The following is a 72,089-nucleotide window of genomic DNA, read 5'->3' as shown; positions in this document are numbered from 1 at the left end:
CAAAATCTTGTGAATTGCCCTTCTGAAGGGATCCATTGAAAGATGCAAGAGCAGTTCCCTGTGTAGTGGGAATACTACAGAAGTTGTCACTTAATGTCATCCTGATGCTCTGGGAACAAGCTGAAGACAGAGAAGAGTGGTGGTGACAGAAAGTATGTCGAGAATAGCTGTACATCACTTCATGTAGTGCAGGGGGAAGTCAGCATATTCATAAAAGTGCATTCAGTCTAAAAGCCAATAACTTAAGTCATTCAAACTCCGTCTTGTTGGACCATAAAGCCTCTAGCAGTATTTCTTATAAAGGACTTCTTGGATGCTTTCAGTGTGATGTCTTCTACCTCCACGTTCTAATCTTGGCTTTTTGCGGTCAAGCCTGATGCTGTCCCAGTCTGAACAAGGGCCTCTTCCAGACAGAAAAGATGCAGGAGCTTGGCTAGGGAGCATCCACGACTCTGCGCAGAGAAGCATTTTCCCAAGGGCGGCTCACTTCCTTGGAGGACGAAGGGAGCCTGCTTCCTCCTCTCTCACTCTCTGCCTGCCTCTCTGCCTATTTGTGATCTGTCAAATAAATAAATAAATAAAATCTTTACAAAAAAAAAAAATCAGTGAGGAAATAAAGGCTTTAAATGACACACTAGACCAGATGGATATCACAGATACATTTAGAACATTCCATCCCAAAGCAACAGAATACACATTCTTCTCTAGTGCACATGGAACATTCTCCAGAATAGGTCACATCCTGGGCCGCAAATCAGGTCTCAACCAGTAACAAAAGATTGGGATCATTCCCTGCATATTTTCAGACCACAATGCTCTGAAACTAGAACTCAATCATAAGAGAAAAGTTGGATAGAACTCAAATACATGGAGGCTAAAGAATGAATGGGTCAATCAGGAAATTAAAAAAAAAAATTGAAAAAATTCATGGAAATAATTAAAGATGAAAACATAGCTGTTCAAAATCTTTGGGACATAGCAAAGGCAGTCCTGAGAGGAAAGTATATAGCAATACAAATCTTTCTCAAGAAACAAGAAAGGTCTCAATTATATATCCTAACCCTATACCTAAAGGAGCTGGAGAAAAAAATAACAAAGAAAGCGTAAACCCAGCAGGAGAAGAGAAATAATAAAGATCACAGCAGAAATCAATGAAATAGAAACCAAAAGAACAATAGAACAAATCAATGAAACTAGGAGCTGGTTCTTCAGGAGAATTAATAAGATTGATAAGCCCCTAGCCAAACTTACAAAAAGAAAAGAGAAATGACCCAAATTAATAAAATCATGAATAAAAGAGGAGAGATCACAATCAACTCCAAAGAAATACAAACAATTATAAGAACAAATTATGAGCAACCATATGCCAGCAAATTTAACAATGTGGAAGAAATGTATGCATCCTTAGAGACATATAAACTACCACAACTGAACCAGGAAGAAATAGAAAACCTGAACAGACCCATAACCAGTAAAGAGATTGAAGCAGTCACCAAAAATTTCCCAACAAACAAGAGCCCAGGGCCAACTGGCTTCCCAGGGGAATTCTACCAAACATTTAAAGCAGAATTAATACCTGTTCTCCTGAAACTGTTCCAAAAAATAGAAATGGAATGAAAAACTTTTATGAGGCCACCATTATGAGGCCACCATTACCTTGATCCCAAAACCAGACAAAGACCCCATCAAAAAGGAGAATTACAGATGAATATCCTTGATGAACACAGATGCGATGTGAAAATCCTCACCAAAATACTAGCCAATAGGATCCAACAGTACATTAAAAGGATTATTCACCATGACCAAGTGGGATTTATTCCTGGAATACAAGCCTGGTTCAACATCTGCAAATCAATCAATGTGATATAATACATTAATGGAAGAACAAGAACCATATGGATACTCTCAGTAGATGCTGAAAGTATAGCATCCTTTCTTCACAGTGTAGGGATAGAGGGTTCATAACTCAATATCACCAAAGCCATATATGAAAAACCCACAGCAAAATCATTCTCAAAGGAGAAAAACTGAGAGCATTTCCCCTAAAGTCAGGAACATTGCAGAGATGTCCACTAATGCCACTGCTATTCAACATAGTACTAGAAGTCCTAGCCTCAGCAATCAGACAACAAAAGAAATAAAAGGCATCCAAATTGGCTAAGAAGAAGCTAAACTCTCACTCTTTGCAGATGATATGATACTATATGTGGAAAACTCAAGACCACCCCAAAACTGATAGAACACATATAGGAATTCAGTAAAGTGTCAGGATATAAAATCGATGCACAGAAATAAGTTGCATTTCTCTACACCAACAGCAAGACAGAAGAAAGAGAAATTAAGGAGCCAATCCCATTTACAATTGCACCCAAAACCATAGATAGGAATAAACCAAACCAAAGAGGCAAAGAATCTTATAAAGTACTCATGAAAGAAACTAAGGAAGACACAAAGACATGGAAAAATGTTCCATGCTTATGGATTGGAAGAACAAATATTGTGAAAATGTCTATGCTACCTAAAACAACCTATACACTTAATGCAATCCCTATCAAAATACCATCAATTTGGGGCACCTGGGTGGCTAATAGGGTTAAAGCCTGTGCCTTCAGCACAGGTCATGATCTCAGGGTCCTGGATCGAGCCCCACATTGGGCTCTCTGCTCAGCAGGGAGCCTGCTTCTCCCACCCCTCTGCCTGCCTCTCTGTCTACTTGTGATCTCTCTCTGTCAAATAAATAAATAAAACCTTTAAAAAAATACCATCAATTTTTTTCAAAGAAATGGAACAAATAATCCTAAAATTTATATGTAACCCAAAAGACCTTGACTAGCCAGAGGAATATTGAAAAAGAAAACCATTGTTGGTGGCATCACAACTCCAGACTTCAAGCTCTATTATAAAGCTGTCATCATCAAGACAGTATGGTACTGGCACAAAAACAGACACATAGATTAAGGGAACAGAATAGAGAACCCAGAAATAGACCTTCAACCCTATGGCCAACTAATCTTCGATGAAGCAGGAAAGAATGTCCAATGGAAAAAAGGCAGTCTCTTCAACAAATGATGTTAGGAAAATTGGATAGCCACATGCAGAAGAAACTGGACCATTTCCTTAAACCACACAGAAAAATGGGCTCAAAATGGATGAAAGACCTCAGTGGGAAACAAGAACCCATCAAAGTCCTTGAGGAGAACACAGGCAGCAACCTCTTCGACCTCAGCCACAGCAACTTCTTCCTAGAAACATTGCCAAAGGCAAGGGAAGCAAAGGAAAGAATGAACTATTGGGACTTCATTAAGATCAAAAGCTTTTTCACACCAAAGGAAACAGTCAACAAAATCAAAAGGCCACTGACAGAATGGGAGAAGATATTTGCAAATGACATATCAGATAAAGGACTAGTATACAAAATCTATAAAGAACTTATCAAACTCAACACCCAAAGAACAAATAATCCAATCAAGAAATGAGCAGAGGACATGAATGGACATCTCTGCAAAGAAGACATCCAGATGGCCAACAGACACATGAAAAAAAAAATCAAAACCACAATGAGATACCACCTCACACCAGTCAGAATGGCTAAAATTAACAAGTCAGGATAGGATAGATGTTGGCAAGGGTGTGGAGGAAGGGGAACCCTCCTACACTGTTGGTTAGAATGCTGGTACAGCCACTCTGGAAAACAGTATGGAGCCTCCTCAAGAATTCAAAAATAGAGCTACTCCTCGACCCAGTAATCACACTACTGAGTATTTACCCTAAAGATACAAATGCTGTGATCTGAGGGGTTTATAACAGCAATGTGCACAATAGCCAAACTATGGAAAGAATTTAGATGTCCATCAACAGATGAATAGATAAAGATGATGTGGTATATGTATACAATGGAATACTATGCAGCCATCAAAAGAAATGAAATCTTGCCATCTGCAACGATGTGGATGGAACTAGAGGGTATTATGTTGAGCGAAATAAGTCAGAGAAAGAAAATTATCACATGATCTCTCTGATATGAGGAATTTGAGAGGCAGGGTGGGAGGTTGTGGAGGGTAGGGAAGGAAAAAATGAAACAAGATGGGACTGGGAGACAATCCATAAGAGAATCTTAATCTCACAAAAGAAACAGAGTTAATGGCTGGTTGTGGGGTGTGACAGGGTGCTGGGTGATGGACATTGGGGAGGGCATGTGCTATGGTGAGTGCTAGAAATGTGTAAGCCTGATGATTCACAGACCTGTACCCATGGGGCAAATAATACATTATATACTAACAAAAATAAAAAATTTAAAAAAGAAGGAAAAAATGCTTATCAGTATTTTGATTTGTAGTTTTAAAAAAGAATCTGATTGTCTTTATTTTCTTTATTAAACCAACAAGTTTGAATAGTCTTCCCCACATCCCCTAATTTTTATTCTAAAAGTTTGGCCTTGGCAGACACAGCCCCTGATGTGATCTATTTTGCCAGTAAACATTTGTTTTAAAGATCAGACATGAGCTTCAGTCATAATTTCCCCTCCTATATAAGTAAAAAGAAATCTATTTTTTTTATGTTCTAAGTCCATTGTGTTTGCTTTCTAGAATTTTATTCAAAATATACTAAAAATAGTATATCATCTTTAATTCCCTCATTTCAATTGTCCTTTTATTTTACAGATACTTTTATAATCTCTACAGGGAATTTAATTATGCTGAACTCCAAGAATACTTTCAGTATACCCCTGCACCCATAATCTTTTTTGGACAAACAACTTACCCACAATTTTATTAATGATAACCCTCCTCTTACTGTTCCAAGCTTCTAGAAGTTGCCTGTATATAAGAAAAAAAATGGAGAAATAGTCATTTTTATGCTACAGGAAATATAATGTCTGACAGAAAATTATATAGGTAATTAGTTCATCCAATTTTATTAACAGGAAGGTAAATATTACAACATCAAAATATTTTTCTTCACTAAAGGAGCTTAGAGAACTAAAAATGGGATGTTATTTTTTAAATTATACACTCTATAATATTTTCAAAGTAAATATCCAATGAATTGAACAACTAAACTCAGAGACGTATGCTCAAGAAAATGATAAATGAAACCAGGTACTATATACAGAGCACTTACCATGCCAAAGCACTGTATAAGATATCACTGAGATATAGACATGATCCATCATTAAGACAACATGGAATACGATAAGAGTTGAACAAAATACTTAACCATTCAGAACAAATGTAGCTAAGATGTCATTTGAAATATACAGATAAATACTGCTGTAAGAAATTATAGAGGAGAATTATCACCTCAAACTAAGGTCAGCAAGGAGCACGTCAGGAATTTGAATTTGATCTAAGTTTTGTGCACAACTAGATTTACACAGAAACCAAAAGAAACAAGAAAATAGAAATTTAAGAAAAACTATTGCTATATACAAGTATTTATCAATGAACAACATAATAGAAAAGATGTAGAGATGCAATAAGATGATAAAAAATTTAGATATGAAAATAACTGTTTATATAATTTTAAAAACCCAACATCACTTTTCCAGGAGAATGGGAAAGCAAAAATTGACAGAAGAAAAATTTTAAAAGATGAAATGCTTTGACTGTTATTAATATTTTCACAATTCCCAGCTAAGTCTCCAACTTATTTCTTCTTTTTCATGCAACACTTACAGATTCATTAGAACTGTGTTGCCTATGAGAAGTAGAGGCTACAGATGCAGAAAAAAAAAAAAAAAGTAGGATACCACTCCAAACAATCACTGAATCAATTGTTCCCCAGCTATTATTTTCCCTCCCTTTCTCTCAGAAACTAAATTTTGCACAGTTGCATTAGTAATTCTATCAGTTAAACAAGAAATCAACAATATGACTCTTATTCACACTTCACTATAAATAAAATACTAGGGTGGCAAATTGATTTTATAGTTTCACACATCTATATACTTCAAAGCTAGACTGACCTTTGGATTATCTGTCTTGAAATTTTTTGAATAACCTTCCTTTCCAGGAAAAAAAAAAAAAAAGAAAAGAAAAAAATTGCTTTCTCAGGTTTCTAGTAATTGGTATTCTGAATCACTGGATGCCAGAATTTTCAAACTAAATATGGAAATACACATCTATACACTAGTATTGACTTCTGTTGTAGTTCAATAGTGCAGAAAATTTGTTTAAATTATCTCAAAAGGACAATACCTTGAACATCTGAATCTAACTTTTTTTCTCCAATTTATCTTTTTTTCAAAGAAAATATGCTATTTTATTTTAACAAAATAACATCTCAGGGGTGTCTGGGTGGCTCAGTCAGTTAAGCATCTGACTTCACTCAGGTCATGATCTCAGAGTCTTAGGAGGAACCCCACTTTAGGCTTCCCACTAAGCAGGGAGTTTGTCCCTTTCCCCTCTCCCCACTTGTGCTTGCTCTATCAAATAAGTTTTTTTTTAAATCTTAAAAAAAAATAACATTTCAACACACCCATACATATTTAAGGATTCCCTAACATGTTTAGAGAAAGAAAAAAACAAATTGACTCTTGAACATGTTTTGCTTTCTGTTATTACAAAGAAGGAAATTATCAGCTCAAATTAATGTCCTATTACCTAGAACAGAATCTTGTATATATTTGGACAGTGAACTGAGCCTGAGATTCAATTAAAAAATCAGTTTATCACGTTAACTGATTTCAAGCTTTATTACAAAGCTGTGATCACCAAGACAGCATGGTACTGGCATAAAAGCAGACACATAGACCAATGGAACAGAGTAGAGAGCCAAGATATGGACCCTCAACTCTATGGTCAATTAATCTTTGACAAAACAGGAAAAAATATACAGTGGAAGAAAGACAGTCTCTTCAATAAATGGTGCTGGGAAAACTGGACAGCTATAAGTAGAAGAATGAAACTCAACCATTCTCTTACACCATACACAAAGATAAACTCAAAATGGATAAAAGATCTCAACGTGAGACAGGAATCCATCAGAATCCTAGAGGAGAACACAGGCAGTAATCTCTTCGATATCAGCCACAGCAACTTCTTTCAAGATATTTCTCCAAAGGCAAAGGAAACAAAAGCGAAAATAAGTTTTTGGGACTTCATCAAAATCAAAAGCTTCTGCACAGAAAAGGAAACAGTCAAAAAAACAAAAAGGCAACCCACGGAATGGGAGAAGATATTTGTAAATGACAGTACAGACAAAAGGTTGATATCCAGGATCTATAATGAACTCCTCAAACTCAACACACACAAAACAGGCAATCATATCAAAAAATGGGCAGAAAATATGAACAGACACGTCTCCAATCAAGACATACAAATGGCTATCAGACACATGAAAAAATGTTCATCATCATTAGCCCTCAGGGAGAGTCAAATTAAAACCACATTGAGATATCACCTTACACCAGTTAGAATGGCCAAAATTAACAGAACAGGAAAAAACATGTGTTGGAGAGGATGTGGAGAAAGTGGAACCCTCTTACACTGTTGGTGGGAATGCAAGTTGGTGCAGCCTCTTTGGAGAACAGTGTGGAGATTCCTCAAGAAATTAAAAATAGAACTTCCCTATGACCCTGCAATTGCACTACTGGGTATTTACCCCAAAGATACAGATGTAGTGAAAAGAAGGACCATCTGTACCCCAATGTTTATAGCAGCAATGGCCACGGTTGCCAAACTATGGAAAGTACCAAGATGCCCTTCAACGGACGAATGGATAAGGAAGATGTGGTCCATATACACTATGGAGGATTATGCCTCCATCAGAAAGGACGAATACCCAACTTTTGTAGCAACATGGATGGGACTGGAAGAGATTATGCTGAGTGAAATAAGTCAAGCAGAGAGAGTCAACTATCATATGGTCTCACTTATTTGTGGAGCATAACAAATAGCATGGAGGACAGGGGGTGTTAGAGAGGAGAATGGAGTTGGGAGAAATTGGAAGGGGAGGTGAACCATGAGAGACTATGGACTCCAAAAAACAATCTGAGGGGTTTGAAGTGGCAGGGGGGTGGGAGGTTGGGGTACCGGGTGGTGGGTATTATGAAGGGCACGGATTGCATGGAGCACTGGGTGTGGTGAAAAAATAATGAATACTGTTTTTCTGAAAATAAATAAATTAATTTATTTAAAAAAATCAGTTTAGTTATGTCAAACTGATAACATGAAATCAGTCTATATTTTATATTAAATTTAATCCATCTATATTTTACATTAAATTTAAAATACATAATCAGACTGATTGATCTTAATGAATGCCTCAGTTCTAGTAACTAACATTTGGACAATTTTTTTTGTTTAATTTTATTTTTATAAACAATCTTCAACATGACTTCTTTAAAATTTTCAACTTGTCCTGCCTGCCATTTTGTATCCATGTGATATATTCATCTAAATTAATCTCACTAAAGAAAGTTTCCATTTCATATAGACCTTATTCTTCTCTACCACCAAAATCACAGATTTTAAAATGCCTCAGGGACATTTTTTTAAAATCCAGAACTACTCAGCATATTTATTTGACTGACCCCTAAGTTATTGTATATTTTCACATAAAAAGCAAAGTTCAACCTACTTGGGCCATTCTGAAAGCAGTCAGAGTACTTGGACTGAGTAGTCTAACAACCACATATTTTCCATTCTGGTTCAAATAAGAAGAGTTAAGCTTCTATGGGTGTGTTTAATAGAATTCAATAAATACTTTAAAGTGTACTTGTGCCCACAGGTGGTATGGTAAATGTCAGATGTCTTAAAATGAAAACTAGAGAGAACTCTAAATTTAAATGACACCAATGAAATTTGAGTATTAAGAAGTGATGATTCCTTAAAGTTTTGAAACAAAAGCATAAGAAACATTTACCGATAATTATCTAAATAATTTTATCTGGATAGAGAATGAATTTCATGGATAAGAAATATAAACAAGGCAAAACTATGGGGATGGAAACAGATAAGTGATCATCAGAGACTGGGAGCGGAAAGAGGGGTTGACTACAAAGGACATGGGGCAATTTGGAAGTAATGGAACTGTTTTGAAGTATGCTGTGAAGCAAAATATGAAGTTCTATGTATTTTTTTCAAAGCCCATAGAAGCAAACCCCACAAATTGTAAATTTTCATTTTTATAAATGAAATTTATAAAATTTATAAAAATTTATAAAAATTTTCATTTTTATAAATGAAAAAACAGAAATACTGATGAGAGTTTCCTAAAGTAGAAAATCTGATGTTCTTTTTCAGTATCAGATACTACCACAGGGTGTCAAATTGGTAATTCTATTTTTTGTGCTTTGTCCATATTTTTACTCATTGTCTCAGGATATAACACCTTAATTTCCAGTGAAGATAGAAAGGCCTCAATATGCATGTGAGTCTGACAAAACAACAACTACAACAACAACAACAAATATAAATCAACTCTCTTTAATCATTTTTTATGCACTATATTAAACTTTCTGAATATAATACAGCAAATAAGACATTGTAATAAATAAGCAATATAATACATGTTTATTTTGTTTTATAAAATGCCAAAGGTTAGCTCACCTTCATAATAAAATGTGACTAAATTTTTTATAAAAACAAAATTTTTTTTCCCATCTCATGTATTTTTGGTTGGAGTATAAAATGCCACAACCATATTGGAAAATATATGTAAAGTCCTTTAAAAGAGTTAAACAAATACTCTCCTATGATCCAGGAATTTCAGCCCTAAAAGTTATCCAAGAAAAATACAATTATATCTATAATAAGACCTGTATGCTAATATTTATAGTATCTTTATTTTTAATAAAGAGTAGTCTCAAGGCACACTGATAGGTATGTGAATAAGCAAACAGGAGACTGTTCCTGCAACAGAATATCACCCAAGAATTTTAAAAAGGTACTGATACATGCTTCTAATATGACAAATTCTAAAACCATTGAGCTGAGTGAATCTAGATGCAAAAGAACACATATTGTATGATTCTACTTATATGAAAGTCTAGAAAATGCAAACTAATCTACAGCAACAGAAAGCACAGAAACAGTTGTCTAAGGACTGGTGAAGAATAGGGAAGATGGTCTTAAAGTTGGAAGAAGTATGTTTGGAGAAAGTAATGGAAACGGTCTAAATATCAACTTGAGTAATGGCTAAAAACTATGAATATTTGTCAAAGCTCATTGAATAGCATATCTAAAATGGGCTCATCTTGTACATAAATTTAAAATTTTAAATTAGATTTTGCAACTAGATCTTAGATTCTAAATACCATTTTCCAATAAAAAGAGTCAGAGCTCATAAGGAATGTGTTGATTTTAGGTCCTAGAACATTTTATAGGACCAGAAAATCAGAAAGTTCTAAAATGAAAGAAAGGAAGGAATAAAGAAGCATAGAACCCATATGAAAGAACTCTGAAAGAACTCACCACAATGATCAAAGTTTCAACTTAAACAACAAAATAAGACTTTTTTTTTTTTTTTTTAAGGAATGAGCCCATACTGATATACACAAATAACAGACAAATAAAGGGAAGACAAGTGGCAACCCTTCCTTACAGAAGAATTCCAGTTAGTAAATATAGAAAAAATGAGGGAAATAGATATCCAAAAATATAGCAAAGAATAATTATCACTGATAAATGCTAAAATGAGTAGTCAAGAGTTTAGCCAGTAAAAGGGTATTTGTAGGGTTCCAAAATATCTCTCCTAATATATTTAGTAATTCCAAAGAGAAAATTAAGAAGTTTATGGCATAGACTCTTGGTAGGCACCACTTTAGTCAAAAATGAAATGTAACATCACAAACATGAAGATATTGTGACATCATATGCCTTCTGGCATAATATAATGAGACAAGCACCTTACCTCCATAATATCCTAATAATATAAATTCAGTATAACTATAAGAAAACATCAAACAACCCAAATTGATAAACATTCTATAAAATAACTTACAAGTATTTTTCAAAAGTGTCAAGGTCATGAAAGACAGAAAAAACTGAGGAACTATCATGAATTGGAAAAGACTGATGAGATATGGCAATTAAATTCAGTGTGAGATCCTGAACTGATCCTGATACAGAAAATATTCATCATCACTAGCCATCAGAGAAATTCAAATCAAAACCACATTGAGATACTACCTTACACTAGTCAGAATGGCAAAAATTATCAAGACAAGAAACAACAAATGTTGGAGAGGATGTGGAGAAAGGGGAGCCCTCTTAACACTGTTGGTGGGAAAGCAAGTTGGTGCAGACACTTTGGAAAACAGTGTCTAGTTTCCTCAAAAGAATTAAAAATAGAGCTACCCTATGACCTGGCAACTGCACTGCTGGTTATTTACCCCCAAAAAACATGTGTAGTGAAAAGAAGGGCCATATGTACCCCAATGTTCATAGCAGCAGTGTCCATAAGAGTCAAACTATAGACAGAGCCTACATGCCCTTCAACAGACAAATGGATAAAGAAGATGTGGTCCATATATATACAATGAAATATTACTCAGCCATCAGAAAGGATGAATATCCAACTTTTGTATCAACATGGATGGGACTGGAAGAGATTATGCTGAGTGAAATCAGTCAAGGAGAGTCAATTATCATATGGTTTCACTTACTTGTGAAACATAAGGAACAACATGGAGGACATTAGGAGAAGGAAAGGAAAAGTGAAAGAGGGAAAATTGAAGGGAGAGATAAACCATGAAAGACTGTGGATTCTAAGAAACAAACTGAGGGTTTTATATGGGAGGGAGGGTGGTGGGGGGATGGGTGAGCATTAAGGAGGGCAGGTATTGCATAGAGCACTCGGTTTTATACATGAACAATGAATCTTGGAACACTACATCAATAACTAATGATGTACTGTATGATGACTAATATAACATAATTTAAAAAAAAGAAAAAGGAAAAGGGACATTAGTAGAAAGATGAGTAAAATCTGAATAACTTCTATGTTTTAGTTAATAATAGTATGCCAGGGTTAATTTCCTAGTTTTGACAAATTTTCTATGGTTATAATAAGATGTTAACATGTGGTCAAGCTGGGTGAAAGTATATGAGAATTCTCTGTATTATTTTTGCAACTTTTCTGAAAGACTAAAATTACCTCAACATATTTATTGTTAAAAAGTTTCAAATATTACTGGTGATATTACATGTTTCCAAAAAAACATAGAAAATTAGATCCTTAGCAAATATTCAGTGAATTGGCTTTTCATGTTTGAATAAATTAATCAATTAAAATTATATACTGAATTCTTTTTTTTTTTTTTTTTTTTTTTTTTTTTTTATTTATTTTTTTATTTTTTTATAAACATATATTTTTATCCCCAGGGGTACAGGTCTGTGAATCACCAGGTTTACTGAATTCTTACTCCATGCTACAGAGAGAGCAAATTTCCCATGGAAAGGAAATAAAACATCCCAATTTAAAATAATATTCTACCATAGTCCCTTCATTCAAAAGTTATCTAGCATCTACTATTTAAGAAAAAATGTATAATATGTGAAAATATTCACAGAAAGCTAATTTAAAATACCAGCAAGTAAAATAGGAATTGATAGGTCTCAGGGGCCCTGGGTGGCTCAATTGGTTAAGAGTCTGCCATTGGCTCAGGTCATGATCCCAAGGTCCTAGGATGGAGTCACACATTGGGTTCCCTGATCCACAGGGAGTCTGCTTCTTTCTCTGCCCCTCCCCCTGACTCATTCTCTCATTGCTCACTCTCTCTCACATAAATAAATTCTTAAAAAAGAAAAGAAAGGAATTGATAGGTCTCATGGATGTCATTCAAAACTGGCCATATTTTTTTTTCCCTTGGGGCACTTGTGTAACTCAGTTGGTTAAGCACCCAACTCTTGATTTTAACTCAGGTCATGATCTCAGGGTCTAGAAATTGAGCCTTGTCTCAGGCTTGGCACTAGGCATGGATCCTGCTTAAAATTATCTCTTTTACTCTGCCTCTACCCCTGCTCCCTCACCCAGTAAAAATTTTTTTTAAAAAATTCTTAAATTTTTTTGCTGCTTTAAATGATTCTAAAATGTGTGTAAAATTGTGTTATAAAAAATTATTGTTTTACTCCATATAAATATATGGCCACATACATGGTAATAATACACAATCATTGTTTTCACCAATTTATATTACTTGAAAGTTTTCACTTGCTAGGAATTCATCTAGAAATACCTTGATATTGTACCTTGCTTTAGTTAGAAAACATCAAGTCAATGACAATAAAAATAACTACCACTGCAGAAGAAAAAAGTAGGACAAAACTTGTATATTATTAGCTTTTCTTTAATCAATAAACTTAAAAGCACACAGAAATTTGATTGCTTCTTTTAAGTGGTTTTTTGGTTGTTTTTTAAATTTTGTCTAATTGTATATCCTGTATGAAGTAAATAGGTGGGTTTTATTTTCCAACCCAATCTGTCAGCTTCTGCCTTTCAACAGAGGATTTCAGAACATTTGTATTTAATGATATAATTAATAAATTTCCTTCAAATAATAAACATTTTATAATTTCTCTATTGTTCCTTCTTTTTGCATTTTCCTTATAACTACTTTTTGAATGTCAAGTTCCTTGCCAATGAAGCATAAAGAAAATGAAGAGCTATTTTACATCAAGTGCATCAGATACTGTGAAGTCCCACATTAAACAGCCTAGAACTTCACCCCTTAATTTATCTGAGAACAAAGCATCCTCCTTTCAGTGTCCTATTACATTGCTTGTTCTATTATTAAACAAAAGAAATAACAGCGGATATTAATTTATGTATCCCAGGAAAGGTTGAGTTTGTTTGTGACTTTGAGCAAAGGAAAATAAAGAGCAGCTTATATAATATTGTTATCTACCTACATTATCTCTGAAGTTTCAATCCACAACATGGAAGCCAGTTGTCAAGGGATTTGGCAATTCTGCCACTCTGGGCAGTGGGCAAAAACTTGGAACTACTGATCTCTCTCCATCCAGCCACTTCTGGGTTTAGTGCCTTAAGTGTTGTGAATGACCTCACAAAAACCCTATTTTAGGAACTCTGTTCTGAAATTTCAAAGACTGTCAAACTTCTTTGAAATTATAATTTTTGTTTGTGTGTTTTAGCAGTCAAATTTGGTTGGGGGAAAAAAAAATCCCAGTTCCCTGTGAAGATAAAGTCCCTTCAACATCTGGCTTTTCTGAGTTGGTAAAGGAAGAAGATTCTTACTTCATTATTTCTCCATTTCATGCTTGTACCAAAGACTCTACCAGTATTCCTGAAAGAAATGTATCCACTGCTTCAAAAGGATTCAACTTTATCAGAAGCAGGGCCTACACAAAATCATCTTTTTAGGTTTTGTCTAGAAGTTGTAATATGAATTTTTTCCTCACCACACAGAACTGTATCATTTAACTTTGATCAGAAACGTTACTGTGAAGAGAGAAAGGAGAGTCTGCTCAAAACAACAGACAGGAACTGATTCAAAGACTCATTTTCTTAATAGTTATTTTATAAGATCTTCATTGCAAGGTAAATCATTGAATCAGATCTCATTAGAGACATTGAAAAATCATGAGGTTTTTGGCACATTGCTCCATTGTGTTAGTTAGATACTAGAAGTAGACAATTATGTGAACTTCCCCAAGCTTAAAATAAAGTTTCTGGCTAGCTGATACACAGAATGATAAAGCTGTGTCTATTTATCCCCAAGTAGAAATCTATAGAACTTGTAAATGCTGAAGAAATTTTTTATCTGTCCAGATAAAATTAAACTTGAAATGCGGATTTATGACCATTTACTTATTGCTCTAGATAAGACACTTCAGTGAGAGAAGACTTTCCAAACATGAGGTCACTGGCTTACAAAGAAAATTGTTCAACAGAAAGTCAGGGCTACGAGTTGAAGTCCAATGTTCTTTAACACAAGCCTTTCTTCATCTAGTAAAATTAGCAATGTGACATTTGGGAATGATTTGTTTTCCTCTGTGTGTAAAATTTTGCATTGATAGCTGTTATGATCGAAATGCAAAGCTAAAATTTGTATGATTTCAAAAAATATTACCTAACCGATTGGTCAATACTTTTCACCTGTATTTCACTATCCCCTATCCACAAGTGCCTCAGTCCTCCCTTGCACCTTTGAGGAATGAGAGCTTCCTACTCTTACCTAATAATTTGCAGTGATAATACAAGCTAAGTACTGCAAGCCCTGATTTATTTACTCTGAAATGTAAAGTAGCCAGTGGGAGAAACAATAGAACTATAGTAATCTGGAAATTCTCAAATCTACTAATTTGGATTTGCATATTTCCATAATTAAAAAAAAAAAGAAAGAAAGAAAGAAAGAAAACCTCTCTCTTTTGACTTAGATATGCCCCAGCAGTAAAAACCTCTTTCTCTTCATTTATTATTTCCTTAGAATGGTACATCTTTCTTGCCACCCATCTTCCCCATGTTGTCTTATGCTGTGAAAGGCCACGTAAACAAATGATATTTGTAAATCTATATCCTTGTCACCATAAGGTTAAAGAAATGAAGCAGTCTTCTGTTTAACACCTGCATCATCCCTAATAATAGTAACCTTAAAGCTACTTGATTTTCTTCCCTAAAACTCTTAGATTTTCTTCCAAGTGTATAACAGCATATTTCTTCAAAAAATATTCAAGTTAAAAAGTTATCTAAATTAAAGATAAATAAAAAGTATGCTTTGAGACAGACATTTTATCTAAAAGGCATCAATTAGTGTTAAACTGAGCTACTCATTTCTTCACTGTTTTACACGTTTTAGTCTGTTATTTTGTGCAGTCCATCTACTTTTTTGGGACGTATTATATGAACCTTACATGCAATGTATTATGCTGCTCAGCTATACTCCTCATCATTTCACCAACCCAAAATTTCAAATACTTTTTGTGCTAAATAAAAGCATCTTTATTACAGTCATTTACTTCTGAGCAGAATTAAAGTTTAGGTTTGGGCTTATTTTCACAGCTTGAATATCATTTTATTTAAGAAATTACAGTTGCATTTTGCTTAAAAAATGGAGAAAAAAATTAATCCTTTATAAAGATTGTTTTTACATCCTACCTATATAAAATATTTTATAGTTTTTAAGAAAACTTTCTATCAAATTTTTTAACTTTACATTTACTGTGACAGGTATGTTACTGTTTTTTAAATGTATCATTTTAATTGAAATAAGTATCTTATTCCTCTTAGATAATGTTGACCTGCTGTCATAGTGCATATTTCAAAAATAATTTCATGTGCATTATTTCATTTGATATTGATAAAAACTTTCAACGGAATGGACCAACCCTTCACTGGCCAACCTTCCAGCTGCCTCCCCCAATTAACCAATTTTATAATTGATGACATAAAATCATCAAGAATAATGGGCTCTTTTATAGCTATGTAGTAACTAAAAGAGGATTTAAGACTAATGTTTATCCCTCTAGAACAGAATGTTCACTTCCCCACACCTCTTTTTTTATTATGTGAGAGAAGGGAAGAAATGTGATTCATTATTCATCAATTGTCCCAGCATATTAAATATCTCTCCCGAGTAAATAATTTAATTATTTTTGATATTTACTTAAAATCTTCCAATATTACAAGTGCAGAGACTAGAGGAGTCATCAGATCCATCTTACAATTTTGTGTAACTCCTAAAGTATTTCATACATGAAACAAAATCAAAACCATCTACTTTCTTCTTATTCTCCCTAAAGATAAAAACTGTTTTGCATATAAATTATCAAAATTCTATCAAAATCTTTATTTCCCCAGTCTACATATTTGAGTCAGTTGAGATGTTTCAGCCAGAAACATGCCATCATCTAGACAATTTATCATCTGATTTAAAGCATGTTACTGATTCTTAAACTGTACAAAACCATTGGAGACCAACCCAGATCATTCCAAAAAGGTTTCTAAATTTCCGTTATTAAGTTGTATTCACATTTTGCTTTTTTGATATTTAACAATACTTTGCGTCAATAGGCAGTTCATTTTCAGAGGTCATTTGGTTCTTTAAGTGTTAGAGAAGAATCATTGTTTTATTGGTTTGCTTAGTTTTGGAGGTGGGATGGATAGTCGGAAGACCTTTACCTTTCTTTGTTACATTCTCTCAGAAAGGCCCACCAGAGGTTAGCAAACTTTTTCTGTAAAGGTCAGTAATAAATATTTTAGGCTTTGAAGGTGGGAAGGGAAAATAAAAAATATCACATAGGTACCTATGTGACCATTTAAATGTAACCATTTACAAATGCAAACACCATTCTTAGCTGTCAGGTAAAAAAGTCCACTGGGGAGCTCTCTCTTTGCAGGCTGCCCGTGCAGGATTGTTTCAACCAACCCACAAGATTCAAACACAGGAACAGACTACTAGTACATAAACTGAGGTCTTCTAAAACATCTCTAATCCAGCACTGGCAGTAATAACAAATAGGTCTGAATCAGAGGGGCTGTTTGCACAACCCCTGATAGGTCTGGGTGTAGAAAAAGTACCCATACCATTCTCCAGAGCACCCTCTGCTCCTAAACATTCCCACCAAAGAAATCACCTCTGGTCTCTTCAATACAGGCTACACAGGGGGTTATGGTGATTCGGGATCAACATTGTTATCTTTTGTTGAATTATCTTTTACTAAATTCCAGGAAGATCCATGATATTTGGGACTTTGTGTCCCCTTCTTAAAGACAGAGGGTAAGAATATCTTCATTTGCAAGAGGATAGCTCCATCTTGAAAGGCAGGACCGAGGGTTATCACTACGGTGATACTAAAATTTGGCTATCTATAGGAAGATATATATGGATGCTCAGTAAGCAGTATTTGACCATACTATTCATTAATCCATCATCTCTCAGCCCTAAATAATCAACCAATCTAGATTATGATTTGCTGGGCTGGGAATGGGACTCTGACAATCATACTTCTCTTCAGTCAGGTTCCAACAGTAAAGGGCACCAGAGGGAAATGAAGTCAATAGCAACACTTGACTTCATCCTCCAGCTTCTTGCAGGCTCAGATCAGCCTAATTGGATATCCTCCAACAGAGCAGCAGGGGTAGCGTCCTTCCTCAGAAGGTCTGAATTCCAGCTTCTTCGGGCCCTTTCCCTAAGACTCCAGGTTTTGAGCAATCCAATAGGTTCTCCGGGATGACAACTGCTCCCTGTTCTTCTTACCGCAAAGTTCCCTCTTGACTCTTTTAGAACCTCTATACCTATGTTCCTATAGTTCTATCAAAGTCCTTTGTTAAAATGTCCAGTGTACTTTTAATTTTCCTATCAGAATCCTAGCTAACGTAAAGGAGAGGATAGATTTCAAATTCAGGTTAAAACTGATTTTTTAAATTAATCTTTTTATTGTTTTGACAAATTGTTAAATTGAGATTGGAAAGAGATCATTAATGGAAAAGATCAAAATAGGAGATTTTTTGGAAGAGCAGAAGGCAAAGACTAATAATCATAATTTCAAAAACAGGAGCTACACTATTGAGTGTCTACTAGTAGCCAATATTGTACAAAGAGCTTATGTTTACTAAATCCTCACGAAAGCACTGCAAGGCAGAATCATTATCTCCACATCACAGGTGAGGAAACAGGATCAGAAAGTTAAATGACTTGCACAAAATCACAAAGCAAGAAAGTGGCAGGGTCAATACTGAAGTCCTGTTCTATCTGATTCTAAATTATGTCATTCTACCTCCTAAGGAAGGAACCAGTCTGAAAGGCTGTGAGTGTTCCTAGTAAATGAAGTCACATAGCTAAGTAGGGATGAAAGAACAGAAGATATTGATTAAAGGCTCACTTATTTGGCAGTAAATATATGTACAATAAGTTTAGAGAAAGCAAAAAATGTACCACTTGCAGTGAGAATAAAAGTCTGAAAATGCAAGGAACACACTTGAGATCGAAGGCACATGCCCCTATTGGAGACACTTATTTGAGTCAATTTAAAGAAGTAATTTTGATTTTAATACTGACTACCTGAGGCAAATTTGCTTTAAATTCATGTTGTTACAAAAGACTATAGAGTAGAAAAAAAGTAATTTTTAGGGGATTCTCTCCAATTATTTAGATGCCAGATTCTCTGCAATTGGTCAAAAAAGTTTGATTAATCACGTGAGGGATATAATTCCAAATCCGAGATCAAGGACTTGGAACGGAAGGGCAGAATTTGGGCATTAGTTGTGTTGGCAATAGTAGAACAGCCAGTTTGGACATAGGTTGAGAACAATAATGGCTGTGGAAAAGCTATTGCAGGACCCCTGGAAAGAAATGGATTAGGCATTTTCCGTAACAGCATTGAATGGCAGCATTTGTGACATTTAAACATTTGGCTATTCCACTGGCTGGTGTGAATTACAAGATATGATACATGTAAATTATTTTAGAGTCTAGATAAAGTCTATTCTACTGCCATACACCCTACATTCTGGGCATATTTGTCCTCTCCCCTAAGAATTCATTGCACCATGGGCTTACCTTTGAACACTCTGACCAGAATGCTGTAACCAAACCCTCCATCTGACAAACTTTTACTCATCTTCAATGTCAAATCATATTTTATCTATTCAATAAAACTATCTTAGGTGCTGTCAGGAAAAGTTCATTGTTTCTCTGTGATTCCCTAGTGCTTTGTCAAAATCCCCTTAATTATATGTACAATGTTGTACCTACTTAATTCCTATTTTCCCTTCAACTCTCCAGCTATGAATAGGAAATTTGTCCTCTTCATTTTCTAAACCCATCTAAAATGGTGTCTTATAAAAGATAGTTACAAAATGAGCTAGAATTCTTGCCTCACCAATAAATATTTATTGAACAAAAGAATGAGTTAATAAATTAATCAAATACAAAAATGTCAGTTGGTTATCTATTACAAAGAACAAACTATTCTGTCAATTAAATTTAAAGTCAAAGACACAGGGAGATGAAAAATCACAAAAACCCAGAAATAATGACTCTAAATGCCATAGTTTTATAATTTTAAAATATAAGCAATTAAAGCAGTGCCATACATTAATGATTTCTAGTAAATTAAGCAACTTGGGTATTCAACCATGCTGTTTAATTACCTGTGTCCTTAAGTGTTACCAATTATGTCTCCCCTTTATATGAAAAAATATGGCTATAAGTCAGTAGAGCATCACTCCTTCTGGACAAGGAAAGTGAGTAGTTAATTAGTGAAGGAGATCAAACTGCTTCCTTTGGGATGAGAAAAGTGGCATTCAGCAATACCTGGAGCATGGACTGAGAAATAAGTAATTTTAGGTAAGAGGTTCTTGAGCTAGTGACTTCTACCAATTAACACCAAAAATTTAGGGTAACATATATTTTGGCAGGACATGGACAATGCAAGAAACTGAAAAATCCTCAACTAGATAGAATTTAGTTGTAGGACTGCTGCGACAACCGAATTTCCTTTCTCCCAACTTTTCAACAATACTATAATTATGATCAAATAGGAATACAGGTGTTCTGGTTACTCCAGGTGACTAACGAATCTACACCATGGACTTAGTTCACTGATGCTTACTCAGTTAATCCTACTTCAATTTTGAGTTCTTTGGTCCTCTTCACCTGTCTTGCAAGATTTTCTCTCTTTCTTAAAGTTCCAAATGCACAGTTGATCACAGAAAGGAGACATAAAAAATAACCTTTTTTGTTAAAGCTTATAAGTTTTATACTACCAATCCTTTCTTCCTTGTCATCCTCCTGTATCTGAAATCTTTTGGTTTCTGACTTGGCAGTTGAGACAAACACACTCTTTTCATGATAATGATGTATGAATGAAGAAATAAATATCCCTGAAAGCTAGTTATTTCCTGATGCTCAACTAGAACTTTGAGATTCTCAGATAGAATTCAACTTTCTGCCCCTCATCCTTGACAAATGATTCATCTGGCCATGGAGCTTTTGTTGAGCATCTAAAAAGTTGAAGAGAAAGTCCTTTCCAGAAAGGACCACCATGGTACCACATGAGCAGGCATAAAGCAGCAAAAGCACCAAATACGGGCTGAGAACAAGAAAGTTGTAGAATTATATAACCTCTCAAAGAATGTTTGTTTCATTATCTCAAAATAAGCATATTTAGGTAAACTTTATAGGATGTGTTGTGAGAGTTAAATATGATAATTTCTGTAAAACATTTGGTTTGGCAGAGATTGCAATTTATGATAGCATTCCATTATCGCCTGGGCAAACTACATTCCCCAGACTTCTACGGAGGAAGCTGTGGCCACATGCCTATGTTCTGGCCAAAAAATGCAACCAGACATATTATGTATGATTTATGGAAAATATCCTTCCAAGGACTATACTCATTTTTTCTTTTTCAATTCCTATTGGCTTGAATGTACTAATCATACAGCTGAAGCAGACATCTTAATCATGAGGTAGATCATGAAAGATAGGTGAGCAGCAATATAGAATGAAACTAGTTCTCTGCGATGTTTTACTCCCTACTTCTGGACTCCTTCTATTTGCAAGTCATAAAAACTATCTTTATTTTGTATACTCATTTTTTTGTTTCTTTGTTCCTATACATTCAGCACAACCTAAAACTTAAAACTTATACAACTTCTTACAACTTCTATAATGTCAGGATGATTTTAAAAGAACAGAAATAGAAGAAAAGGGGACCAGATAAGAGATTCTTACCTAAATGAAAAAATACTGCAGAGACTAGATAGGCAAGACACTGGTCTTTAAAGGGGTCAAGATGATGATTTGGAATGATATATTACTGAGACTTTACACAGAGTGGCCGGAAATATACATGGTAATATTAATCGGAATAGGGAATCCACAGCAATAAAGCTATTATGGAAGAAAAGAATAGGTTGGATTTTAGACATACTGAGTTGGGTATGCTGGCATAGTATCTTGATGAAAATGTGAAGAAAAAAAAAAAGAAGAAAGAAAGAAAAAAGTAAAGAAAAAATTTGAAGCAAATATCACAGTCATATTTCTGCCTGGTATAAACTTAGATTGTACTCAATTTATTGTAATTATTAATTCATTCAGAAGTTTTTATTAAGCATCTGTTTTGTACCAGACACCATTTGGGGCCTTTGCAATACACCAGGATTTTTGTCCTCCAGAAGGCTCACTGTCATAAAAAGCACATTTAATTTTCTTCTAGGGCATGAAGAAGGTAAATTCATTTTACAGAATCCATCATTGTTATGGTAATACAGTAATTGCGCTGATATCTTACTATTATCCAATATCTTAACCAAAACTTTACTTTTAAATGTAATTTCATTTTTATTGTGTGATACCATGAAGGAGCCAGTTGCTTAACCTTGAAATTTTCAAAATAAAGAGTAATAGAAAGTTTCAGGACGGAAACTAAAGGAAACAGCCTTACACATTCCACTGATTTTAAGCAATAATTTCCTGAGTAAAATCTGGAGCAGCACTTTGAAATTGTAGACATTAATAAAGCCTATTCCTTCCCCTTGCTAGCAATTTGGAGAGTGTACCTGTATTATTGCAAGCATAAATTCAGCTACAGAACCATGTAAACAGCTCTGTTAATATTTATTACCCCCTTTCTTTGTTTCATGAGGTTTCAGCAAAGGTCTTTATTTTGGTCTGGGAAAAAAATACTTAAATCCATTTAATTTTGAGATTTCTGAAAAGTAAGTGATTATTCTTCAGTACAATGTATATGTTTATGTTGATTTTATTGACTAATGTTGGTTTTATTAATCACTTCCAACAATTTTTACATTCCTTAACTATTTTAGTTACACAGAACTCTTCAAATTTAGAATCAGTAATACTTCGTTGCTGCAATTGTGTAACAGAAATATTAAGCTATACTTTAGGACTAGCTTCTGACTAGATAAATGGTTTTGAACCAAGTCATAAACTTCAGATGACTGAGCAGCTCAGTTCACTAAAATATTTATGTCTCGCTTTAAACATTCCATAAAAATACCAACTTTGGTTCCCTGAACTCTTCTAACATTTTAAAGGCTTACATACCAGTTGCTTTGAGAGGCTTTCAGTAAACTTTTTTATAACTACCTAAGGGGCTTATTTTACACACAAACTATAGGTCACATATCCACATGTATTGACATAACACTGCCAAAGCACTACTAAGTTGCCTATTGTGGATTTAAATAATTAGGAGGAAAGCATTAGTTTAAACGTTAAGATCAGTAGGCTAGGGCACCTGGGTGGTTCAGACTGTTAAGCATCTGCCTTTGGCTCAGATCATGATCCCAGGGTCCTGGGATTGAGACCCACACTGGGGTCCCAGCTCAGCAGGAAGACTGCTTCTCCCCCTTTCACTCCCCCTGCTCGTGTTCCCTCTCTCGCTGTGTCTCTATCAAACAAAATCTTTTTAAAAATTATGCCATATTCACTGAGTCTAATTGGCTGCCAATTTCATCATTTTTTTGAAGGATATCACACAAGCTTGAGTGTGAGTATTAATTTTAAATCACAATACCTGCCATTTATGGGGCAAACATATGCTTTTCAAAGTGCTTTATCCTTTTCAGCTCTACAACATTGTGTGAGGCAACATTTAAAGAAAGCAAACAGTCATCGATATTACTGAAAAGTTCTTTTTTTTTTAATGTAAAAGTCCTACTTACCATATTTTACATTACTTATGGAAATAGGTGTGTGGGACCTGCTATTTTGTTTTTAAAATATGTTTTCCTGTGTATATTATTTATGTTATAATGTTTAGCTACGCCTACCTGATATGCCCCTTCAGCAGTTAGTGGCTGCGAAACACATATATAAAATATGCATAGGTGATATTAATTAAAAAAAAAAAAACTTCAAGAAACAGGATCACAAGTTACAAATCATTAATTCATGTATATATGTGTGTAAGATTGATTTGTTTTTTAATAATTTACTGAATTTGAGGAGGCTTGGTTATGATAAACTAGATTCCTCACTTTATGAATCCCAAAACAGATCAGCAGCCTGAGTCAGGCCTAGTTCAAGGTGGCAAATACCAGGGACAGCATGAGATGAAGGGCTTAGACACTGGTCCAAGTCCCAGCTTTGCTCAAGGTCATTCAGCTACTAACTGGCACTCTTTCCATAGTTGAGTATCAATTTCCTTCTTTGAAAATATATCCCTGCTGGTATCACTGGGAAAAAAAAAGGACTCAGATATGATGTTTTATATCAAAGCACTCCATATTTCAAGCACATGAAAAAATGTAAGTTATTAATACTACTGTGCTGTTGTTGTCACATTTTTATGGATCACTGAAGAGTAATCATATGCCATATGCTCCAGAAAGGACATTCAAGCTCATCTCTACTCATTACCTTGTGAACTTAATTTCCTCATCCATGACATCTGATTCTATTTATCTTTTGTCCACACATTGCTAGTATCTCCTTACAGTAGTACTTGCCTGGAAGATGGTGAGTTGATTCTGATGGCTCAAATAGTGATTCTAACCCAAAACTTCAGTTCTCATAATCTGGCCTGAGCTGAACCCTGCAATACATTCTCTAGCAGCCCATTAAAGAAATAACAAGTACACTTAAAAACAGAGATGGAATTGACAACCCAGTTGTGATTCCCCATCTCCACTTGTTTTTTTACTACCTCCCTCTTCTATGACTGGTAGAAACTACACTTCTACTGCCACACTTTATTTATTTATTTATTTATTTAAATTTACTTGACAGACAAGAGATCACAAGTAGGCAGGGAGGCAGGCTCCCTGCTGAGCAGAGAGCCCAATAAGGGGCTCAGTCCCTGGAGGCCCCAGACCCCGGGATCATGACTGGAGCCAAAGGCAGAGGCTTTAACCCACTGAACCACCCAGGCACCCCCTATTGCCAGACTTTTTAACGTAGGTGCTTGAGTTAAAACTTGAAGTTAAGACATTCATAAATTCTGAAGACATTCCACATTATTTGTCTCACTACTTCTGTTTTTTTTTTTAAAGATTTTATTTATTCATTTGACGGAGAGAGAGTTCACAAATAGTCAGAGAGGCAGGCAGAGAGAGAGGGGGAAGCAGACTCCCTGCTGAGCAGAGAACCTGATGCAGGGCTGGATCTCAGGAACCTGACTGAGAATTAGGACCTGAGCCGAAGGCAGAGGCTTTAACCCACTGAGCCACCCAGGTGTACCTGTTTTTATTTTTTTAAAGATTTTTATTTATTCATGCCCAAAAGAGATAGCGAGAGAGGAAACACAAGCAGGGGGGAGCTAGAGAGGGAGAAGCAACCTCCCCGCCAAGCAGGGAGCCCTATATGGGGTTGGATTCCAGGACACTGGGTTCATGACCTGAGCCAAGGCAGCTGCTTAACGACTGAGTCACCTAGGCACCCCACTGCTTCTGTTTTTTTAAAAAAAAAATAATTACTATTCCAGGGAATTAATCAACATTTTTAAAGGACATTTGAATACCTTTATATTATATTTATTAGGAATGTGGCTTTGCCCAACTTTCTTTTTCCTTATTTTTGTGGTTGATAAAATATCAATTTGAGGTCCCACTCAAACTTTGAGATCTTATGTTTTTCAAGATGCCCTTTTCAGGCTCCCTCTGAAGGATGGGTTCATCAGTTAATTTTTTAAGAAGTTGATAAACATTGATATAACCAATCAAATAATATTTTCAGTTACATCTTATTGTTCTCTAGCAGTGTATCTTTTTTAATGTCATTTTTCTCTTCCTCAATTTTTTTTCCTACTCTTTTTCCAAATCAAGAATCTTTTCAAATTCATTCCAGTGCTTCTATTATTATCATTTTCCTTAGGCCTCGTATTCAAGATGGCAATAACTATTTAAAAAGTAATTGAAATGTACAGTACATAAACATTTTTCCTTATTAGTACTAAAAGGCTGATCTGCAAATTATCAGACATTTCTATGATCACATTCTTTACATAAGCATACCGTTTGCTATAAATCTATTTCAAGAGAGCTAAAAACTACTCATTCAGTCTTTTTATAACACAGTTATGGAACACTTGTGGGTTTTACAGAGCTGTACTTCATTGGAAAAAATTATAAAATATTATCTTGGCCACTGAAGAATGTACAATACACAAATACACTCACTCATGTTGACTACAGTAACTATGACTTTTTGTCCACTACTTCTTCACAAAGAGCCTGATGCATAGTAAATACTCAGCAAGTACTTTGAATCCATAAACTCACAAATGGTGTAACCAAAAGAGCCGGTTACATCATGTGGATATTCCACAAAGAAAGAAAAAGAAGATGGTTATGTGATTGGAACCAAGAAATACTACATGGAGAAGATGAGACACAGAATATTTGTGGCAAAAATGCATTTCTAGTGGAAATTACTTCAAATGTTGGAAGATGGCAAAGTGTTTCTATGGCTATTTATGTCAGCCAATGAAGTTTTACCTAGACCCCTACCCCAACAAAATTCTGAAAATCTTCTCTTATACCCATTCACCCTCACTTCTCACCTACTGGACTTCCCACTGAACTGTCTGGAATTCACAGTCGAATCCCTTCGATCCCTAACAGCTTCCCCAAATATTCCCTTCACATTGTTGCTGTAACTTAACTGGATTTCTCATGAACATATTGTTACCTGAAACCTCCTCAAGTGATCCCTGATTTTCTTCTCTCACCACGCATACCACGGAGCTTAGAGGCAAGACAAAAACCAACCTTGTTCCACATGCTACTTCTAGATCTTCTTCGATGATTAAAAAAGAAAAGAAAAATCCTTTAATCTAATGTCTTTATATCATTAGATTACAACCTCTCCTTGTTTCTTTTTTTTTTTAATTTTTTATTTTTTATAAACATATATTTTTATCCCCAGGGGTACAGGTCTGTGAATCACCAGATTCACAAGCACTCACCTTGTTTCAATCACCTACAGACAACTTGGGTGTCTATGGTGTCTAAAAATCTATGAAGATTTTTGGCCGCAATGTCACAGTTGCTTTATTTGGAAAAGTTCTCAAAATCAGTGATCCTAATATTCACACTGATTATATATCCAGTATGTTGGGTTTTGAGATCACTAAATGTCTTCTAATAAAATAGTTCTTTACTTTTTCTTATCTCCTCACTCTCATTATTATACCCTATTTTATCTTAAGAACAAAGTTAATACCTTCATAGTCTCAATTGCTATTATTCTATGTACTCACTGTCTAATCCTTCCCAGTGTTTTTTCTGATTGATTCTCATATTTTTGACCTCTAGATGCCAAAATGCCCACCTAGAGCTTGTTCTCATATATATTACCTGTCTCTGTTTGCTGACTCTTCTGGTCATTTCATCCAATCTCAATTTTTTAATAGTGGCCCAAATGCTACAATCATCTATCCAAAGTCTTGACACTTTCACATGAACATCTGATATTTCAGTATCAACATGTCCACAAGATTCCTGATTTGTTTTTTCATTTAGACCTTCCCCCCTTCCAATGTTTCCTATCGAAATCAACTGAATCTTCCCAGTTGCTTAGCCACAAACAGTGCAGTTATACTTGATTCTTCTTTCTCTTGAAATTTTAATTCAGATATTAAACTTCATGTTCAAACTATATTGCTTATTTACATATTTATATATGTTATATATAAACAATTATATCTAAATAGTAGTTACATAATTTTATCTATCTATACATATATATATTCCAAAAACTGTTCCTCTGTTGCTATTGTCTGATCTAAGACATCTTTCACCTAGACTATTCAAATAGCTCCTAGGTGGTATCTCTGTTCCTGCCTTCATTGCTCTGCTCTGTAAATTAGTATCCAGAATGATCCTTTCAAAACTTAAACCAGATCCTGTTATTAATCTGCTTTGGAAGAAATCTAATTTTTCCCCTATTTCACTCAGAATAAAAACCAAATTCCTTACAAAAACCTATAGGACCCTGAATTTTTCTGCCTTTCCTTTTATTTATATGACTTCGTCAACTAATAGACCCCTGCCCACTTCATTCCAACTCAAGTGAATTTGTGGCTGTTCCTCAACCATGCCAGGCCCATTTCTACCTTAGGACCTTTGGAGTTGCTTTTTTTTTTTTTTTTTTTTTTTTTTTTTTTTTTTTGAGAGGTGGGTGGGGGCCAGTTACACTACTTTCCTAGATATCCACATGTCTCACTCTAACAAGTTTTGCCAGGCTTCAGGCATATGCTCAAGTCTCCTGAAAGTATCTCATCTTCTCCATGAGACCTTGCTTACCAAATATCCAAAACTCTACTCTCCTAGCATTTCCTAATCCTGTTCCCTATTTATTTCTTCATAGAATTGATCACCTTTGATATAATATCTATATCATTTATTACATCTATTGTCTTTTTCTTCCCAGTTGAAATGTAAGCATTTTGATGGAAGGAATTTTTACCTATTCTTTCTCCTGCTGTATCCCTCATACCTAATACAGAATCTGGTATATGGTAGATGCTCTTTGTTGAATGAATGAATGAATGTGTGAGTGAACAGAAGAATAATGAATAATGAATCGTTAAAGACTAGGATTGCAGCAAAGTAGAGACAATTTTTCTTACCAGATTAAAGAACTAAGATTTTATATCTTATAAAACTATCTCCATTCCCCTACATTTCTAGTGCTTTCATAATTTCTGATTTGTACAATTGTCTCCAGGCTTTTTTTTTTTTTCCCAAATACCACAAACTACCAAAGCCGTTTTATTTCTAAAATAGAATGTTTTCATGCCACTCACATTCTTAAAGCCTTTCATTGGTTTCTTATTTCCCAGTGGATTCAACCCAAATTCATTTTGGCACTTCAGGACAGAAATAAGACTGTTTAAGATAGTACCCCTGGGGATAAAAATATATGTTTATAAAAAATAAAAAATTAAAAAAAAAAAAGATAGCATCCCAAAAACGTATTTTTACCAACACTGTCAACAGTACATACCAGAATAGCAACTGTATTGGTCTGGTCTAGCTAATCCATAATGCTGCCCTAAACCGTTCTTTAACTCAATTGTTCATGTTATATACAATAAAAATTTTATGTGAGGTTAATATTATGGAATTAAAGTTCTATATAACTTCCCATAGCTAACTACATAATTTTAAACAACCATTTGTAGAATACAGCACAGTTCTGATATTAAATATAAGAATTAATGCAATTGCTTCTCAGCCTTTTGGCTAAATCAAGTGTAGAAAGTAATGCAAGTGTATAAGTTCAGTGTGGCTATGGGAAACTTCCATTCTGCTCCCAGGCAGATTTTCTTCTTTTCCTTCCTTCCTTGCCTGCCTGCCTGTCCAACCAGCCTGCCTGCTGCCTTTCTTCTTCTTCTTTCTTTTCCTTCTTTTTCTTTTATTTTTTATTTTTGCCATTCTTCTTCAGTGTATCCCCTTCTATTGCTCCTTCTGGCCCTGCTATACTCTGTATTCTTATATCAGCCTTCTTATATCTATTTGCAGAATAATCTCAAATCTTTACTGTAAGACATAATCTTTCACAATTGTTTTGCTGAGGAGGATATACTTTCTTCCAATGATAACTATAAAAATTTTGCCACAAATTTTATTAATCACCTAGAATAGCTCTTATAACTGCATGATGCTTTGGTATTCGTTTTTTGGGGTTTTTTAAATTTATTATTTATTTGACAGACATCACAAGTAGGCAGAGAGGCAGGCAGAGAAAGAGGAAGGGAAGCAAGCTCACTGCGGAGCAGAGAGCCTGATGCGGGGCTCAATCCCAAGACCCTGGGATCATGACCTGAGCTGAAGGCAGAGGCTTTAACCCACTGAGCCACCCAGGCGCCCCTGGCGTTAGTTTTTCTATTTAATTTGAATTTGTATTTCCTCATACATATTTCCTTATCATCATTGATAGAACCATTGTCTCAGAGACACTACTCATCTTTTCTAAGACACTAACAATACCACATGTTATTATAATCACAGGTGAGTTTGTTTGTTTGCTTTTAACTTATAATGTACTTAATTCTTTATGGCTCAGTTCCACTGGAAAAATATAATGCTAAATACCTAGTAGGCACCATTCTTTCATTTACCAGCATTTTGCATTTACCAGCATTATTCAGTAACTGTACATTGATACTTTTAAGGCGTATATATATTAGCCTCTAGTATTTAGCACCAGACACACAATAAGCACCTCAAAAATATTTGTTAAACTATCCTGTGGATAAGAAATGTGGAGTTTCTGTTACCACTAATGGTTGACTATGTAATTGAGGTCAGCATTCCCTCCAAGGACAATCAGAAAAGATGCGCAAAAAAGAAAGCAGGATTAAATGCATGAGAGTACCGAGTAGCAGGGAACTGAACCAGAGGGCTAGAGCCTTATTTTTCTATGAGGTCATATGCTAAGTCAGGAGGATGAAGTTGACAGATCAAGAAGTTTAGCAATTTCTTGCCTAATCATGGGACAAAGCCCACAGAAAAAGGTGTATAAAGCCTGTCAAGGTGGGCAGAGATACCACAGGGCACAGACTAGACTGGCCATATCACAAAAGCAATTATTCATGTTGCCTTTTCATCATAAGGAGTAAATTATTTTTCCTTTTTTCTTATGTTCTTTTTTTAGTGTATCTATATGAAAAGATGGATATTAGTTGGGCCTATTGTGGCAATCATTTCATAATATACGTAAATCAAACCATCATGCTGTATATCTTAAACTTATACAAGAAAATATTTGTTATTTCTCAATAAAATGGGGGGGGGGAAGCCACCAAATAACACATTTTATATCATCCTATTTATTGAATTTTCAAACATCAGGCAAAACTAAATTATAGTGTTTAGGAATGCAATATAAAAAAAACCCAATTATAAAAATCAATATTGTGTTACCTTCATGGGTAGGAATTGGAGAGAGATGCCAAGGTAGCATGAGAGAGATTTCTGACATGCAAATAAACTTTCCGTTTCTGAATTAATGATGGCTACAACAGTGTTTGCCTTGTAACATTTTTGTTTTGTGAACTCTTTTATATGTGTTTTATATATTGCCTCAAATAATTATTTATAAAAAAAGAAAATGAAGAGCCATTGGAATATGTTAATAAATGCAATTATATATTTCACCAAGAACAGCAAACTATTTAAAAGACCATTTAAAGGGTGCCAGGGTGGCTCAGGGGGTTAAAGCCTCTGCCTTCAACTCAGGTCATGATCCCAGGGTCCTGGGATCGAGACCCGCATCTCTGCTAGGCAGGGAGCCTGCTTCCTCCTCTCTCTCTGCCTGCCTCTCTGCCTACTTGTGACCTCTCTCTCTGTGTCAAATAAATAAAATCTTTGAAAAAAAAAAAAGACCATTTAAAAAGCCCCGATTATCTTTGAGAGTATGATCCCTGTTTTCTGGACTTTATTCTTTACATGAAGAAAGAAGGAAGCAAGCAAGCAAGCAAGCAAGAAAAACATATTCCTGTGTCTAGTGAAGTTAGTCGCCAAGTGTGGCATGAGAATGGGGAAATATGCTATATTCAGCAATGTGTTAAAACTGTCAAAAAAGATATGAGCTACATTGTGAAACAGATGTTATAATTCTGTGTTTTGTTATGGTGATGAAATTACTTTCTCCCTTAAAAATAGAATATTTCAAAGAATTGATTTGTGTGTGAGAGAGGGGAGATTGCGGTGGGCCATCTTGTAGAGAAACCAACACAGTTGTTTGTGTTTGCACCCCCACACTGACCCACACATACCTTGCAACCTATTTTTTTTAATAATGTCTTTGCCTCCAGGGACCTCTGAGTGGTATAGTCAGTTAAGCATCTGACTCTTGGTTTGGGTTCAGGTCATGATCTTGGAGTAATGAGGTTGAGTCATGCTCTGCCTAGAGTTTGCTTAAAACTGTCTCTGCCTCACTCTTTGTCCTCCCTCTACTTATAAAATAAATAAATAAATCTTTAAAAAATAAAATAAATGCTGTGCCTATATTTTAAACCTAAAAAGTTTTCCCGAAATGACCTGCATGACATTTTGGTGTTATCCAAATTATGTATTCCACAGAAAAGGCCATCAGAACTAAGCAAAAGTCACAAATTTTGTTAGAGGAAAGCAGGAAGTATGGCTGACACAATAGGCTATAATCCATATATTTATTCCTCTGAAGATCACATGTTCACCATAGCTAGAACATAAAAGTATGAAGAAAAGTATGCAGATATTACTTAATTGGTCCTTCCCTTGATTCAAACTACCAAGTATTACTGCTTAAAAATAATTTTATGTGTATTTAAAGTTGGTATCATTATAGAGTAAAATATAGTGGCCATAAAAACACACTGATTATTCTTTTTTTTTTTTTTAAGATTTATTTATTTATTTATTTGACAGAGATTACAAGTAGGCAGAGAGGCAGGCAGAGAGAGAAGGGGAAGCAGACTCCCTGCTGAGCAGAGAGCCCGATGCGGGACTCGATCCCAGGACCCGGGGATCATGACCTGAGCCGAAGGCAAAGGCTTTAACCCACTGAGCCACCCAGTCACCCCTCACTGATTATTTTTATCTCAGTTTCCTTCTGCAGTTGTGGAAAATAATATTGCTTTAAGGGAATTCATGTCACAATCACAGCAAGGTATCTAAGTCCTTAATTATCACTTTTTCTGTCATAGCAGAACTTTAATAATATGAGATAAATAATAATCTTTAAATGTTGTTATGCCTCTAATGTAAGTCATATATAGATGAAACTTATTCTCTTCCCATTCATAACAAAAGCACGGCAAATATCCCATGCAGAAAATTTACAAATGATTTATGCAGATAATGCATTCTTAAAAAGGGGAACATAAATCCCTAAGTGTGCTATATAGAAGGCACATTTTATAGTAGAGAAACTGGTAAATGCTAGCCCAGCCAGTTGATTATGGTTAATATCAACAGTCATATTGACATATGCACCCTTGATTTGATGTAATGAGAATGGCACTTCATCTTTGTGGTCTTCCTTCCAAAAACATGCACTCTAGTCTAACCATAAGAAAAACATTTAGAAAATTCCATCGAGAGATATTCTACAAAATCCCTGGCCAGTCATCCTTAAAAATTGTCAAGGTTATCAGAAACAAAGAACACCTGAAAAACCATCACAACCACGATAAGCCTAAGGAGACACGATTAGTAAATGAAATGTGGTATCCTAAATAGAATCCTCAAATAGAAAAAGGAGATTAGGGAAAAACTGAGGAAATTTGAAGAAAATATAAGATTAATAATAAAATACTAACAATAATAAGAATGTATCAATATTTGTCCATTAAATGTGACAAGGATACTATATTAATATCTGATGTCCATAACAGGAAAAACTCAGTTTAGGGTAATCAAGAATTCTCTGAACTACTTATAGAATAATTCTGAAAGCCAAATACTGTTCTAAAGTATAGGTATGGTTTATCCTAAGCCCAGACTAATTATGACAAAAGGTCTAGAGACAGGCATATGAAGGATATGTTCTTTGAATATCTGACAATATGATTATTTTGGGATGTGTTATGTTTGAGGAATCATCAGTGTATCCAAAGGAGAGTTCCAGGATAAAACTAATAAATTAGGGGGACGCCTGGGTGGCTCAGTTGGTTGAGCAGCTGCCTTCGGCTCAGGTCATGATCCCAGCGTCCTGGGATGGAGTCCCATATTGGGCTCCTTGCTCCGCAGGGAGCCTGCTTCTCCGTCTGACTCTGCCTTCCACTCTGTCTGCCTGTACTCGCTCTCGCTCCCTCTCTCTGACAAATAAATAAAATCTTTAAAAAAAAAAAAAACTAATAAATTAGGAGTAACATTTAAAATAGAGGTCATTAGTTGAGATACAGAACTTGAAATTCAGAATAGGGAAGAACTGGGGTTAAGTGAGAAAACAAAGGAGCGTAGTGAGCAAAGAAAAGAAAGAGACTGACAAATCTTAGAAATAGCTTTTATTGGGCCAGTAGAAGGAAGAAGAGAGACTCTGGGTGGGTCCACAAAAGGAAGGAAATAAAAGGTGCAACTAGAATGATGCAGGGACACAGAAGGCAAGAGAGAAGAGAGGTTTAAGAACAAGAGAATGCTGGTCTCAGTCATGAAATGAATAAGCAAATAGTCATAAGAATTAGAAACAGCTGGTAATACAAAGACCATTGTATGGTCAGTAGATTGGCAGAGTGGAAGCTTGAGGCAAGGAATGGAGGAGTGTAAAGAAAATAGGAGAAATTGGACAGTGATTTAGTGAAATGGTGTCTTAGTTGATGCTGCTATAACAAAATACCATGGATTAAGTGGCCTAAGCAACAGACATTTATTTCTCACAGTTCTGGAAACTGGGAGATCAAAGCTTGAGAAGCCAGCAGATCTCCTGTCTGGCTGAATCTTCTTGCTGCATATTCACATGGAGGAGCAATCTTGTGTCTCCTCTTCTTTTTATAAAAACAATAATCCCAAATTAGAGCCTATTCTCTGGACTTATTCTAACCCTAGTGACCTCCCAAAGTTGCCTTACCTCCAAAAGCCATCACCTTGAAGATTAGAACTTCAACATATAAACCTCAGAAAGACAAAAACTTCAGTTCATAGCAATTGTTTTGTCAAATATAATTTGAATTTTTCCTATTCAAGAGTATTGTGGACCAGCAGCATCATCACCACCTGGGACCCTGGTAGAAATGTGAGAATTCAGGCCCATCCCAGACATACTTAATCAGGATGTGCATTTTAGTAAGATACTCTGGTGCCCTTTACAGTTTGAGAAACACTAGGTTATACTATTATGTCAAGATGTTTAACAACATCAAAATAGAAAAAATAGTTTAAGTGAAAAATGAATTATAGAAGTTTTGTTTTTGTTTTTGTTTTTTTGTTTTTTTTTAGAATAGAAGACCCGTGAGAATATTTGTAGATGAGAGGAAGAAACAAGTGGGGAGAAAAAGACATAAAGGAAATAAACACGAGGGGGAAAAAGTACTGCCCACAATATTATTCATTATAACTGTTCTTTCCGATTTTTATTCAATTATCTCATGCTTGCTTCTTCTCCCTGAGGCTGTGTCATTTACAGTTAGTGAAAGTGGAGATGCTGGGGGAAAGGGAGGGGGTCAACAAATCTTTTGGCCAAGGGTCATCCAAGGTCTTTTGTAAATTCTCTGAAACTTTGACTTCTCTTTCACTGTCCTGAAAATAAGGACCCTGAGCAACTGCCTGTATAAGGTATTAAAAGTTCAATTTTAAAAAGTTTTCTAACTTTGAAGACACTTAGTTAGCATTAAGTAGGTATTAAAAAGACAGTTATTCCATTTGAACTTCCCTCACAGAATGTACTTTACAATCTGACTTTCCCAATTAATTTTAATTTTTTTATGAATCCCCAGAGAGACTGACAGACCTGTCCTAATCTGCTAATTAGGAGGCCAGCAATGTGCCACTAGGTTTTTTTGGAGTACCTCCTTAAGGAAGCATTTAGTACCAAGTATTTCTCTTTGAATGATCTGTAAATAAATTTTAATGAACAAGACATTATTCATAATGCTCCTATGGAGACCCAAGGAGCACTAAGACAGCTTAAGAAAAAGCACTATTTCATTGATATCCATGACAATGTAGAGAAAGGTACAAGGGTCTCAGCACTGAGGCCTTGGAAATCAAAGTTATAAGAATAATTCAATGGCTTTGGCCTTTTTATTTCTTCTCTTCTAGTCAGTGTTTTTGTCCTAAAATGGGGAGATTGAGCTAAATATGATTTAACAAACTGAGAGTCCCAAGATCAGACGTGCCTCACACGAGTATTTTAACTTGGAGTCTTTTACATTAGACTAAAGATTTAATGTAGGTAGATTTAACTCAATGATCTGAATTACAGGATTTTTTTTGAAATGTTGGAAAATATGATGTTATCTGCTTCATTTTTCCACATGACAATTATCAGCCGAAACTGATTAGCACCATGGAGGAGATCTGATGATGCGTGCTCAGATACTTTCTCCAGAGCCAACATATCTCTCTCTACACCACCACATCCATTCACCCTGCGCCCAAATTCTCCTGGGACTATCAACTGCTGACAGCTCATAATTGTGTTCATTGTTGAGAATTACCCTTGACCAGATGCAAGAAACTATCTAAATCAAGATGGAGTTAGACCAACAGAGGCCTGACTCCTTTTCTTCAACTAAGGACAACTCTGAAGGGTTATCCAGCTCTGGAGCTCTGCTTGGGCTCAGATAATGTCTTTACTCAAACTTGCCTTCCTTACTTTCTAGAAATGCATCTCCTAAGAGCACATCCTAGTAAGCCTACATGTCATTCTCCTCCTCAAAGTCTATTTCCAGGGACACAATGTAAAGCACTTGTCTCCAATTTGCCCAAATGGCCACCACTCACTAATTTTTTCCTGGGGGGCATAATCTAAAGTTTCATTCCATTATTTATCAACACTATCCCACTGTTGTTTACCTCATAGTAAAGAACAATTTACCTATACTCATATTTCTGTCATAGTTAGGAAAACTAAAGACAAGATGGCCAAAGGACTCAATATTCATCCTTTATTCATGCCTCTCTAGAAATTAGAATTTATGAACTCAGGACTGGATGTTTTTCTAAGATCCTTTCCAGGGCCAATACTCTGTGGTATAAGAACCCATGTAATTTTTCTATTGCAAGGAAGAGCAATTTTAGTACAAAGAAGTTACTGTAACTGTGAAATTTCAAGACTCAGAAAGAGGCCACTGTTCACTCTAGCAAAGAGCAGCATCAAAGCTTAGCAGTAGCACCATAAAGAATAAACACAGGGAATAGTCCACATGACAGTTGTTTCAGGACTAATTATGCAGTGCAGCTGGAACATGTTTTTGCCCTTTCTTCTAGATTATATAATGACCAGTGAAAAAGAATAAATGACCTAGCAATATATTCCCAGGATAGAGACCCTTGCTATTTCCAGTAAGTAGGTCTGTAGCCCATTAGCACTTACCAACATCTTTACAAATAACTTTTAAATATGAATGCTCATTTCGACAACAGCCCTGTCAAGAATATATTTTTAGCCTCATTTACAGATGAAAAAATCAGAAGTTGGGAGAAATCAAATCTTTTGCGCAGTCGGGAAATACAGAGCAGGGGCTGTGTACGCAAATTCCAAACTTAGACTATTTGACTTCTTTTCAATCATGGAAAATATAATCCATGAGATGTTAGTGTTTATCAGAATCTCTCCAGAGTTGGCAGAATTTTTCACACTGAGTAGCAATATTTAGATGACCGTACTGACATAATGGCAAATTTTGTACTTTATGCTTTCATTTCTCCTCTACATATCCAGTCTAGTACACAGAGAAGTTTGGTTGGCTATATAAGATTTGCTTTTTAAACTTTACTGTACTGTTCCAATATAAGGTATTAACATTACCACTATTTCTAATCAGTTCAAAATAGATAAATAAAAGTCAGCTCCAAGAATAATTTATTCTAGGAGTGAACTCATTGCCTGGAAACAGTACTATCTTCCCTGTATCTTCAGCAAGATTTACAGGAAAAAAAAAAAATTGGACCAAAAAAGCAAGTAAGAAGAATCTCTCTGGACAATAAAACATATATAATTATTTTGGGTATTTCCAATTGAACATCTATGTATGTATTATAGACACATATATATGATGCAATATAAATGTATTTGGATTCACAAACCATATTACTCAGTGTTACCCTCAAAAATGTTTATCACAGTTTTATTCAGAGCAGTGAAAAACATAAAATGATCCAAATGTTCAACATAAGAGAATCAGTTTGGTAGATTACGTCACACCCACAAAATGGATTGTCATGTAGCCCTTAAAATTATAATTATGAATAAAACTTCATGACACAAGCAAAGAGAAAATGGTAGGAGAAAAAAAGCAGGATGCAATTTATGCAAACTATGTGATTTTAACTTGTTTAAAGAACAATTCATATAAAGCTGGAAAGAAATGTACTTATATAATGTACTCTTATAACCTCAGTATCCTTCCCTTTAAAGTATTATAATAACCTATTTCATAGGGCTGCTGAGCGAACCAAATGAAACAGGGAAGCAATATAGCACAGTGGATATATCTTCAGAGTCCTAATGGAAACAGATGGCACTCTCAAATTGGGTAACTGGAGATAATTTGATGAACGACTTACCAAAATGCGGCAAGGGTATAAGACAACACCAAGGAAAAGTGGAGTAATATAGGACTTGTAAAAATCAGGGTACAAGAATCTCTCCTGACTATGAGGGGGCAGATTCCGAATCCCAGAAGAAAAGATATCCATATGAAAAGAATTGGTCCACAGAAGCTTTGTCCTCCTGTTGGGGATGGCAGCCAGCCTCTTGTAAACCAACAGAAAAAAAAGCCAGGATATTTAAGTACCCCAACAGGCTTTTCTTCCTTCCCTCTATAAAGCCATATAGCTCTGCCTTGAGGTACAAAATAGGATGGAGAAGAGGAAGGGAACCTGGGAGGAAGAATGGAAGTTATTTACAGAGCTGGCTTTCTTTCTTTTCTTTCTTTCCCCTTTTGCATCCATTTTTATCCTACTACCAGTGAAAACGTGTATTCCCAAAACAGAGATCATACAAAATCTTATCAACGACTTCATCCATGTGAGATCTGTTGTTTGAGATCCAAGGTGAAGGATAAATCACTCTGAAAGCTCATTGATGCTTATACTGTAAGAAACCCTATGGACAGAAAGGTAATTTTGTGTCCGTAGGAAGGGTTCCTGTATAGTCAGTGGACCACCAGTTCTTAAAATTAAGGTGGGGAAAAAAGTGATGATGGGTGTAAGGGAAGAAGAGGAGGGAGCCGCTCTGACAGGATTGGTGTGGGATGGCTCATTCCTTGATCTGAGGCCTCAGGTCCTGTCAGACAACCCTACCTACTCAACTATCTTAGTTTCCAGGTTCCAACAACCATTCTCTCTTCTTATCTCTTCAGCCCTAGTGATGGCATGCATTATCTCTTATGAGTTTCCAAACATCCTGCTCAGAGGACAGTAAAGAGACATTAAACTCTCCTCAAACTACCCAGTTGGACCTTAACATCTATTTTCTAGCACTGACTGATAGAATAATTGGAACTGAGCCATGGCCTCAGGAAAGATATTGTCAAAATAAAACTCTGGGACTGAGTTACTTATATAATTGAGGAGTAGAGGGATAATCCCTTTGGCAGAAGGAAATGAGTAATGGGTAATCCATGGCAGGTGTTAGTTTTACAATAATTCATATAATTTAAATTACTACTGCTGGTGGCTTACTATCTTAGCCAGTTCAGCTGCCACCACAACATACTACAGGCTGGATGTTAAATTTCTCTTCTCACAGTTCTGGAAACTGGAAGTTCAGGATCAAAGTATCCACATGGTTGGTTTCTAGTGACAACTCTCTTCCTGCCTTATAGATAGCCACTTCTTGTTATGTACTCACACAGCTCTTCTTTGGTGTGTACATGTGGAAAGACAATGAGTTCTGGTCACTTTTCTTTTTCTTACAAGGGCATCAGCTCTATTGGATTAAGGTTTATCTCATTTAACCTTTATCACTTCCTCACAGGCCTCATATCCAAGTATAGTCACATTAGGTGTTAGAGCTCCAACATAAGAATTTGGGGAGGATACAAGCTGAGATAACAAAATATATACACAGGTCTCTGCCCCCAAAGCTAAAATGTTTATAATTTCCTAAGTGATCAGTACACTGGGAGCATCTCTTGTTCTATTTGTCTTTGACCCCATCCCTGACATAGGGTTCCTAAAACCCACATATATTCATAAGTGATAAAAAGGATTAGAAGCATCTTTTTTTCTGTTAAGGTGACTCTGGGTGGGCTCCTGGATGGAAGCTGGTCAGCAGAAAGACAAACTATGATTAAAACCATGGAATTTTTGCCCCTTCCCCATCCTCCAGAAAAGGGAAAAGGGCTGGAAATGGAGTTCATAAGTGATCATACTTAGGTGAGGAAGCCTACATAAAAGCCCAAAAATACAAGGCCTGGAGAGCTTTCAGGTTGGCAAACAAGCATATCCATACCAGAAGGGTGACACACTTCAATTCCACTGGGACAGGAGCTTCTGAGCTTACAACCCTCCCAGACCTACTGTATCTCTTCATCTGGTTGTTCATCTGTGTCATTTATCATTTCCATTAATAAACTGGTGAACATAGGTAAGTGTTCCCCAGAGTTCTTAGAGTTACTTTAGCAAAATAATCAAACCCAAGGTAGGTAATTGTTGGAACCTCTGACCTGTGGTCAGAATCACAAGTGATCACCTGGGCTTGTAATTGGCATCTTAAGTGGGTTGTGGGGTGGAGGGTAGGAGATAATGTTGCAGACCCCTTAATTGGTGGGATCTGACATTATCTCTGTGTGGACAGTGTCAGAATTGAGTTAAATTTTAGCTGGTGTCAGAGAGAATTGTTTGATGTGGAGAAGAACCTCCGTACATTTGGTGACCCAAGTGAAGTGTTTTATGTGAGTAGTTAAGGAGACTCAGAGGGAAGAAACACACAGTAGAGAAGAACTGGGTTTTTCCCCCACAGAAGGAAGAAAATTGAGGTTTTCCCCTTTTTATACATATTCAGTCCATAACACTTAGGATTAAGTACACAAGGCAGGAAGAGATCATATAGCTGTGACACTGATATGACTACAGTAATAATAACCAAATATTGATTAAAAATTGGTGCCAGGATCTAACTTTTGAAGTCCTGGAACATGTAGCAAGAAAGGAAGGAGAAACTAAGACATGTGACTGCCCAACAAAGAATGCAAGTGGACAATAAGAAAACCTCTTTGGGAGTTCATCTCTTACAGCTGTTAGCAGACATGGCTGGGAATCAGACCCAAGACCTGATCATAATAACAAGAATTGCAGTGTCAATTAAGTGCCCAATCCAGCCAACTAAAGGCACTGGTAGGGAATGAATGAGATTCTGAGACATGGAGAGAAATGTGAGCAATCACAGACAAGACTGAAAACTTTGAAATTATAAATCATCTTGAGGCCCCTTTTGCCAGCTGAGGTACAACCAATTACCCTCCCTTTGTAATAGAAGCAGGATTTTCTGAAATAAAAAGCTTTCAGTGTTTGTAATTGGGACAGTTAACTCATTGCCTCCAGACCCCAAATGGGACTCAAGATTCCTGAATATCCCAGGCAGCCAAGTCCAAAACTTGACCCAAGAAGAAACAGCTTCTATTAAGAAAAAACTGTAGGAATTCATCCATCGGTATGGGCAGTACTTAAATAGAGTATGTGTGGAAAGGGTAGATGAAGCAAGATGAAATAAAACTCTTGAGTGGTACAACTTAATTGACAACAGTGGGCATATCCAAGGTTCAACATATTAATGGGTTGATTTAAGTATTAAAAGTCTACGAGGTTGGCTTATTGAAGCTTGGACTCAATAAGTTTCAAACAATAAGATTTTTTTTTTTAAGATTTATTTATTTATTTATTTGACAGAGAGATCACAAGTAGGCAGATAGGCAGGCAGAGGAAGATGGGGAAGCAGGTTCCCAGCTAAGCAGGGAGCTCGACAGGGGGTCCGATACCAGGACCCTGAGATCATGACCTGAGCTGAAGGCAGAGGCTCAACCCACCAAGCCACCCAGACGTCCCAAACACTAAACTTTTGTTTAAAGTGTTGTACACACACCAGTAGCATAAACATCACTGAAGAGCTTGCTAAAAGTGCACCTTGGCCCCAAACTACATCTATTCATCAGAATCTGTTTTCTGACAAGAGTCCCATGTGACTTGTATGCACCTTAAAATTCAAGCAGCACTTCAGGTAAAGAAAATAATCCAAAGGAGCTCAATCTGAGAAAATTTCTCAGCTAACTGTAACCTCAATAAGAGAGACAATTTTCTATCATTCTCTTGCATTTCTGCATGTCTTATGGGCAGAGATACAGGCTGCCTTTTTTTTCTGAAATATTTTCCCAGTGATATTCATATAGTGAAAGGCTTTGAAAGATAGAGATAGTGTTCCTTCTGGAAGCTTCGGAAACTTCAGAAAAATCAGAAAGGCTTAGTATTTAGTATAATAAAATTAATGTCTCCTGCTATAGCAAAAGGCAGGCAGGTTTGCTGCCAAAAATTATTTGTGTTCCCCAAACTCAGATATTCTTCTCCCATTATCTCGAACGATTGCAGAAGCACATATCATTTGTGCCTCTTCCCATCACCAAGGGACTAGAACAAGAAAATGCTAATGTTCTGGTTAATGCAATTTTTGTATGTAATAAAGCCTTTTGTGTCTGCTATAGGATGCTCACATCTGCCAGCATCTATGAGCATTCTAGCCTGTTAGCTTGCAGTTAGGGTAAAATATCAGACTCTTCCTAGTTCTGGACAGTTTTATCAACAAAGATGAGATGCTGGTAGAGGCATGATTTTCTAGAAAAGGAAAAATGAGGCCCTTTCAAGTCAATAAATGAGATCTGAACAAGCCCATGGGAATTGGTAGTAGATATGTTGATGGAATCACACAACTAGACAATAAAATGGTCTTCCAACTTATTGCTTGTTAATGAGAAAGAACTGGGAAGATTATTGTAAGTCAAGTGCAGTTGACTCTTGAACAATGCAGGAGCGGGGTATGTCAAAAATCCACATATACCTTTGGACTTCTCCCCAAATTTAACAACTAATAGCCTACCATTGACACGAAGCCTTACCTTTAACGTAGTCAATAAGCACATATTTTGTATGTGTATTATATACTGTATTCTTACAATCAAATAAGCTAGAGAAAAGAAAATGGTATTAAGAATATTTTGAGAGAAAATATATTTAAAGTATTGTATTGTATTAATCCCCAAAAAATCAGCATGTAAGTGAAACCCTGCCATTCAAACCCCTGTCATTCAAGGGTCAGCTACAAGTAAATGGGTTCAGACAGCTGACCTCATTGTTTTAACTCTCCTCCATGTGGCAGTATTTCCTCTCCAATTTGGTGATCCATCTCAGAACTACTCCATTGTCACAATTAGTACTAAGATTTGTCCTGAGTGACAACCTGGAGAAAACAGTTACAGGGAAACCCACTTCAACCAAGAGTGCAAGGAGGGAAATCTATGACCATGGTTGGCTGAAACCAGGTAAATCATTAGAATTTCGGTGGTTAACTTGGGAGATGTGGGGTTGGAATATGCAATGCTTGGTAAGAAAGAAGGCAACTCCTAGATGATCCTAGGATTCAACCCTTCCTAGGGTTTATCATGTTAAACTTCAATCCACTTAAAGACAATAAAATTTCTACAAGACTTTCGCAGTAGGTATTGACAGTTTCAAGGAAGCTTTGGGCCTCACATTTCCCTGGAACAAATCTGATGGTACACCATAGATGAGGCACTGGATAGTATTCAAGCCCTTACTGTTAACTGCAGATGAAGATGACCCACTAGAGAATGAGAAATTGATTCAACGAAATCTAGATAAATGTTTGCTGTCAGTCTCGCCACCCTAAAAAAGTTCCCTAGCCCTTATGTTAAAATGATAGAGTAATTTAAGAGATGTTCTCATGACAACAGGAAAAAAAATGCTTCAGAGTTTAAGGAGGACTGCTTTTAAAAAATAACCATTGTGCAAATCAAGCACCACAGCCAACTAAAAAAGCCCCAGAGCTCCAGCCAGAAAGCAATGTGACTTTGGATGCTGAGTCAAAGTGTCCCCAACGTAATCATGATGCTGCTGCCCCATATGGAGCTGTGAGCAGACAGAAAATATTAGTAGTTTGGTTGAGCTACAAGCAGCAGCAACACTACTGGAAATCAAAGGTAAATGTACCTTGCTTACTGGCAAGAGCCCCCCTCTCTCTTTCCGTCTCTCTCTCTCTCTCTCTCTCTCTCTCTCTCTCGTTCAGTTAAATTAAAAACAAAGATTATTAAGCCCTTAGGCTGAAGTCTCTGGTCCCAAGAAGAACCAAAGGCTGTAAGCACCTATTTAAATATGCATAGGAACTTTAGTGAAGGAAGGAATGGAAACTTAACTTTCCACCACAATACAGTTTGGAGAAACCATGATTTTCTAAACATTTAACATAATATTTAAGTTTGTGCTTTAGAGTCAATCAGATCCTTCGTTTTTAGACCTTGTATAAGATGTTAAACAGTTCTGTGTTTCATTTTTCCTCATTTTAAAATGAAGACCTTTAGAGTACCTACTTAATAGGATTATCTGTTCCCAATCATTATTAGCCCTCATTGTCATCTATATAAAATGTATTATGCATACAGCACCATAATAATGTTGCCATTGATGTTATGACAGCCAAAGTGTTCTTCTAGCACTGCTACAGTAAAAATATGGTTTGTACTAATTATAAAATTAGTATGAATATAAACTCCAGAGATTGAGTGCAGACATTTTTTTTGTACTGAAGCTTACAAATGAATATAAATTTAAAATACCTAGGAATTAAAATTTATGACATAGATCAATGTATATTGACATGAAAAGAGAAATACAAAATATTGCTTAGGAACAGAAAAGCAAGCTGTAAAAGTATGCAATAATAATTGATCATATTTATACATATATAGAGAAGTATATAGAGAAAGTGAGAAATTGTGTGTGTCTGTATATGATAGAAACTAGACTAAAAAGACATACTGTAGATTTTAACTATGGCTATCTCTGGAGATGAAATTAAGAAATATTTGTACTGTCTTTTATTCTTCTGTTTAAATACTTTAAAAACAAGTATGATTTATACATACATATCCATGTAACACTTTATTCACATAGAGAAATTAAATTTTTATTTAACACACATCTCTGAAAATCAAACAGTGAGATATGTTCATAATATATAATCCTTCCATACTTTCTATTATTTTTCACATATCTGTCATATATAACTCCCCAAATCCTTCTGAATACCCAGAACAAACAAAATCTCAATTTAACAGATTTTAAAAATGACTCTTACTCAGCTATTATGCCAGGGATGTGGCATGCCCACCTAGATCCAATTCTCAACTAGTTACCACTGCCTCTTTCAACCCTTTCCATGAGTTGAATTCAAGAACCAGTTTTCTAGTTCAGAATCCTATGTGAAATCACAAATGTATTAGAAAGTCATACTTTCTAGGTTTTACAGCCCTGCCTTTATCCCTTTCAAAGCTTCATATGTCCAACTACTAACTTCATCACCTTAGATGGCCACTTCTAGTTTCCAAGACTCGGGAAGGTGAAATGATTCTTCATCTAATAAAATTTCCCTTGTTGGTACTCAGCACCTACTTTTGAAAAAGTCACTTTTAATTACACTTTGACATTTATTTTACTTTACATATAAACAAACAAGCAAACAAACCAACCTCATGACTTTTAATGAAACGGACATGGATTTGGCCCTGGTAGTAGGCCAAAACTGAAAGAGGTTATCTATAAAGCTTTTGAAAGAGTTTGAATGAAATTACATCATGTTTCTTCATCTAAAAATAAAGTGATTCTTCTGTGCTCCATAGGTAGAAATTTTTCTTCTTTTTTGACATATGATCCAGGGGGATTTATAACACTTCTGTAGAAAAATGAATTCTAGAGAGGCTAAGATGATGAATAATTACAAGTACCAGAGTTCTCTTCTTTTGATGTTATTCCCAGTTACCCCTAATTCTGAATAAATAAGCATTTCTGGGAACAGAAGGGCAGTTGAGAAGTAGGTGCAGGTAGGAGTATTCTATGTTATACAACTCCGGAATTCATTGGCAAGTAGGCATTATGCCATGAAGCAGAAATCCACAGGTGCACAGGTGGCATCAATCCATATGCAAGGTCATCTGGGCCACATTTTTAAATAACTCTTAAAATATACAACTTAAAATATATAACTCACTTAACTCAGTGGATTGGGATAACTGAAAAAGATGTAGGCTATGAAATCTATAACTCCTAGGGAAAAAAGGATAATTAAAATATATAACTTATAGGAAAAAAAGAGTTCTTTTGTGGTCCATGATTTTCAGTATTTTCCAGCATTCACAAAACGTATTTGTGAATAGGTTTACATTTAAGAAAAAAAGAAAACCACATGTCAACATATCACAAATGACAGAAAATCTAAAGCAGAGGTGATCAAAATATGTAACTTCTGCATAATCTGGCCTAGGTCTTTTTAGAAGAAATGCTAATGTAACAAAATTTTCTTTTTGCTGCTATTTCTGGTTTTGCATAAATTATTAGTGATGTGCTAGTTTTTGTATCCAAAACAAGCTCATTTGATTATTGGTATGATTCTTCTGGTATGAAAATTGGTAAGAGGAAGTTCCTGGACCCACAGGTTTTTGCTCTAATGAAGGTATACATTCACATGTTGACAATTCTTTTTTTTTTTTTAAGATTTTATTTATTTGACAGAGATCACAAGTAGGCAGAGAGGCAGGTAGAGAGAGAGAGGAGGAAGTAGACTCCCCGCTGAGCAGAGAGCCCAATGCGGGGCTCGATCCCAGGACCCTAAGATCATGACCTGAGCTGAAGGCAGAGGCTTTAATCCACTGAGCCACCCAGGCACCCCACATGTTGACAATTCTTTTACAAACATCCAAGTAATTGACTCAATTCATTATCATGGCATGTATGACTTGCTTTTATTAACTGAGGAAGAATGTCTGAGGTCCAGAATTTGAGAGGAGCTCTGAGTTATGACAGATATACAAGTATCTGCTTAAAGTAATTCAGCTTTTATGGCTTTTTTTCCTTGTACAGACCATTAAAATGTGAAAGTTTGCCCCAAAATAATTTTCTTGCAATAAATTCTAAGTACTTATATGCCAAGTTACAAAATGATGGGAGAATGATACATTGCCTATATTTGCCAAATAGATAGATGTGAAGTGAGGAGATGTGTATAATACATACCTATATCTATCTATCTATATTATATATGTATGATTCAAAAGGAAAACAAGCTGAAAACCTTCATAGTTCTAACATACTACTCAAAGTAGACTCACCACTCTCATCCAAAAATCACCTCATTAGCTCTAAGTACTTTTTTATGAAATTCAGCTAGTCTAATACCAATTTATATTTTCTCATAGTCTACACCTTCTCCAGTTATTCTAATCCAATGAAAGACTTAACCATTTACTCAGCCACCAGATTCTAAAATCTCTACTCTTTCTCTGATTGCTTTCTCTTCCTCACACACAACATCCAATCACTAACAAAATCCAGCAAGGTTCTTTTTTTTTTTTTTTTAGGATTTTATTTATTTATTGGACAGACAGAGATCACAAATAGGCAGAGAGAGAGGAGGAAGCAGGCTCCCCGCAGAGCAGAGAGCCCGATGTGGGGCTCCAACCCAGGACCCTGGGATTATGACCTGAGTTGAAGGCAGAGGCTTTAACACACTGAGCCACCCAGGCGCTCCTCCAGCATGGCTTTTTTATATTTCCCTCTCCAATCCCCACTGCATCAATTGTCTTTTAACCTTTATGATTTCTCAACTGAACAAAAGCAGCTTCTGAACGGGTACCTCTCTCTTTAATCCTTTTCACCCTTGGTTGCCAGAATGTTTTTTGGGTTTATTTTTGTTTTTTGTTTTGTTTTGTTTTGTTTTCAAAAATCATACTCTGTTACTCCCTGTTTAAAATAATTTAGAGGTATTGGGGCATTATTTACCTAAAATGCAGGTGTCTTATATGATATACATTAGCTTCTGGGCTCTGCCTACTTCCATAGGCTCCATTGCTTGGAGACTTGGACCTATAGGTCTTAACTGTCTTATCTTTCTAACAAATGAACATTATTAAAAAAAAAAAGTTGGCTCAATATAGGTGAACATTATCTCTCTATCACAGTTCATATGGAACAGATTTTGGTATTCTCAGATTTTCATGCAGGAGGTATCAGGGGTGGGGAAACACTATCTGTGAAGGATGAGCTAGCTGAACAGAAGGGAAGCTGCTGCCACTGAGGTTTGGCCAATCCTACAGTGAGTTTTGGGGATGGTATTCATTTCTTCAAAGTTTTCAATAATGGGGGCAAGGGGCCAAGTTTTGATGACCCTGTCCCCTAAGTACCAATAATGAATACTGGATGCTCTGGGAGAGAGGCAAGACCTGAGTGAACCAGCTTCCCCTCCAGTGAGGATGATTCCTGGAAAAGAATTTAGCTTTGAGTCAACACCTGTCAATACTAACAGCAGCTAGAAGAATGACTACCTAGGTCCCAAAGAGGTTCCTAGGTAGAGCATCCCAGTGTCCGCTATCACTTACCAGAACTGCTTTATTTCAACAGTTATGATGATTTAAAATTGTCCCTAGCATGATATTAATAAGAGCCAAATTCTAAATTTAAAATGAGGATAAATGCTAATGATGATCATCCTAAAACCCTAAATAGCTTGACCATGATTTCCAATACAAACATTAAGAAAGTAAAAGTGAGGGGCACCTGGGTGGCCTAGTTGGGTGAGTGGCCAACTCTTGATTTCAGGTCAGGGTCATGATCTCAGGGTCGTGAGATGGAGCTCCTGCATTGGCTCTACTCTCACCACAGGAGTCTGCTTGAGATTCTCTCTCCCTCTCCCCATCGCTCACATGCTCTCTCTCTCTCACTCTAAAATAGACAGATAGATGATAGATAGATAGATAGATAGATAGATAGATAGATAGATGATAGATAAATCTTAAGAAAAAGAAAAGTGAAAATTGAAGAAACCAGCTATATTGACTGAAGCAGGTAAATTGTTAACAGGGTAGAATTTCAGATTTCCTGCTTTCCTAGGATTTCTATAAATAAAGAAGGAGAATTTGGGATTACAAAGAGCACTGGAGAAACTGACACATCCTTGTACTTTGGTCAATCCCATTAATATTACATACCTGCCTTATGGTTCTACAAGAGATTTCCTAACATAGGATTTACATTGTAATTATAGACATCAATAAAAATATTGAACTTTATTTTGGACTTATTTTCTGTGCTGAAATACTGGCTGAAAATATGCAAATAAATGTTGACTATTTTGAATAACTTAATTTTAATTAAATATTATTGTAATAATTTAATTCAATGTAATATTTAGTATTATAATAACTTCTCTTCTATTTAATAAAATGCAAATAGGATTTAGATAGATATTTACTATTCACATGTCTTAAGCCAAGCATAGGTACATCGAATGCAGAGAACTGTCTCTAAATGATCTTGTGAGAAACATAATGAATGAGGGAAGTTGCCCTCCCAACAAACACACACACACACATTCCCCTATAAAAAGAAAATAGTCAGTTGTGCTGTACTGTAAGAGCAATAGGAGAAACAGACATTCTAAGCTTAGAGTCTTCATGTAAAGATACCCACTAATGAAAATGAGCACAATAGAACTGCAGCAAGGGAATTTCAGAAAGCAAAATGAGTATGCAGATGTTTTGAAGTACTGAGATCAGAGCTGACATGGTATTCTCAAATTTTTAAATAATGACAAGAAAATACTTCTTGTATTTTTCAACTCTAAGAATAACACAGTAAAACTCACATTTTCTTAGCAATGTATAGGTTCTATCCCTTGGTCTCATGTTTGTTCAGACAAAGATCACCACTGATTATCTAACTTGCAAATCCAATAAACTTTTCTCCAACCTCATCTTATTTTATCTTTCTACAGAATTCAGCACTGAGTGTATATGGAAACACACATATGTACATATATACATATATACATGTATTTTTAGTTTGGGGGGTTTGTTTTTTAGTTGAAGCATTTTTTTTAATTATACATGGTAAAAATGACTGAAAGTAACATAATTAAAATCAATTACATTACCATATATATGGATTTTTGGAAAAATATAAAACAATAAGACTTTTAAATTTAATTGTAAAGCTTGAACACATTTTACCTCTGTAATTTAAAAAAATTAAAAGAAATCAAATAGATGTCAAACACTGGAAAAATGTGATAAACTCATGGTCTCCACTGAGGGCTGAGCTGGTTTATTACTCTATTTAGTTTGAGCTGACCCCCCATCTTTCATGATTGGATCAAACTTTCAAAGAATCCTACATCACAGTCAGTAATGACAAAAGAGAAAGCCACTAGATTTGATGTTACACACCCAGAAGTTCTTTTTCACTCTGTGGATCACTGACCAAAGGCCACAAAATTTCCAAATTGAAACCATGAATGAGAAGAAAAGTTAGCTGCTGACTGAGGCACCTTTGTCCTGATTCACAGCAGCCCATGCCTCTCCAGTTTGATGTGCCTCAGCAATGTTATTTTGGGTTAGTTACTAGGCAACTCTATCTATGAGTCATGGGAGAGCACTTGGCAACACCATCACCCATGTCATCTTTCAATAGACTTAACACAATAGCTAAACACTAGTCACCTTTTTTCCACAAAGGGCCATGTCAGAAATCAGGAAGCTGGGTTGTGTAAGATGGTTTTATATTATAGGATTCATAATTGGCTTTCATGTAACTTCAGAAATAAATATCATTTAGACTATTAGGGAAATAAATGGCTTACCAAAATGGAGTCAACAACGATTATGAAATAAAAATAAATAGAAATCCCTAAGGTGGGATGGCCCTTAAGACACCTTTAGAAGATTATTATCCCTTTTAAATCTCCATTATCCTGGAGATTTAAGCTTGGGAAATCAGCTATTGTCTTCTATGCACTGAAACAGTCAACCTGATTCTTCCCTTCCTGGTGTTTATAGGACAACATACCCTGTAATCTCAGTATAGACAAAAGCCTTCTGTTCCTTTTAAACAGATTCAATTATTCTGTAGGCTTAAAAATCTGTCTCATCCTAAAATATAAAAGTTACTAGGGATTGTGGACTTGGGGCCTAAGAGGGAACAGATGGGTAATGAAGAAAATAAAAGCAGATTTTTTCACAGGCAGCTCTTCAACTGCCCAGTGGACACCTGATCAATGTGCCACAAGGGACTTTCAACATTCCACCGCATTCCTCTCTCTAGATCAGTTTTTTCCCCTGTAGGTACCTACCACCATCTAAAATAATGCTCATGCTGAAAATAATGCTTCTCTCCTCCCCTTCATTCAGCAGGCCCTCTTCCTGTGCACGTGAGCTGTGCAGGTGCATGGCAGCCTGCTCACAAAAGGGTCCCACACTTGGTCAAACATTCCCATGTCACCATTTGAAATTCTTAATCATTTATAAACAATGTGCCCTGCATTTTCATTTTTCCCTGGGCCTCACAAATTATTTAGCTGGCCCTGCCCTTCATTCCTCATTTGAAATGTGCTACCAATCCTATCCATTCTAGTGATGAAACTAACCTAAAAACATATCAGCTCTTTATCCCACTTTCATGGTTCAGGCCTTCTGCATCTGACGGTCTTGATTCAGGAATCTGACAGTCACAAGGATTTCGGGGGAAGTGTCTCCTCGAAAGTGAACAGTTAGGAGTTGAAGGTAGCAAAGAAGAATAGGGGAAAGAACGTGACGGGTGGTCGATTCAGCAAAAGACGGGAGGTAGGAAAGAAGATGGCAGCTAGATGGAAAAAGGCTTAGAAACCTGGGGGCTTTCACTCTATTTCTTCTCTTCTTCGCTCAGTCTCCTTCTGCATATTTTCTAAAGCTTGGATATTTAGTTAGAATCCTACTCTCTGGATCTGCCAAGAGATTTTACTGTAACTACTTTTTTAGTCTGTGGCACTGTGGTTTATAAGTACTTACCCCTGGAATCTCTATACATCAAAATACTCCACTGTTCGGTCTCTCCCAGTCCCTAAAGTAAGAGGTTGAGGGTAGATAGAGCCTCATCTCTTAGCATTTTTATATGCATGACCCAGGTATAAAGTACTGTTATCATTATCCAGCCAGGACTATGCATCTCTATGTTGCACAAGCTGTTCTCCTGACCCATCACTCTCTATCTACACAACCCTCCAAAGAGTTTATTTCGATCTAATTGCTATCCATCTTGGAAAGTCTGAACTTCACGTAGAGTCACCCCTTTCTCCCTCTACATTCATGTAGCCAGCTTGCATAATTTCTACTTCAGAACCAGCCACATTTGTTGAATGGTTTAGAGGCAGGAAGGAAGAGAAAGAGAATGAAACAGAGTTCTAGACTCCTAAGGAGAAGGTCTGAATGCAAATCAGCAGCTGAAGTCATTTGAAACAGAAACACTATAGCCATCAAAGACAGATCACCTACATCTATACCGTTCCCCCATACCTTTACCCTACCAGAAATTGCCAGCATTTCCCTAAATGAATGAGTGCCAGTCTGAACTGGGCCAACATTTCTCAGGAGAAAAGCCTGAGTACTCTCCTTGCAGCCCTGAAAGAAAATTAACCAGAAGTCAGCAAGATGAGCCTCCCCAGCCTTCTGTGTGCCTATTTGCTCCCTGCATGTATAAAGGAAGATCTCAGTTATCCCCTCCTTTCCCACTGGAATCAACATATTGGCATTTATGCTGGTTCACCGATTCTAAAAGGTCAGGATGGGAGAACCACAACTCTCTCCAATTACCAAAATAGCTGAAATCAGCAGACACTGGAAGAGTCCCTCCACAGAATCTTTTATAACCATCAGTTTTAATCCAGTCATCTATGTATGTACAGACTAAAAAACTAAGTCATTCTCAAAAATAAAAAATAGATCACACAGGAAAGATTTCTCACCTACCTCCTCCTCTCCAGGTAAAGTAATTCCAACTAGATAAGCTGTTCTAGAATTAGAAATTTGAATATGTAATTACCACCTCAAAATAAGATGTTACAAATCCACTCAACAAAAGGCAATGCATTCGTGTTTTCAACTGTACTCAAATTAGAATATGAAAGAAAAATCATTTTGTGGTATTTTTGTCTTTTAATTCTTAGCTTAATATAATGAGAATGTTCCTAATATCCCTAGGACCAAGGTGGGGAAGAAATAAAGGGAATCACCCCTCTCCAATACCCATGTAACCTTTGCTCTGAATTCAAAAATATGTAATGTTAATAAATTTGGCAAATTAGCATTTAATGCCAGTAATAACATTACTTGATTTCTATTATTTTGCATTTGCCTTTTGTCTTTATTACATTTGCAAGTTTTCCTAATTTTTTTTTTGAGTTTAAATTTCTGAGTCTCATTTCCTACTTATAATTTGCTTCATTTGTGAAACTTCTTTTCAATTTATACACCATGATGTTCTGTATAGGAGTGTACAACCAGAAGCCAATTATATCTTTCAGGCATGAAATAATATGCTTATCAACACACACACACACACACACACACACACACACACACACACACACACATTATCCTTTGTTTTTATGATCACACTACCTTTGACAATACAAAGTGCATTAAAATGCAATTGCATTATGCTACACCATTAATTACTTAACATTAGAAATGTATTTCAAAGAAATAGGAATGCCTTACTCAAGTGTCAGTGCTATTGAAATTCCCTCACATTGAACATGTACTAGTAATATTTGTAGAGAAAATGTGTGCGCTATATGGAACAGCATCACTTACTCAGGATGATTGAAATAAACTCCCCTGTGTCATTCCGTGCTCAGCGCCTAATGGTGTGTGCCTTGTACTACTTCCCACTTTATCCATGTAGGAGAGCATAATATCTATATTTTCTAAATTCTCCTCAAATGAATGTTAGTTATAGCTTAAAATTCTTATAGAAACCTAGTTCTCATATAATGTGTAACATCAGATTTAAAGAACTGAGATGTAAATTTTCTATTTTTATTTTCTACTTTACACTACACCATGCAGAAAAATGACTTTGTATCACATCTTAACACAAATGTCCTTATTATTAGTGCTCACTCAAGCCCATCCACAGTGCCCTAAACCCCAAAGCCTATTAATTTTGCCTTCGTTTTTCTTAGGATGCTAAACTTAATTCTAAGTATAAAGAAATAAGATGATGATGATGTTAGTGGATATAAAACAATAACAACAGTACCAATAACATAGCAACTAACATTTAAATAGTGTTTGCTATGTCAGGCATCTATACAAGCCTTTGACATATGTTAACTCACCCACTCCTATCAAGTTGGTACTACAGAACTTTATAGTCTCTGGTTCAAATTTCATTCTTTGTGAAACCGTTGAAAGCTCACGACAACATAAGCTTTGCTATTTCTTCCATGATCTCACTGCTTATAGCAATGCCTACAACAGAGGCTTCAAAGGGCTCTGCAGTTCTAAGAAGGTATCACTGTATCTATGGCCTCAGTAGTGCTATTTCCTACCGGCTCACAGCTAATTGCACTGGACCTGCTCTCACATCCTATGTGGTACTCTCCAGGCAAATATTACTTCAAATGCATATGGTTACTTGGATTAGGACTACCATCTCTGCCAGGTATCAGTGTCCCTGTGTTGGCATTGCTGGCTCCATTAGAACATTAGCAGGGGTATCTTACATGCAGCTACATGAGCTGCTGGAATTCATATGGTGAATGTGTCTAATTATATATGCACATATATTATTGTGGACATTGTGTTTTATTATTTTTACCAAAGGTTAAGGATAACTACAGAGTAAATGGCAAGGTGGGTAGAATTCTCTTCCCCTGTTCTGCATTATGCTCCCTTAGCAGGAATCCAAAGCACTGTAGCTTGTGCCCTACTATTTTATAGGGTGTAAAGAAAAAAAGCTTTAGTGATTTCTCTTTATACTTCCTCCTTTAAACAAATCATAAATATGAGTTCAGCCAAAACAGAGATGAAAGTCATATCTGAGGAGCAAACCCTCATTCTTCTCCTGGAAGCTCCTCTTTTAGAATCAAAGATTTATTTTTTTGGCCAAATTTGTAGAATTGCTCCCACTTCTCTTAGGATAAATTCTTTCTCACCAGGCTCCCAGGTCCTTTAAAAAATATCATCACTTGACTTATTTCGCTGTGAAGTGTGTAAACCTGGTGATTCACAGACCTGTACCCCTGGGGATAAAAATATATGTTTATAAAAAATAAAAAATTAAAATAAATAAATAAATAAATAAATAAATAAATAAAACAACAACAAAAAAATATCATCACAATGAACCTATCTCATTAGTTCAGAGTATATGACCAGCCATCTTCATGCAGGAAGTAACTATAACTTAGATCTTGGGTTATTTCACTGCATCAAGATAATCACTACTGATTATTGGCAAAATGGTTTTCTCAAAAGCAATACAATCTGTAACTAAGAATGAAGGGTTAGTTAATTCAACATTTAACAACCATCCATGGCATAAACTATGGCGCTCACCAAACAGACCTTCTGCCTATCACTCCCATGCTCTCTTACATTTAAGCTCACACATTTAATTAATGCTAAACAAGGGCTATGAGTGGAAGCTAGCACGTAAGAGTAACACAACCTCCCAGCTACCTTTTCTCTGCCATAACTGAAGAACTATGGTGCACATATAAGATGGTAGAATTTCTATCAGCCTAGAATCTTGATTTGTACCATTTGCTGATTTCTATGATGTGAATATTTCCAACGAATTTCAAACTATTAACATGAAGTTACTTAATGAGGACTCAGGAAGATATAAGCATAACTGGCTCTCAATCATTTTAACCAAATCTAATACACTACCATGAGCACCAGAAAAAAAGAAGACATACCCATAATTTAGAGAGAGAAGCAGAAAACATCACCCTGTGAAATAAACTAGTAAATAATATTCAACATAGGTTTGGTTGAGCTTAGACATCGACATAGGTAACACAAGGAACTGAGAATGTATGAAATTGTGTTGCATTTGAGAGTCAATTTATTTCGGAGAAAAGATTTCACAGATATGTTAGAGAAATTGGGAAGTCTCCCACAGCCTGTAAAGGTGGTCAATGTGAACTCAAATTCAATCAATATTTTAGTAAATGCACATTTATTTGCCAGGAGTAATGCTAGTGGATTTTACATATGTTATCCCATTTTGCCACAAACCCCTTTATTTCATCTCTATTTTGCAGACAAGAAAAAATGAAGGTGTTGGACAATTAGCAAGAAATGCAAAAGAAATTTGAATCCAAGCCCTCTGCCTCCAACCTCAGTATGCTGCTTCTGGAATAACACTATCTCTATGGTTTCAAACAACAACAACAACAAAATGGTCACTAGAATGTAACTGAGTATATAAAGTTTTATTCTGCTCAAGCATATCATAACATGCTTCAACAACTGGGTAATCACAACCAAAGAAGTCAAACACCCAAAAAATACAGAAAAGATTTGGAGTTTTTCATTTCTCTCCCTTACTGCCATACAATCAATAAACATTTAAGAAGCTCCTACATGTTATTTTCTCCATGTAAACAAGGGAGTGGATTCTGAAAAACCAATATGTATTAATAATCATAAATGTCTCTGGCATAAAGAATGATTTTTCCAGCTACTGTGGGGTTTTGCTTCCCCAAATTTTTATTTAAATCCAATTAGACAACATACAATTTAATATTAGTTTCAGATGTAGAATTTAGTGATTCATCACTTACATACAATACACAGTGCCCTCCTTAATGCCCATCACCCATTTAGCCCATCCTCCACTCTGCTCCCTGCCAGTAACCCTCAGTCTGTAGTTTGAACCAACATCCTTTTTAAATTTTTTTAAGATTCTATTCATTTATTTGTCAGAGATAGAGCATGTATGCAAGCAGGGTGAGAAGCAGGCAGAGGGAGAAGCAGGCTTCCCACTTCTCCCACTGAGAAGAGAGCCAGACATAGGGCTCAAACCCAGGACTTGCGATCATGACCTGCGTCAAAGTCAGACATTTAATGGACTGAGTCACCCAGTTATCTCAACGATATCCCTTTTATAAAATGTCCATTTGCTCTTTGTCCACGCTTTGCTCATGTGTTCTTAAGACAGAAGGGAGGTTTCCTTAGCAAGGGTCCAGTATTGGTAATCTTGCAAAATGTATCTCCCATTATAGTCCAGTAACTTGACACTCTATAAATCAGTCTCTGTAGGATATTTTTACTGTGTAAATCCTTCAGAAACTGACACCATCTAGAATACTTAAATAGATTCTCTGATGCTGCACATTTAGGACCCAGTTTCTAAAACCACATCTTATTCTAGTTTAACCACATTTAACTATAAAGATGCTAAAAATTCATTAATTTTTTATATTTAAGTTAAACATAGCTAAAGAATTAAAAACTGAATTAAATTTTCTGAAAGAATTGTAGGTCTTATTCTCACATGGTATTAGAGACTTTTATAATGTCTACCAAGAGCATCATTTAACAATTTGCAGAAGTGCCCTGAATTAGTTTCATTTTCAAATGCAAAGAGAGTAAATTTTCTTACTCCCAAAACTCTTTCCAACTTCAGCACACAAAATAGCAAATTAGTCTCACCTATGGGTAAAAAGACAAGATGAACAGTGGAAAGTTCATTAAACCATTCTTTTTGAAGTTCTAATCAGGGTAATGTTTACATAAGGCTGCCTAAAGATGATATGACTTGGCATAAGGTTGAAAACACATTTAACAAATGAGTATAGAAATCCCTCTTCTGTCTCTTTAGAATTTATATCAGTTGTTGTTTCTCTGAATTCCCTGTCCCATTTTTTTTTTTTTTCAGGCTTTAAGCATGCCTATCTCCAATGCCTTTCAGAAAGTTATTGTGCTAACTAAATATTTAATTTTGGGATAGTTACTTATGCTCTGTCTATCCATTTCCTTCTGGGACTTCTCAGACCAATAAACGATGGGTGTAGAACAAGACCAACATTCAGCCTCTCAGATTCTTAGCCAAATACATTTTAACATCTCCTTGTCTTGAACAGAAGAGAAATAGCTTTAATAGCCTTTAAATAGTTTAAATAGCTTTTGATAATGCCCAGTGCCATCAGAACAACAATCCTGCTATTGTCAAGCTGTCCTAAAAGGTTATACATAAATGAGAACACAATATACTTTCCAAATGGAGGAGTCTTGAAATTATTGGAAATATTGGTATTTACGATCAGTAGTTCTTTATTTTTAGACTTAGCTTTTCACCATTTGTTCTCTGAGCTTATGTAATTCATTCATCTAAGACTCAGTTTCCTGTCATGGAAAATAAGACTGAACTGAAATTTTGCTCATATTTGAAATGACAGCAGTTAAAAAATGATAAAGCAAGAACAGACAATATGTCTACAAGTAAATGAGACCAAAGAATTTGACAACTGAGAAAGTTCACCAACTACCTATCTGCTCCTCACCCTTCAGAAAATCTTCCTATTGGCATTCTCTATTCACTCACACCAAGACCACAGTCACCTCATAGTCAGTGGAATGGTCCAATACAGAAACCATTGATGCTGAACAGGAAAATCTCACATATACTAGTCAACCTAGTTCATCATCATCATAAATACAATGGACAAAAAGAAAAGAAAAGATCAGATCACAGGACATTTGACGAAAATCATATCATGTTAGTGAAAGACCAAGATGAACAAACACAATTCATGACACTGAAGGAAACGATACTAATTTAGGGAAATTTTTACAAATTTTAGGACAATGCCCTTAAAGAAATTAGAGATAATATTCTATTTACAAAACCATAACATTTTTAAAATGGTATCATATCAAAGAAACAATTCATTTGAAGAGAGAATTACTTTCTCCCTCTCTTCCACCCCCTCTCCTTCCCCCAATATACTTTTTTTTCAACTACTTTTGGATATTTGATAAATACATATTAAATCTTTACTGGATATCAGTTTCTAGGAATGTTTTCCTAGATACTTTCTCACCTCAGTTTCAATCTCTAACCTTAGCAAAGAGCAAAAATTTAATCTATAATGGAAAATAAATATTCAAATAATGATAATTAAACCATTTAAGAAAAATGTTTAGAGCCAAAAAAGACACATTCAGATTGATTAAGCCCACCTAGTACGAGATAGAATAACTGAGGAGAAAAAAAACAAAAACAAAAATATGTCAAAATATTCTGGTAAAATTTCATAATTAAAAGAATAAAATTTTTATTAAATAACTAACTGACCTTACCAGATATCCCATAAACAACATGCAAACTGATAAATAAAATCAATTTTGCCACCAGAATTCTATACCAGGGAAACTATCACATATACATGGGGACATATTCAAGTATGCAAAATAATCTTAAAATTCCCTGTAACAATAAATTGCTCAGAGCTGTTTCAGAATAAAGAACAAGGAATCCAAGATTAGGCATGACGTGAGACACAGGAATCAGTGGCAACAGGACACTGAATAAATAAATGTAGAGTTTCATTTATTTGAAATTTTTTATCTGGTCAACAGAATCTGTTAGAACAATACTTAAAATATTTTGAAGAAAAAAAAGTAGAATTCATTTTCTTATATATATATCAAATTTTTCCCTTAGAGTGAATAATATATATATATATATAATCATAACATTACAAATGATGTGTTGGGGTTTCCTATTTTTAGAATCTACCTATTGACAAAGGACAGGGAAAGAGCAGAAAGAAAAAGAAATATGGTAATTTCCTTGTGTTTCAGAACAGGAGTCAATAAAGACTATCTAAATTTGATAAATCAAGAAACAGATTTATGAAAGGTCAGTTCAACTACTACAAAAGCCCTAGAACTAAAAAAAAAAAAAATGTTCATCATCACTAGTCATCAGGGAGATTAAAATTAAAACCACATTGAGATATCACCTTACACCAGTTAGAATAGCCAAAATTAGCAAGACAGGAAACAACATGTGTTGGAGGGAATGTGGAGAAAGGGGAACCCTCTTACATTGTTGGTGGGAATGCAAGTTGATGCAGCCTCTTTGGAGAACAGTGTGGAGATTCCTCAAGAAATTAAAAATAGAACTTCCCTATGACCCTGCAATTGCACTACTGGGTATTTATCCCAAAGATACAGATGTAGTGAAAAGAAGGGCCATCTATACCCCAATGTTTATAGTAGCAATGGCTACGGTCACCAAACTGTGGAAAAAACCAAGATGCCCTTCAACAGACGAATGGATAATGAAGATGTGGTCCATATACACTATGGAGGATTATGCCTCCATCAGAAAGGATGAATACCCAACTTTTGTATCTACATGGACAGGACTGGAAGAGATTATGCTGAGTGAAATAAGTCAAGCAGAGAGAGTCAATTATCATATGGTTTCACTTATTTGTGGAGCATAATGAATAGCATGGAGGGCATGAGGAGATAGAGAGGAGAAGGGAGTTGGGGGAATTTGGAAGGGGAGGTGAACCATGAGAGACTGTGGACTCTGAAAAACAATCTGAGGGTTTTGAAGTGGGGGGGGAGTGGGAGGTCAGGGTACCAGGTAGTGGATATTACAGAGGGCATGGATTGCATGGAGCACTGGGTATGGTACAAAAACAATGAATACTGTTATGCTGAAAATAAATTTAAAAATTTTAAAAAAACCACAATTATCAAAATCATGTAGTGAGAAGTGTAAGATACAATATGAAGAGACCAAATTGTTCATACTTAATGATGAGGAGTCAATAGATATGATCAAAGTTGATCAATCTAGGAGTAGGTATAATATCAAATTAATGATAATTCACTAGAAGAATCAAATTCAGAAATTCTTAGGAATTGCCTCTAGGAACTGGGGAAGAGGAATTACGAGTGGGAGAGTGGTGAGTGAGATCATTTTAATTTACGAACTTTTATGCCATTTGGTATTTCTTTAATATACCTAATTCCATAGTATTTTTAAATTTTTAAATGAATACCTGTGATAGGAGAGTAAGTCCAAAATGATACAAATAATAATAATTGCTTATATTGGTAAGTTACTTAGTTATAAAAATACATTCACATGAACTGTCTTATGCCTAACAATTATTAAGAAAGTAAAACTCTGATCACCAGTTTCAGCCTGTGGGGGTTTTCCCCACACCACAACTGTCTAACACCTGCTGGTTGCGCTGAAATTCAACTGAATTCTGACACTATCTACACAGTGGTAACATCGGATCCCCTGAGCTAAGGGCTCAGTCCTACAAGACTGCCTCCCCCTAACCGGACTTCAACAGCCCATTACAAACCCAAGGTATCACTTCTGCTTCTGTCCAACCAACTAGAGACTGGAGGTTCCAACCCTCCTTGGGTGCAATTAATTTAGAAGAGTGCCTCAGAAATCGGGAAACCAGTTTATTCACCAGATTACCAGTTTACTACAAAGAATATCAAAGGATATGAATCAACAGCCAGATGAAGAGATAACATAGGGTGAGGTCCAGAATGAGGGAGTTTCTGTCCTCACCTGACATTTGGGGACCAGCATGCTAGCACCAGTGTGCTACCTGTGTGTGGTTCACCAACCTGGAAGCTCTCTGAACTCCCTCCTTTTAGTTTCTTTATAAAGCCTTCATTACATAGGATGGCTTAAATCATTGACTTTTGGTGGCTGATGGAACATCCAGTCCCTCTTCCCTTCCCAGAAATTAAGAAATGGGACTGAAAGTTCCAACCATTGTTCCCTTAGTTCCCTTGGCAACCAGCTCCCACCCTTAGGTGCTCTCCTAGTTGCTCATTAACATAAGAAAAGACATCTTTATTGCTCTTAGCACAGGAAATTCCTAGGGTTTTAGGACATCTGAGCCAGAAACAGGGACAAAGATAAATTGTGACAGTAACTATATATACACACACATATATAGATACACAGATATAGATAGATCTATATATCTATATCTGTGTATACATATAGTTACTACAAATCACAATATCATAGAAAGATTGTATTATTCTTGTAAAGAACTGAAGAAGAATAAAAGATTAGAAATGCTAGTGAAAACATGGAGAAATTCTAAAACTTGTACCTTCTTGTTAGGCATGTAAAAGAACTCAGCTGCCATAAAAATAGAATTACCATATGATCCAGCAATCCCAGTTCTGGGTATATGTCCAAAGGAGGTGAAATCAGGATCTCAAAGAGATATCTACTCACTCATATTCACTGCAACTTTATTCACAACAGTCAAGGCATGGAAACAACCCAAGTATCCATCAACAGATGAATGAATAAAAAGGTAATATATATGTATGATGGAATATTACTCTCAAAAGAGAAGGAGAACCTGCTATATACAACAACATGGATGGATCTGCTAAGTGAATCTGCTAAGGACAGTATGCTAGTGAAATAAGTTAGATACAGAAGAACACACACTGCATGATTCCACTTATATGAAGTATCTAAAATAGTCAAATTCATAGAAACAGATAGCAGAATGGTGGTTACCAGGGGCTGAAGGAAGAGGGAAGCAAGGAGTTTGTTGCTGTTCCAAGGATACAAAGTTTCAGATATGCAAGATGAATAAATTGTAGAGATCTGTTCAACACCATACCTACAGTAAACATTACTATATTGTATACTTAAAAATTAATCAAGAGGGTAAACCTCATCTTGTGTGTTTTTTTTTTTTTTTTAAAGATATATGGAAACAAAAAAGTTTAGAGGGGAAAAAAAAACTGACTTGCCATAAGTCATACAGCTAATTAAATGACAATGCCAAGGCACAAACTCAGGTATGCTATTGTCAAATTTTGTTGTAGTTTGCAATAAAAAACAAAATAAACAAACAAACAAAAAAACTAAGCACCACTTATATGAGTTGTTTCATTGTGTTGGTTGGTTTTTTTTCCAAGTTCACAACATAATTTGTAATAACTTCATCTTAACTGATTCTCTCAGTACCAGATTTGGAGACAAATTCAAGTAATAGTTTCTTAGGGAGAAGAGTACAGAAAACAGGAATATCGAGTAGCAATGCTGAGAAAGGGAAAAGCAGCAAGAAAATAGAAGTTCTGTTAGAAAGCAAGTTACCAGTGCAGAAAACTGGAGTGGATTCTTTGGGGGACCCAGGGAAGAGCACAAAATATATACCTCAGTTACTCCACCAACTGGTAAAGAAGCTTGAATATTTATCTACTAAATACTACTGATGAGGGGAGATTACGTTGGGGATGTTTGTTACTTGGCATTTCCTACCAGTCCAGCAAACAGGACAAGCTTTAGTGGTACCAAGTGGAAATTGGGCCTGATATACACATGTGTTATGCAAAGGACATATGGGTAGGAATCTGCTACAAACTCCCAACTAAAATGTATCATTCCTTGCGAGTGGAATACAGATCTTTCTCTTTATTTCTACGCATGGGGCTAAGATTAAATAAATATGTTATAATTCATTGGATTAGAAAACCCAAGCATTGGGGCGCCTGGGTGGCTCAGTGGGTTAATCCTCTGCCTTCGGCTCAGGTCATGATCTCAGGGTCCTGGGATTAAGCCCCACATCCGGCTCTCTGCTCGGCAGGGAGCCTGCTTCCTCCTCTCTCTCTGCCTGCTTCTCTGCCTACTTGTGATCTCTGTCTGTCAAATAAATAAATAAAATCTTAAAAAAAAAAAAGAAAAAAAAAAGAAAACCCAAGCATTCTGAACTCATCATTGATTTAGCTGACAGTTTTATTTTACCAAAAGTAAAAAGAGTTTTGTTTTTATTCTGTCACCAAATGCAAAGATTTTCCTTATGACATTGATTCCCAGATGCTGTTTTACAACCAGTGCTGGTCTAGAAATAAATTTTTACCAATCTGTGGTAAAATAAGAAAAAACATTTAATACTTTCACAATTTTGTGAAATTCACAAAAGTGGATTAAAGAATGTAATCAGAAATTAACTTTGTCCAGTATTTTTGGTATTAAGATATCCCTTTTTTTATGAAATTACACTGAGAGTAAATGATATTCTTTCAATGTTTGTATGTTCTTTTTTATTCTCCCTTTAGATCCCTGGGAAAATTTTTTTGAAGTGTGATCATACATTGTGTAAATCAATTTTTAATTAAAATCATAATACTGTATAATATAAAAATATCTAGAAATCACTGATATATAGGCTATTCCTTAATAAGATTTTGTGAACTCATATTATTACCTTATGAGTTACTTTCTAAACCTAAAACAGCTTTAAAATCACTGATGTGACCTCATAAGGTAAATAAGGTTATTAGCATCTTTAAAAATAATATAAAATTTGTTTACTCATAAACAAAAATGTGAACATCTGTTTGGCTATTTTAAGATTATATATGGGTAAAAATTAATGCTGTGTTTATCATGTCATTATTATTACTTCTATAGTATATAAATAAACTGTTTTATTTTAAACATGAACATATGGATTTATTGAGCAGTTGATTTACAAAGTAAAATATACATTACTTTGAGGAAAATAATCATAGTCACACAGACTTCTTTAAAACCCTGGTGTAGGGACCCCTGGGTGGCTCAGTCAGTTAAGCGTCTGACTCTTTATTTCAGCTCAGGTCTTGATCTCGGAATTGTGAGTTCAACCCTATGCTGGGCTCCATGCTGGGCATGAAGCATACTTAAAAAACAGAAAACAAAAATGCTTGGATATGTACAAGATTGAAATAATCGTATTTTCTAAGTATAAGAAGATATTCAACAACCATGAATATGATTCTGAGATCACATACTCCCTGACTCTTTAAAACAGTAACTCTTTATAGCCAAAAATGTAGTTTTGTCTATTTTATTGATCTTCCTGTATGTAAAGTTGAGTCCTATCTAGTTCCTTTTTATGAATGGAATGTTGCTTATGATCCAAATAATTTGGTTGAAAGATTTGGAAAAATGATTACCAACAATCCATGATATTTGGGATATCAGGCAGGGCTCTCCGTAAGTAACTGATGGAGTCAGGACCACCTGGAGACATAGGTAGATCATACTGTGAGACTTTAGCTAAATATATGGAGGCAGAAAAAGGTTAAAATGAGCACATATACACAAACTTTAAGGACTAAGAAAGTCATCGCAGTCATCGCAATTTATAGCTTGGGAATAGGTCTCAAAATCTCTTCCAACTTTGTGTTTTTAAAGGGACATACTCAAAACCCCCTTTCTATTCATGGGTATTATTCTTGATTCAGTACTCAGCATAAATCCTAGGTTTTCTTGCCTTTCAGCAGCTCTGTTTCGGAACTGACTGGATATTCCTTTATTCAATTTCTTCTATGTCTCTATAAGTTAACTCACCCATGCAGCAGTGAGCAAAGACTCTTTATCAGGCAAGGTATTAAGAGTGTTTCATCATGTGGCATCACCCGTTTATATTTCTCAAATATATGACACTCCTTTTTCCTCATAGCTAGATTCCTATGCACCCACTGGAGTAAGTCAGAGGCTAAGAAAAAGGCCTCTAAATCTTGCCTCTAAACCACTTCCACATAATAATGTAAGTTTGTAAATCTGTGTATGGCCTTGTTTGTGTGTGGGGGTGTAGAGATCACTATTACTATTAATCCCATATAATTGGCAAAGTCATCTAAAAGGTTTCATTATCTTCCTAATTTATAACTTAGCACCAAAAATTAAGAATTTAGAGCTCATTTAGTTTTGAAATAATGAATTTTTAAACCCACAAAAGGTACTTGAATAAATAGATATTTCTTATGAATATTCTAATAAGAAATTATGCTAATAGCAATTGCTAAAGCTAAAAATGGTTGAGAAGGAGACTAATTACTTATAATATGCCATGAGCAACATGGGACAAAAATAGATGATTCTTCAATCCTTAATGCTCAAATATTTTATTGATATATTCTTGATGAGAAAGAAAACAGAGATTAACCTACAGAGTTTAGAAAAATATTTCAAGAAGCAAAAAAATTTTTAGTCTCTGCATAAATGTTATTGTTTTTCCTTAAAGAGGTTTATACAACCGATGAGATGCTTTCATGAAAAATAATAACTTGGTTTTAAGCCACTAACATTAAGAAGAAATAGAGGACTTACTCCACCAGATACCAAGACTTATTACAAAACTAAAGTAATATGTAATTGTATTGCAAAGATAGATAAACCAATAGAACAAAAAAGAGGGTCCAGAAATAGCTCACACCTGTATGGATTCTTGATGACAAAGACAATTGAAAAAGCAAAGGCAAAAAAATGACCTTTTCAAAATATGGTTTTTGGTCAATTGTATATCCACATGTAAAAGAAAAAAATAAAATTGACCCTTTTTTCAAACACACTTGAAGATTAATTCCAGATAGACTGTCATTCTAAATGTAGTATATGAACATTAACTCTACCAGGAGTTAGCATAAAAGAATATTCTCATGAACTTGGAGTAGGTAATAATCTCCTTCCTCATTAACACTAGCCACATTAGAAAAGATTACCAACCAGATTACACTGCCAGAACTTCTGTTTATCTAAAAGCATCATTAAGAAAGAGAAAATTTAAAACACAGAGTGACAGGAAACATTAACAATACATATAAATAATAAAGGGCTTGTATATAATATATATATTAGGAAAAATATGTAAGTCAGTAAGGCAAATAATCCAATAAAATGAATAAAAGACTTGAACAGGCATTTCACAAAAGAAGATATTCAAATGGCTAATCATAAAACATGTGACTAACATCACTACCCATTAGGGGTATGCAAATTAAAATCACAGCTATATACCATTACATGTATACCAAAATAGCTGAAATTTAAAATTGCAATAACACCTAAGTGTTGGAACAGCTGAAACCAGAACTGTGATACAATGCTTGTGAATGGAGGAGGAAGAAGACAAATTCTTGAAACCACCATATAGAATTTTTTGGTAATATTGGCTAAAATTTAACAAATACAAATCCTAGGAACCAAAGATTCATTTCAAATTAAATGTCCCAAATTGTGTGTGTGCATGCATATGTAGCAAAAGTCACCAAAAAAATGTTCACAGCATCATTATTTGTATTAGTCAAAAGCTAGAAATGATTCACAGACCTGTACCCCTGGGGATAAAAATATATGTTTATAAAAAATAAAAAATTTAAAAAAATAAAAAATAAAAAAATAAAAAGCTAGAAATAACCCAATTATACTTCAATTGAAAAATAAATTATAACAATTTCATACAATGAAATACAATAAAACAGTAGAAACACCTGAAGTGCTATATGGAATGACACGGATTCACTTAACAATAGAGTTAATTTTTTTCTTTTTTTTTTTTTTTTTGAGTTAATTTTTTTTCTTAATTCAAGACTTTGACTTTTGTCTCCGGTAAAAATACAGCAACAGGAATGGTATTTACCCTTCCACCTGAAGCAAAAAACAGAAACAAAAATGATTAAATAAGTGAAACAACAATTTTCAAAACACTGCAATGAAGGACAATTTTCTCTGAAAGACAGAAAACAAATGAGGTGGGCACTGCAATTGCCACAGGCTTACTGACTAAAACAAGTTTCCAAGAAAAGGAGACACAGCAGATGCTCTGAGTTGAAGAGACAAAGCTGAGAGTATGGGGTAGGTAAAATGGCTAGAATTTGTATCTAGAATACCAGAGAGGAGAAAACATAGAGAAATAAAACCACAGAGATCTGCAGAGTAACTCCCACTAGAGTACACAACAGAGTGTGGACTGATACAAGTTCCTAAAGAAACCATACAAAGCCAGAAAAAGAACTACCTCTAAAGATTAGAGTTCACAGTGTCTGGAGATCACAAAGAGGCAGGGATAGTACTTGATCCAACCAGTCAGAATGGAAAATGTCATAATTCATTAAATATTACAGAATATTCAAAAAGGTCTTGCCTCAGTAGTGGGGAATAATTATCCCTACAGCAAATATTATTTTGAACCTGCCCAACACATCTTAAAAGTAAAATCCAAGAGGATCAAATCATTTCCAAGTAATTTAACGATCCCAGAATAAATCTCGAGAAAATGTAGAAAACTATAATAACAGTAGGAAGCTAGGTAAAATGTAAAATGTCTGGCATTCAATCAAAGGTTACCATCCATACAAAGAAGTAGTCGTGCAAGTCATTATGGGGAGAAGAATTAAATCAACTGAAACCATTCAGAGCTGAATTAGATGTTACACCTAGAAGAGAAGGACATTAGAATAGTCATTGCATTCTTTATATTCAATCAGGTAAGCATAGACATGGAAAACAAATAATAGACCCAAACTGAACTTCAGTATATGAAAACTAGAATGTCTGAGATAAAAAATACACTGGCCAGTACTGGATTAAGAAAAGATTAGACTGGGACGCCTGGGTGGCTCAGTTGGTTAAGCAGCTGCCTTCGGCTCAGGTCATGATCCCAGCGTCCTGGGATCAGGTCCCACATCGAGCCCCTTGCTCCGCAGGGAGCCTGCTTCTCCCTCTGACTCTGCCTTCCACTCTGTCTGCCTGTGCTCGCTCTCGCTCGCTCTCTGACAAATAAATAAATAAAATCTTAAAAAAATAAAAAAAGAAAGAAAAGATTAGACAGGAGAATAAAGTATTAGTAAACCTGAGGACATAGCAACAGAAACTATCCAAAATGAAACACAGAGATAAATTAATGGTAAAAGAAAGAGGGGAATGGAGTGGGGAGATGGACAAAATGGTTGAAGGAGAGTGGGAGATACAGGTTTCCAGTTAAGGAATGAATAAGTCACAGGAGATAAAAGGCACAGTGTAGGGAATATAGTTTACAGTACTGTAACAGCATTATATGGAGACAATGGTAGCTACAGTTGTGGTAAGAGTAGCATCATTTATAGATTTGTCAAATCACCATGTTGTACAGCTGAAACTAATGTACATTGTGAGTCAACTATACTCAATTTAAAAAGAAAGAAAGAAAGAAAGAAAGAAAGAAATAAAGAAAGAAAGAAAGAAAGAAAGAAAGAAAGAAAGAAAGAAAGAAAGAAAGAAAAGAAAGGAAGGGTGGGTGCCTGGATGCCTCAGTCAGTTAAGTGTCTCCCTTCACCACAGATCATGATCCCAGGGTCCTGGGATCAAGTACCCATTGGGCTCCCTGTTCAGCAGGAAGTCTGCTTCTTCCTCTCTCTCCTCCTCTGCCTACTTGCTCTCTTTCTCTCTCTGTCAGATAAATAAATAAATAAAATCCTAAATAAAGTAGGAAGGAAGGAGGGAGGGAGGGAGGAAGGGAAGAAGTTCTTATAAAAATGTATAACTGTGAGTAGCCAAAGGAGGCAGTTACAGAAAACTATGCATATAGAAATAAGCACCAACGTTTCTCCAAATTTCACAAAAATTATAAATCCACAGAGGCCAGAGGCTCAATAGTCCTCTCGAACGAGAAATATGAAGAAAACTGCAATAAACTATATCACACTGAAATTGTTCAAAGCTAGGAATAAAGAAAATAACCTAAAAATAATCATAAAAAATAAGACATGCATATACAGAGGAACAAAGATAAGAATGACAACATATTTCTTGTCAGAAATAATGCAAGCAAAAAGATAGTGGAGCAGCATCTTCAAAATACTTAGGGGAAAAAAATGTTCAACTTAGCATTATATAACTGACAAAAATATTTTTCAGAAAAGAGGGCAAAATAAAGACATTCAGACCAACAAAATCTGGGATAATTAACCTTGAGCAGACATACACTACAAGAAACATCAAAGAAAGATTTTCCAGCAGAAGGAAAGTGGAATAAGAAGGAAATATAGATCTATACAAAGGAATTATAAAAAATGGAAATGCTAAGTAAAGACATGGGTTAATGTGTGGATTTCATTTCCTTATTAAAATATAGAATATAAGTTCTTTCTTACTGCTTGCAACTCTTTAAAAGACCACTTATACCCCCAGAGAACTGAAAGAATACATCCACACAAAACTTTCACAAAGGTGTTCCTGTAATAATGAAAAAGTGAAAGCCCAAATTTCCATCAACTGATGAATAAAAAAAAAATGTAGTAGTCCCATACAATGGACTATTTTACAGCCATAATAAGGGATAATATTCATACTACAACATGGTGAAATCTTGAAAATATTATGCTAAGCAGAAGAAGATAAATGCAAAAGACCATATATCATATGATCTGGCATATCCAAAATAGGCAAATCCATAGAGATAGTAAATAGGGCTTGTGAGGGGCCAGGCTTTGGAAGAATAATAAATGATTGCTAAAGGATACAGGGTTTCTTTCTAAGGTTCTGAATTAGATAATGTGAATGTTTGCACATTTGGTGACTATTGGAAGTCACTGAATTCCACACTTTAAAAGGGTGAATTTTGTAGTCTATAAATTGCAGTGGTCAATAGTGGCCTCCCAAAATTATATTCAAGTCCCAACCCCTAGTACCTGTGAATATGACTTCATTTGGAAATAGGGTCTTTGCCAATGTAATTCAGTTAAGGTTCTCAAGATAAGATCACCCTAGATTTGTTTTGGGTGGGCCCTAAATTCAATGATGAGTGTCTTTACATAAAAAAGGAGTGGAGGATGGGAGACCCTCATACACACAGAGGAGAAGGCCATGGGAAGATGCAGGCAGAGACTGGAGTTATGGCACCACAAGCCAAGGAATGCCAACGAGTATCAGCAGCCCCTAGAGACTAAAGAGAAGTATGAAACACGTGCTCCCTAAGAGCTTACAGAAGGAAACAACACTGTTGACAAATTATTATGAATTTCTGGCTTCCAGAACTATGAGAGAATATAATTCTATTGTGGTTTTTTTTAATATTTTATTTATTTATTTGACAGACAGAGATCACAAGTAGGAAGAGAGGCAGGCAGAGAGAGAGGGGGAAGCAGGCTCCCTGCTGAGCAGAGAGCCTGATGTGGGGCTCAATCCCAGGACCCTGAGATCATGACCTGAGCTGAAGGTAGAGGCTTAACCCACTGAGCCACCCAGGCGCCCTGATTTCCATTGTTTTAAGCAACCAATTTGTGTTAAAATGTTACAGCAGTGCCAGAAAACTAAAGCCTAAACTGTGTATCAAATTAAAATACTATGTTTGGAAAAAAGATGGCTTATATAAAAACAATATAGTACAGTTGGATAGCATATATGAAAGTAAATGTATGAAAACAATAGTGCAAACTTCTATAGGATACCCAAAGGAGTGTACTATTGCAAGGTTCTTTTTATGAGCTTGGGTAGTGTTCCCCAAAATTTCATGTCCTTCTTAGGACTTCAGAATATGGCCTTATTTGAAACAAGTTTGTTACAGATTGAATTAATTAACATAAAATGAGATTATACTGGGGTAGGGTAGGTCCTTAATCTAGTAAAACTGCTGTCCTAAGAAGGAAAGAGGAGAGACACAGAGACAGACACATTGGGAAAGTGCCATGTGACAACAGAGGCAGAAACTGGAATGATGCACGATAAGCAAGTAACATCAAGGATTACCAGCCACAAGCAGAAGTTAAGCAGAGGCAAGGAAGGTTTCTAACCAGAGCATTAGGGGGAATGTGGCCCTACTGACACTGTGGTTTAGACTTCTGCCCTCCAGAACTATGACAGAAGAAATTTCTCTTGTTCTAAGTCACACAGTCACACAGTTTGTGGTATTCTATTACAACAGTCCTAGGAAACTAAATACAGTTTACACAAGATGCAAAATTCTGTACGACTTGAGGGTGTAGATGTGATAAGTTGAAGATGCATTTTATAAATCCTAAAGATACCAATGGAAAAAGTATTTGAAAAATCCAATACCTGCTTTTGTTAAAAACCCTCATAGGGGGGGGGCACCTGGGTGGCTCAGTGGGTTAGAGCCTCTGCTTTCGGCTGAGGTCGTGATCCCAGTGTCCTAGGATCGGGCCCCACTCGGGCTCTCTGCTCATCAGGGAGCCTGCTTCCACCTCTCTTTCTGCCTGCCTCTCTGCCTACTTGTGATCTCTGTCAAATAAATAAATAAAATCTTTTAACAAACAAACAAACAAACAAACAAATACCCTCATAAGGGTTGCCTGGGTGGCTCAGTCCTTAAGCATCTGCCTTTGGCTCAAGTCATTATCCCAGTCCTGGGATCAAGCCCCGCATCAGGCTCTCTGCTTGGCAGGAAGCTTCTTTCTCTCCCACTCCCCCTGCTTCTGTTCCCCCTCTTGTTGTCTCTCTCTCTCTCTCTGTCAAATAAAAAAAAACTTTAAAGAAAACCCTCATAAAAGTAGAAATAAAATGAAAATTCCTCAATCTAATAAAGGGCATCCATGATAAACGTATTGCTAACCATACACTTAATGGTAAAAGACTAAAAACTTTCCCCTGATGAGTAGAGTAGTAACAAGATCTAAATACCTGCTATCACCACTTCTAATTAACATATTCTAGGGTATGGGGCCAGCAAAATAGGC

This window comes from Mustela nigripes, chromosome 2 (assembly GCF_022355385.1).
Source record: "Mustela nigripes isolate SB6536 chromosome 2, MUSNIG.SB6536, whole genome shotgun sequence".
NCBI classification, from domain to species: Eukaryota; Metazoa; Chordata; class Mammalia; order Carnivora; family Mustelidae; genus Mustela; species Mustela nigripes.
This window is presented reverse-complemented; position numbering follows the sequence as displayed.